Source organism: Stegostoma tigrinum, chromosome 12 (genome assembly GCF_030684315.1).
Source record: "Stegostoma tigrinum isolate sSteTig4 chromosome 12, sSteTig4.hap1, whole genome shotgun sequence".
NCBI classification, from domain to species: domain Eukaryota; kingdom Metazoa; phylum Chordata; class Chondrichthyes; order Orectolobiformes; family Stegostomatidae; genus Stegostoma; species Stegostoma tigrinum.
Window position 1 is genome coordinate 44,352,154 of NC_081365.1, and position 72,089 is coordinate 44,424,242.

Here is a 72,089-nt window from a genome sequence, read left to right on the forward strand (position 1 = left end):
CAATAACATGCATAAAATAGACTTTCTTTGCAGAATCACAAAAATACAGTAAAGCAATCAAAAATTAGGGTTCACTAAAAGTTTGACTGATGAGGAACGTGCTTAGTTTGTGAATCTCCAAGGTTCCAATGAAATACCAGCGAGACTAAAGCTCCACTAATCAAAGAAAGCAAACAGCAGTGGCTGGCAGAGAGGACGACGGATGAAATAAAACCAAAAGTGAAAGCAGCCAGAAGTGTTTGAAAAAAGAAAGAGCCTGGCACCATGGAGAGATATGAAAAACAAGCAACAGTGATAAAATAGATTTTAGAAGCTGCAAAAATGGAATATGAAAATGAATTTCAGGCATATCAAAATCATTTTTAGAAAAAGTTGCATCAGGAAACAGGACAGTTAAGAGCAATGTAGGTTTTGATAATGGTTATATAAAGTATACAAAATGTAAAGTATATAAAATAAGGAAGACGGATACAGTGATGATTACAGCACTTCAGCATCTAAAAGTAGAAGTTTACAAAAGTATGCGCGACATTCCAAAGTCTGGGCTGGAGACTCCCCAAAATTTGCAGAAGCCAAATAACATTAAAGTAGTCTATAATCTAAAGTAGACAGAACTGATTACAAGATATAAGTTACCAGGTGTTTTTCACAAGACTAAATACTGTTGAACTGGCATCCATTTCATTCCAAGAGACTAATTTCCAGCAGCTGCAGTTGTATAACTGATGATTATTTTTGCTGCAGTATATTGAATTCATTACATTTGGCAAACATTGTACTAATTAGCTCCCCTGCTTATCCACTTATCTAGGATGAGATTGTTCAAACTTCTACACAGAAATCACCAACAATCAGGGACAGCACAGTGGTTAGCACTGCAGCCTCACAGCACCAGGGACCCGGGTTCAATTCTAGCCTCGGGCAACTGTCTACGTGGAGTTTGCACATTCTTCCCGTGTCTGCGTGGGTTTCCTCCCACAGTCCAAAGATGTGCAGGGTAGGTGGATTGGCCATGCTAAATTGTCCATAGTGCTCTAGGAGGTGTAGGTTAGGTGGGTTGTAGGATGAAGGGTCTGGCTGGGATGCTCCGAAGTCCAGTGTGTACTTGTTGGGCCGAAGGGCCTGTTTCCACACTGTAGGTGTTCTGGGTTCTAGACCTTTTTCTCAGAACAACTCTATTCAACATTAAGAGAACATGTAGCCTCTAGAGCAAAGGACTGGGAAAGTCACGCTCTGGAGGGAAAAGTGAGAACATTTCAGTTGCAACTAGCACTTCCATGACAATTCTCAACACAAAATGACCAAAACAGGGTTTCAAAGTTGCACAAAAAATTAACTTTTGACAGTGTGTACATAAATCCCCACATCTAATCACTTGATGTTCCACCTTATCCACTGAATTTCCGTTTTTTCAATAAAGGTTACATTTTTCCAAAAAGGTTAGATCAAACTTGAAACATTAACTTAGTAAGTTCAGCAGCATCTGAGACTACTTTTAGCCAACACTTTCTTTTTTAAATTTCCGGTTGCGGCCATCATCTCGAGCTTTTGGTTCTGATGTGGAGGTACCGGGGTTGACAAAATCAGAAGTCACACACAATTATCAGGATTATTTGAAATCACAAGCTTTGGAAGGTCTGCTGAGTAAGGTGAGGGCCTATGGTGTTCGAGGTGAGCTACTGGCTTGGATTGATGATTGGCTGACAGAAGGCAGAGAGTTGGGATAAAAGGCTCTTTCTCGGAATGGCAACCGGTGACAAGTGGTGTCCTGTATGGTTCAGCGTTGGGGCCACAGCTGTTCACTTTATATATTAATGATCTGGATGAAGGGACTGGGGACATTCTGGCAAAGTTTGCCGATGCTACGAAGATTGGTGGACAGGCAGGTAGTCCTGAGGAGGTGGGGAGGCTGCCAAAAGATTTAGACAGTTTAGGAGAGTGGTCCAGGAAATGGCTGATGAAATTCAATGTGAGCAAATGAGAGGTTTTGCACTTTGGCAAAAAGAATACAGGCATATGCTATTTCCTAAATGGTGAGGAAAATTCATAAAGCAGAAGTACAAAGGGATCTGGGAGTGTTGGTCCAGGATTCTTTAAAAGTTAACTTGCAGGTAGAGTTTGTGATTAAGAAAGCGAATGAAATGTTGTTGTTTATCTCAAGAGGGTTGGAATATAAAAGCAGTGATGTGCTTCTGAGGCTTTATAAAGCTCTAGTTAGGCCCCATTTAGAATAATGTGCCCAATTTTGGGCCCCACACCTCAGGAAGGACATACTAGCCCTGGAGCGTGTCCAGCGGAGATTCACACAGAAGATCCCTAGAATGGTAGGTTTAACATACGATGAACGGCTGAGGATCCTGGGATTGTACTCATTAGAGTTTAGAACGTTGAGTGGAGATCTAATAGAAACTTACAAGATAATGTATGGCTTAGAAAGGGTGGATGCTGGGAAGTTGTTTCTGTTAGGCTGGGAGACAAGGACCCGTGGGCACAGCCTTAAAATTAGAGGGGGTAAATTTAAAACTGAAATGAGACGACATTTCTTCAGCCAGAGAGTGGTGGGCCTGTGGAATTCATTGCCGCAGAGTGCAAGTGGAGGCTGGGACGTTAAATGTCTTCAAGGCAGAGATCGACAAATTTTTGATCTCACAAGGAATCAAGGGCTACGGGGAGAGTGCAGGGAAGTGGAGTTGAAACGCCCAACAGCCACGATTTAAATGGCGAGGTGGACTCGATGGGCCGAATGGCCTTACTTCCACTCCTATGTCTTATGGAAGCGCTGTTCCTTCGTCAGGTGGTGACTGTCGTTTTTGAAATCGCAATGTCCTGTACTGAGATGCTCGCCAAACTCAGTTGTAGTGCCTGGTGTTTTTTTTGTGTGTGTATGGAGTAAAATGAATAAATGTAAGGGACGTAGTACAAAGAACAGGAACAACACGTTGCACAAAAAGCAAGGATGGCAGGCTGAGCGGTAAGGTACAGGGTCAGAAAGGAGAAAATAACGGGAGAAATGGGAAGGGCTGATGTTCATCTCATCTGCTGAGTGATTCAAACATCGGATTCGAGTCCCGCCTGAAGACCCGGTGAATTCTTTCCACTTCGCAAGCTGTTGAAATGTTAGCTTATTTTTAATGAGGTGCTCTCAGTACACCCTGCCTCGCAATCCGCATTTTGTGGCTCACCGGGCAGGCTGCGCGCGCAGTCAATGTGGTCGAGTTTGGATCGAAAACTGGAGGCTGAGCACCGTCTGAAGCTGATTTGTTTTTCATTTGCAAGAATGCAGTCGGAGCTACGTATTCGTCTTAATGACGACGGATATAAAAACTGGATTAAAGCAGGCCTCTGTCTGCAGAAAACTCGAAATTGTCTGATTGGCTTTGTTATCAGCGAAATGGAGAAATTCCACCAGTTTCTCCTTCACGCTAACTCGTTGCTGTGGCGAAAAATTTGCAGGAATTCTTGCCGTCCGCAAGGAACAGAAGTGAGTAAACAAAACCAAGAAGCTTTTGTGCTCCTAAGATGCTCCTTGGCTGCTGTGTTCGTCCAGCTCCACACCTTGTTAGCTACGTATCTTTGTACACAAGGAAGCAACAGGAATTGAACTATTAACTATGTTTTATACCATGCCTTCAAAAACGAAAACGTTATTTCCGTCATCTTTCAGCACCTTTTTGAAGTGTTTTATTTCCTATTAAGTATGAAGTTTGGTGCTTTATATTTCATTGAAGTAATTCTGTTTCCAGCATCAGTGCAGTATCCTGAGATTCGAAATGGGATATATTGACCCGCGCTGTTGGGGTGACGGGGAAATGTATAACTACAAATCTTTTCAGCAAGCCTGCACTTGCGATTGTCGGGATAAAACTGCAGAATGCGTATGTCATTATATATCAAGGATAGGCGTGCTGCCGTGAAGTTTCACTTTTACGACAGGGCGAGGGCTACTTCAATTAAACTTAAAGTTGGATTATGGAGACGTAGTTTTGCCAGCACCGAGAGAGAGGACAGGTAAGTTTACTTTCGTCAGTGGCCGATGTACCTACAAACGGACACGAAGAAAATTCCATAGGCCCCACGACAATGGACAAGAAAGATGTCCAACTGGGAGGTGAACGGGAAAGATTGTAATCATTAATACATGAGATTCAATTTATCGCATGAACATTCACTGATTTAAACAAGGTGGATGAAATCAGTTTGGAGCATTGCCACACTATTGTACTGGTTTGAACACAGGTGCAAACAAAGTGCATTCAAGTGAGTTTATGGATGAGTTTCGGAGTTGACCAGAAACCCACAGAAATTGGTTCAGGAGTCCAGTGGAAATATGGTCTCCAATATTGGCAGTATACTCATTATCATAACTTTCTAATTAAACATTAACATTGTATTTTCCACCACTTGTACTAAAAGAACAATATAAGCAATAGGATGATGTTACATTATGACAAACTTATGTTGTCAATGTTCATGATAATGGTGAACGTGGAAATTTACAATGGCAATATAAATATTAGGATGGTGCCATTTGTGAACATCTCAAGAAGGTGACTGGGTAGTCCTTGGAGATTATTCATGAATTGCCCTTTGTTATTTGGGTACCATGTCTGTCAGAGTCTGGGTTGTCTGGTTTCTGCATTTTTCTGCCCTGCCCATTTGCTAAAAGAGAAGTAATTAATAGAGCTTGACACTGGAATCATCGACAAACAGATGAACTCTTGGCCCTTATGACATGATGATAAATATAAAATTAATTCACGAGATGTGTATTGTCCATCATTTATTATCTTGAGAAGGTGGTGGTGAACTGCTGCCTTGAACCATTGCCGTCCATTTGGAATATGTAGATCATTGTGACATCATGAGGAAGTTCTAGGATTTTGACCCAGCAACGTTGAAGGACCGGCAATACATTTCCATGTCAGGCTATTGAGAGTCCTGGGAGGGGTGTCGGTGGTGGTGATATTCCTGCTGCCTGTATCCTTCTAGGTGGTAGTGCTCGTGGACTAAGATGTTACTGTCAGAGAACCCCCCATAGAGTTCATGCTTGAAGCTGATTCTATTCAGGATGATGGACACCAAGCAGCAATGTCCTGGGAGTGTGATTAGTCCCAAAATTGATCATTGACTTCCTAGGTATTGAGTAATGAGTACTGCCACTGAAGAATTGTGTTTCTCAACTTTCGCTGTTATCAATTTTGAGAGTTCTTTGTCGTTTGTGACATGATGCTCTGACTTCATTAGTAGCTTCACAGAATTCTTACAATGTGGAAACAGGCCCTTTGGCCCAACAAGCCCACATTGACCCTCACAGCCTCCTAACCAGACACGTCCCCTATAGCCCACCTAATCTACACGTCCCTGAACACTACATGGGCTATTTAGTACGGCCGGTGCACCTGGCCAGCACATCTTTGGACTGCAGGAAGAAATCTGAACAGACGGTTGCCTGAGGGTAGAATCAAACCCAGGTTCCTGGCGCTGTGAGGCAGTAGTACCAACCTCTGACCCACCATGCTGCCCCTAGTTCCAAGTAGTTGCATTATTGGCGTAGTTGTATTGTTGGTATAGCTCCACTACTTCATTGGGTCACAATGTAAAATTACACTTTTCCAGTTACCAAGATAATCAATTAAGTACTTTATCTATATCAGATTCATCAACCAAATCCATTAATCAGTTTCTTAAATATTGGTTTATTATCAAAACAAAGCTTATTCAATTAATACGCAATAAAAGTTAGTTATATAGAAAAATAAATGTGTCCCCTTCTAAATGTTCCAAAATGCCCACACAAACATAGTCAATGCAGTCAAGAATACTGCAAGAACTGGGAGGGCATGGAAAACTATTTTTTCATGCTGTTAACAGAGGGAGAAAAGGAGTGAGGGTTCCTAAAGACAAAGGGGTTATTAATGGTGGCGAAGTGAAGATCGAGATGTAAGAAGAAGGAAATCAGCCCTCTGAAAAAATGTGTAAAGATAAATGCTAAAAAAGAGCAGACGTAGGCCATCTGGCCCTTTGATTCTGCTCCACCATCTGTTATGATCATGACTGAGCATTCAACTCAATAGGCTGTTTTCCCCCATTTCCCCTGCAGTCTTTAATCACTTTAGGCCCAGGTGCTATATCCAACTCCTTGAAATCTTAGTGTTTTGGTCTCTGAAAGATCACTGGAAAGTAACTCTACTTTCTCTCCACAGACCTGATGAATTTCTTCAGTTTCTGCTTTAGTATTTTGGCCTCAACTGCTGTCTGCAGTAGCAAATTTCACAGGCTCACCACTCTCTGGGTGAAGAGATTTCTCTTCATCTCAGTCGTAAATGGTTTACACCATATCCTTAGACTGTGACTCCTGGGTCTTGACTCACCTGCCATTGGGAAACATCCTTCCTACATCTATCCAGTCTAGTCCTGTTAGAATTTTATAGGTTTCTATGAAGAATCTCCTCCCCCAATTCTTCTAAACTCCAGTGAATATAGTTGAGCCAGTCTCTCCCCATATGTCACTCCCACTATCCTAGTAATCAGTGTGGTAAACGTTCACTGCACTCCTTCTAAAGCCTTCCTGGTTTTGCTACCAAAGTGACTAACCTCACAATTATCCACATTATACTGCATCTGCCATGCATTTGTCCACTCACTAAGCTAAGTGTGTTTGAATCTTCTTGCACCTTCCCACCCAGCTTAGTCATCTGCAGATTTGAACTAATTATATTTAGTTCCCTCAACTAAATCATTCATATATATTGTGAATGGCTGGGGTCCAAGCAATGATCTCTGTGGTACCTCAGTAATTCACTGCCTGCCATTCAGAAAAAAGACACATTCATTCTCAGTTTTTATTTCCAACCAGTTTTTCTACCCATGCCAACACACTAACTTCTCCCCGATCCCACCCAGTCCCGTGTGGTTTATCTTTGTTGTTTTTTTTTCTTTAATCTTTGTGCGGCTTTGTCAAAAGCCTTCTGAAAGTCTAAATAAACCACATCCACTGGCTATCCCTCAAGTCTACTGTCCCATCCTTGAGGATTTCCAGTAAATTTGCCAAACATCATTTCACTTGCATAAATCCATGGTGACTGTTTCCGATCCTGCCAATGCTTTCCAAGTGCTCTACTATAAAACCTTTTATCATGGACTCTAGTAATTTCTCCATTTACTGATGTCAAGCTGACTGGTCTATAATTCCCAGATAGCAAGGTGTAGAGCTGGATGAACACAGCATGCCAAGCAGCATAATAGAAGCAGGAAGGCTGACGTTTCAGGCCTAGGCCCTTCTTCATAAATGGAGGGAGGGGAAAGAGGTTCTGAAATAAAGAGGGGGAGGCAGATCGAGGATGGATAGAGGAGTTAGACAAGTCAGAGGCAGGGATGGAGCCAGTAAAGGTGAGTGTAGGTGGGGAGATAGGGAGGGGATAGGTCAGCCCAGGGAGGACAGACAGGTCAAGGGGGCAGGATGAGGTTAGTAGGTAGGAAGTGGGCGTGCGGCTTGAGGTGGGAGGAGGGGATAGATGGCAAGAAGGACAGGTTAGGGAGGCGGGTACGAGCTGGGCTGGTTTTGGGATGCAATGGGGGAGGGGAGATTTTGAAGCTTGTGAAATCCACGTTGGTACCATTGGGCTGCAGGGTTCCCAAGCAGAATATGAGTTGCTGTTCCTGCAACCTTTGCGTGGCATCGTTGTGGCACTGCAGGAGGCCCACAATGGACATGTCGTCTGAGGAATGGGAGGGGGAGTTAAAATGGTTCGCGACTGGGAGGTGGAATTGTTTATTGCAAACTGAGGTTGCAGGAACAACAACTCGTATTCCGCTTGGGAACCCTGCAGCCCTTTGGTGTCAATGTAGACTTCACAAGCTTCAAAATCTCCCCTTCCCCTACCACTTAAAAAAACCGTCCCCGCCTCCCTAACCTGTTCTTCCTCTCACCTATTCCCCCTCCTCCCACCTCAGTTTTCCTACCTGCTAACCTCGTCTCGCCCCCTTGACCTGTCTGTCCTCCCCAGACCTATCTCCTCCCCTCCTCTCTACCTCTCCACCTGCACTGACCTTTACTGGCTCCATCCGCACCCCTTTGACTTGTCTGTCTCCCCCATCTTCTCCTCTACCCATCTTCTATCTGCCTCCCCCCCCCCCTCCCTATTTTTTATTTCAGAACCCCCTTCCCCTCCCCCATTTCTGAAGGGTCTAGGCCTGAAACGCCAGCCTTCCTGTTCCGCTGATGTTGCTTGGCCTGCTGTGCTCATCCAGCTCCACACCTTGTTATCTCAGATTCTCCAGCATCTGCAGTTCCTATTATCTCCTATTATCTCAGGTCTGTCATTCCCACTTTCCTTTCTACCTCCCTTTTTAATTAGAGGGGTTATGCCAGTTATCTCCCACTTGTGGGAACTGTCCTGGAGTCTATAGAATCATGGATAGTGCCCACAAATACACCCATTGTTTATGGGACTACTTCCTTAAGTACTCTAGGACGTAGATAATCAGGCCCTCAGGATTTATTCTCCTTCAATATCATCAATTTATCTACTAATGCTAATTTCCTTCACGTCATCACTCTCACTAAATCTTTGTGTTCCCGAACACTTCTGGTGTGGTATTCTATCCATCCTCCTTTGTGAAAACAGAACCAAAATATGTATTGAATTTGTCAACCATTTCTTTGTTCCTCATTTTCTGGCCTACGTTTGGCTGCATCAACCTTTTTATCTTCACATACCTATAGAACCTTTTACAGTCAGAATCAATCCATGCTGAATTCTAACCTACTCCCACTCCTCTGAATTTTTTTTTTCTGGTCAGTTTGTATGCCTACTACTTGGATCTAATGCTATCTCTAATTTCCCTTGTAAATCATGGTTTACCCAGCTTTACCATTTTACTTTTGTGCCTGACAGCAATCAACAATTGTTGCAGTTCACCTATGCATTCTTTGAATGTTGCCATTGCCTTTCATCATTACCTCTTTAAGTAATATTCCTCACTGTATCATTAATAAAGCCAGGGGGCTACATATTTTTGCCCATAAGGAAACAAGCAGGAATTGAACTGCTGACTATCCTTTGTGCTATTCTTTCACAAGTGTAAACATAACTTATCTTCATTCACTTGTGAAAAGAGGAAGTAAAGATTTTTCTGCAGAGACTGACTTTTTTTTTAAAAAAGCACTTTTCCCAAGTTGTTGATCTTGGAAGCTAAAGAATAAAGTACAGAATGTTCCTTAGCCTGTTGGTACATGTGCTTAAGTCACTAATCATGTACAGTTGTCTCTGAAATCTTGAAGACTCAGCTTGCCTAGGAAATACAAGCTTGAGCTGTTCCCTTCAAAATCATTCTTTTAAAAGAACAAATGGTTTTCAACTTAAATTCAACAAGAGAGTTTTCAGATACAGGAGCAATCAACTTGCCAATTCGTTCTTATCATGTTGATAAAACCAGCACTTCACCAAGCCAATCACTCTTCAAAATGGCCCCAACAATGGCTTAAAGCTACACACCCCCAAAAATCTCATTATTTCTCAATTAGTTTTACACAATGTGGAACTTCATTAGTGTTTGTACTTGTGCTGCAGTAAAGACTTTTTCACAGATTGACTACCCTCTGAGAAAAGAGGGTCAGAAGACAATTCTCCCCAGGTTGCTTCTAGATATCTGAAACCTTTTGCAAGTAACCCTCGGGAATAAACTTAGAAGCACCAGGAAAACAAGATAACAAAGTGTGGAGCTGGATGAACACAGCAGGCCAAGCAGCATCTCGGGAGCACAAAAGCTGACGTTTCGGGCCTAGACCCTTCATCAGAGAGCCTCTTTTTGCCACCTCAATCTACAGAAGCCTCCTCAACAAACCAGATGTATTCTTCATGAAACCTGTCAATTGACTTGACTTGCTCTGCAAGAGCAACATCCAGCTTTCATTTGACGATCTCATCTGATAAGCTACGTTTTAAGAATTAGAAAGTATCACAGTGTCCTTTGTCATCAAATTTTGGGAGGGGATTACACAAATTTAAACCACTCTAGTCACTCTGGTTCCATTAATCAATGGGCCACAACATAATTTGAAAAGGTTTATTCTACATAACATTTTTAACTGGTTATTTATTATGATGATACATATCAGATTTGAAACTACATGATCTATCAACCTACTTACTTATTTTTTAGTTTATCAAACATCTATTCAGTGAAAATACAATAATACGTTAATGCACACAGTCTGTAAAATAGAAGTACAAACTCTAAATGCACCCAAAATGGCAAATGTGAATGTAGATTCTCTTCTCTAAAAGAGAAAAAAAAAAAATTTCTGTGCAGAGAGTGCATTTGTAAAGAAAATACTTTGGTTAATGAGTTATTCTTTGAGTGAAAGTATAAAGAGTGGAATGTTCTAGAGTCTGTTGCTGACTGTCTGGCATATGTTGTCAAGTCACTAGTTTTGCATTGATGTTTCCTAAGTCGTACAGATGCATGGTGCTCAGGAAATGCAATCTTGAGATCTACCTTCAGAGTTCTTTCAAAGAATAAACAGGTTTCACCCTGAATTCTACAAAAGGGTTTTCTTTTCAGAAATGAGTGATCAGTTGGTTAGCTTTTTCTCAACAGGCTTTCTTCCAGTTCGACCAGATAACCACATAACCAGCCAGTCATTCTTTAAAACAGCCCCAGTGGTGATCTATAGCAAGTCAAGTAGTTATTAGCTATCAGATTTGCAGGGAGAGAGTATTTTATAAAAGAAGACCTTCAATATCCACACTTCGTGTAAAACCAGATGACATAGGAGCAGAAGAAGACCACAGACCCTATCGTTTCAGCTCTGCTATTCAAGAATGTTGTGGCTGATCTGATAGTCCAGAATACCACTTTCCAGTCTTGTCCCCAATTCTTTGATTCCCTTAGTGATTAAAAAATCTGTCTATCTCAGTCTTGAATGTACTTAATCAGCCAGTCTTAATGGCCCTCTAGAGTAAATAATTGCACAGAGTAACTACCCTCCTGAGAGAACAAATTCTTCTTCATTTCTGTCTCAAATGTGCAACCCTTTATTCTGAGATTGTCTTCTGGCCCTGGAGTCTCCCAGAAAGGGAAACAAACTTTCTGCATCTACCATGTAAAGATCTCTTGAAATTTTTTATGCTTCAAAATGTCATTCTTGAGAACTCTGAAGGTAAATCTCATTCTTGCATATCCCAACAAGTACAGGCCCAAATCTACTCAACCTATCCTGATGACATAGTCCCTTCATAGCCTAGTGAACATTGTCTACACTGCCTCAAATGAAATATATCATTTCCTTAGATACTAAGCTCAAAAGTGCGATGACATTTAAAGAAGCCACTGCAGATATATCCATGAAACTTGGAAAAAAATTCACTTTTCATGGTTCTGAGTAATACTAATATAACACATCTGTGTTACATAATGCTTTAAATATCTAATCTCCCGAGTTCCAAAGGTTCATGCGTGATGTGTACCACAATTGAATACAAACTGCTTTATTTCAGGTTATCAGAAATTTATATTAAATGTTCTTAAGTGCCTCCTGTTCTCTGGCAATCCATGACCTGACCCAAACTTTGAATAATTTCCAAACTAGCATTTTTTTTAAAAAATCCCTAACCAGTATGCCATGGCTGTCTGAATTTCTTACAATCTAAACTAACCTTTTCCATCAGTCAGTTGGACCTAAGGTTATAATAGCTATCAAATCCTTTTGATTACGACTAAAACCGTGGCATTGGTAAGTACAAAGCCTTTTGGTGCAGATATATCTCTGACCTGAATGAACACAATAATTGCATTCATATAGTGTGTCTAAACATTATGAAACATACCATAAATTTTCTCAAAAATGTTATCAAATAAAAATTGACATTGACCCTCCGTAAGGAGTTATTAGGACAGGTGAAGAAAAGCTTAAAGAGATAGGTTTCGAGGAATTTCTTTTCAAAAAAGGGTTATTAAGACAGTGATGTAGGGAAGGAATTCCAGAGCAATTATGTACTGTTTCAAAGTAACTTGGTATGTATTCTGAACAGTTGGTGGCCTTGTGGTAATATTGCTGGGCTGTTAATCCAGAGACCCAGGTAATGTTTTAGAGGCCCAGAGCAAATGGTGGAATTTGAATTCAATTTTAAAAAAAAACCTCGAGTTAAGCATCTAATGAATCCATCTTCAAAAATTCCATCTGGTTCATTAATGTCCTTTAGGGAAGGAAACTGCTATCCTTGCCAGTTCTGGTCTCCACGCGATTCCAGAGCCACTGCAATGTGGTTGGCTCGAACTGCCCTCTGGGCAATTAGAGATGGGCAATAAATGCTGCTCCAGCCAGTGATGCCCTCATCAGTCAATTTTAAAAAAGAGAAGTAACTACTCATGTTTGTTGATTTCCCCATATGCAATATCATAGGACTTCAGCTGGTAATTTTTTTTTTGACTCACTCATGACTGTGGACCCCACAGCCTGGCCAGCATTTCATTGCCAGTCCGTAGGTGCCCTTGAAAAGGTGGTGGTGAGCTGCCTTCTTGAACCACTCGGTACACGTACTGTATGTTGACCCACAATTCCCTAAGGGAGGGAATTCCTGGATTTTGACTCAATGACGGTGAAGGAATATTCCAAGGAAGGATCATGAGTGCCTTAGAGGGGAATTTGCAAGTCGTGGTGTTCCCATGTTAATGCTAAAAGATGCAGTTGTTTGCAATGCCTGTATACACTAGCCTTACCTCACATGTTACCATTTTTTACCTTTTGACCTGAAGTTGAATTGTGGAATTTCGCAATTTTGGAAATTTCTTGATATTTTAATTGATGCTCTTGGTTTTTTTAAAAACTGTTAACTTATGCAGTGTCTTACAACACACAATTTTCTTTAGTTTCAGGGGGCATGTGATTTATGTGAAGAATGGAAGACAGAAATTCTGAAGCACCATACAAATCAAAACAATGTGTTATACTGGGGCAACTGTTTTCCTCCACTGTGGCCAAAGCAGGCTTGGGAAGTGGCAAAAGTATGTTTTATGTTCAGTTTTATACTCAGCAATGTGATAAACAGTTACTGCATTCAGAATATTTATTGATAATACAGTGCATACAATATGAACCTCTACTATGTAGACACATTGTTCGTTCTAGTTCTTATTTCAAAATGCAGCTCCTTTCCGTGACTTTTATGAACCAATCCAACTTGGTTTTTATTTTGCTGAAAATGTTAGTCAACTTTTTTGCAGTTGTGTTAATTTCTTTAGATCCAGATTACAGTGACAAGTTGAAAAGTGCACATATTAGCAGTAATATGCTTAATTATGGACAATTATCAGCTATAATCCACTTTCTGAAGTACAGTGAAACTTGTATAGATGGTCACTAAAATTGAAACTGATTGAGAGATCTAGGTTAAGTAGTAATATGAATGAAAGGCCCTCCTGAAACTGCATACAATCTTAAATTACATTCAATGGACAGCCTTCAGTAGACCAAGCCTTTCACAACTAAAAGTTCACTCTGAGGCTGCCGGGAGCTTTTAAAAGAAACTTCTCTGAAATGAAGAACACTTTACCTAGCATCCAGAGGGGTGGGTGGAGAATTTCCTGTATTGAGTGCTGCCATGTCTCGGTCTTTTTTTTCTCCTGCTTTCGGTGCTGAATAAATGATTTCCTATTCTTTCTCAAAGCCATCCCGTCCTGACCTCATCAACAATGTTACAATCAAAGGTGCCAGGCGTAAACTGTGCTGTATTTGTAGCTGTGTCGGTTTTTAAGGAATAGTGTAGTGTCTGTCACAAGCTGCTGCACACTGTAAACAGACGTTCCAGAGAATGTGGTCCATAGCTTCTTAACACAGAAAGCCCACATGACTCACAAGGGAGGGCTGTCTTTACTAGGCTCACACAGCTGTGTCCATGAAAACATGAAGTGGCTAGTGGTGGCTTTACTCCTGCAGACTCACAGCTGCATTCCTATTTCATGTGTAACCTGCTGTGTATCCCCAAAATATTCTCAATTTGTTCTAAGATTACCTTTGTATGAAAGACACCTTCCTTCCTCCCTTCCTTTTCTTCTGCCATTGGATACAGTGATAATATAAAATTATTCAAATCTGGCAAGCAGATATTGTTTTAATTTATTATTTAATTGCATTTGATGAAGATGCACGTATCTAATATCTCAACTGTAGGTACACAAAGAAATAAACACTTCTGTCATTTTCCATTTGTGTAGAGATGGAAGTTTTATCGATTCTCTTGTACCCTTTTTCTCTCCCTCTCTCTAAATTGTGAAAGAAAGCTCAAAACCTTGGGCTTGTGGTCTCACAGCCCGTCACACACAATTCATGATGTCCTGGTAAAAGTTCATAGAACATTGTGTCTCAAACTGTGTTCCAATATTTGAATGCTTTAAATTGTATGTACATGTTCTTTGTTTACAAAGAACAGCCCTCTGTGTATTAATATATGTACCTTCCATTAGACGTTGCCAGCCCAACTGACGATCTTAAATTGGTTATCAGCATAATTACACCACAATTCAGGATTATCCAGCAAATGTTGTCTGAATGCAAAAACACATACAATGTTGGAATCTGTGTTGCAGGTTTTGCAAATACATGCTGTTTGATGCAGCCAGTCCCTTGTTTGTTACAGACACCCGAAGAGACTTGCTGCCTGTTGTGATCTGCCTTAATTGACATCACATCAGCAAAATTAAGAGATGAAATGGAACATTCAAATAAGCTCCCTTTCCTCAATGCCCTAGTTTATAAATTGGTGAGGGGTTCTCAGCTACTTTCCACCACAAACCAGCTGTCACTAGTCATGTACACATTGGAATTTCAATAGTCTCATATGCTATAAGATTGACCTTATCGGAAGCCCTGTAAATAGGACCCTTTTCTCCCTCGGCCCCTCAGAATGTTATTGTGGACAATACTTCCAGAGACACAATACTTGGTACAAGTGTCCAAGTCTCAAATTGTTGGCAAATTAACTCAAGAACCTTGGATCACTTTTACTAAAGGGTATTATTTTCTGCAGACTTGTGATACACTGAACCCTAAAGCAGCTGAAGAACTGACAGTCCAACAGTTTATTTCTAGCTATTTTTTAAATCCACACGCCATTTGTATGTAAATATAAAAAATCACTCAACTGTTTTTGGCTGATTCTTCCAGTGTCACTCTGTACAATCTTTTCCCAATTGCAGTGACATTGTTGTGTCGGGGGTTTTTACTCAGGTAGTTATAGACTCTCCCTTTTCCCATCTATTCTCCGCATCAGCGATCTCAAGATGTATTAGAAAACTTCAGTGTTATCCCATTTGTGTTATAAATGCTCAACAGAAATTTTATTTCTTCTTGATAGTGCGCATCGCATTTTAAGAGTTGACGGCTTCTTTAAAGTGACTAAAGATATGCCATAATTCTAATCTTCCAAAACAGATATGGGGTCACCTGGAAAGCATGGGTAGCTTAAATTGAATGCTACATTTATTATATTGTGGCTAAAGCCAAAAATTACTTGCTACTTTAAGTAACTGCACTGATCCTGTGTGCCTGTTTTCTTGCACAATTGAAATTCTGAACTAACCGCGATCAAGATTTCCCATATTATGAACCACATGAGCAGAATACACATTCTGTCATCAGCACTAAAGCAGTGTGCTTAAACCTCAACCATGATATTTTATCTTTGATTTCTGAAGTCTGGATGTGCCCTTTGTTATCTGAGTTAACAGAGTACGTGATAAGTTTTAACCACCTGGTTTTCCCAAAAATATTTTTGTAATCTTGTTGCAGAGTAGGAAGACTATTTTGGTAAAATTCCATCTCCGAACATCAGGTAATTTACTGTTTAGTTTGTTCTCATTGTGAGCCAATCATTGGTAACAAGCCAGTGTCATGATTCATAGCAGAATGGAGTAATTGATGACAGTGTGGTACCTTAGTTTATATCAATTACAAATTTAAAGCTTTTACTCATATATTTGTCTATAAATGTACACCCACTGTATTCAGTTCATCTGGTGTAATCTGCCTTCCTTGCTGTACTTCATTGTATGATAAACATTGCAACTTTGTGAAAAGATATAGTGTAGGCCAATGGACTTTCTTTTTAAGATTGGAAAACTCACTACTCTGGAAGCCATTCTCAATATTGTACATTAAAATTAACTTGGTGAGAATTTTATGTTTCTCAACACCACAAAAGCTTCCTTCATCAAGGCTAGCTCATGTGTCTGTTTTTCAAGTATGTGACAGAATAAACAGCTCAGGTCACAATTTAACCTTCAGGCTATAGTATGATTATATCCTACCCAAATTATGCTTCTAAATACATTGATTCTATTCTAGAATCCCTCCAGTGCAGCTAAGGCAATTTGGCCCACTGAGTCTGCACCAACTCTCCCATCCCAGCAACCCTGTACTATAATCCCATATTTACCATGGGTGTTCCACTGAGCCTGCACATCTTTGAACTTTGGGAGGAAACCCACATGGATGTGGGGAGAATGTCTGAATGGAGTTTGCGCAGTCACGTAAGGTTGGAATCGAACCCTGATCTGTGGTGCCATAAGATAGGAGCACTAACCACGCTGCCTGTGCTTTGTGTTTAAATTTTTTTTTAAAATAGTGATTCCTTGGATAAGCATATGGATAATGATGGGATAGTGTAGGGGGAGGGGCTTAGATTAGTTCAGTCGGCGCAACATCGAGGGCCGAAGGGCCTGTTCTGCACTGTATTGTTCTATGTTCTGTGATGAATCTTTTTGAGATGCAGTTAAATCATGGATAGTGTTTTGTTTTCCACAGGTCTATATGCCTCGTGGACAGGCCAACACATTGGGGCCAGAAAAATGTGATGTGGCAGCTCTGTTAAATCTTATTATTTCATGTGACTGGTTTGATTTTATTGAACGGCAAAAAGTAATTGAGGTAATGAAGGTAACGTTTTTAAACATATATATCAAAGTTTATCAGAGATAACCAGGTATAGACCTGGATGAACACACCAGACCAAGCAGCATTAGAGGAGCAGGAAGGCTGACATTTCGGGCCTAGACCCTCCTTCAGAAAAGGATCTTAAGAAGGGTCTAGGCCCGAAGCGTCAGCCTTCCTGCTCCTCTGATGCTGCTTGGCCTGCTGTGTTCATCCAGCTCCGCACCTTGTTATCTCAGATTCTCCAGCATCTGCACTTCTTACTATCTATGAAAGGTTATCACTTTGTTTTGTTTGCCCGTATCCCCAACCCTCACCAAGTCTTACTCAACCACTTCCTGATGTTACTGATCTACATTGGTTCCCAGTCACCTAGTACCCCAGTTTTAAATTCTCAGTCTTGTGTATAAATGCATTCCTGACTTTTATATTGCAACTCTGTTACCTTCTTGAACCCTACCCAGTGACAGAACTTTTGGTTCCTCTGTATCTCATCTCTTGGGAAATCCATTCTCCACTAGCCATCTTTTTACCCCTCTTTCAATAGCTGTGTTTTCAGTCATCTAGTTCCTACACATTGAAATCCCCTACCTTAAGTTTTCAGCCTCTCTAACTCAAATACAGACAGAAAGTGCTGGAGAAACGTGGCAGGTATGGCAGTAACTGTGGAGAGAGAAACAGACCATGGGTCAAGTAGTATGACCCTTCTTCCAAATAGGAGTCATACTGGACTTAAAATATTAACTGTTTTTTGTTTTTTCTTCACAGATGCTGCTAAACCTACTTGAGTTTCTCTAGCATTTTGCTTTTATTTCAAATTTCTAACATCTGCAGTATTTTGCTTCTATTCTTCTCTAACTCCTCCTTCTTTAAAATGCTCCTTTAAATCTTACTTCATTGACCAAATGTATTTAGTGTCTAGTTTGAGTTTTAACCTTCTGTCAAATATCTTGAAATGATTTTATATGATAATGCTGTATGAAGACAAATATGTTGATTTGAATCACTTCTAATGAGTTTTTTGTTTTTAAAAAGTATTTGCTGTCAAACTGAGTTTTTATGTTGGTAGTTTTCTGGTCATTTTATTGCTGTACATCAGTTTTAGAAATGAATGCATTATCCAGCAGTGTGTTTTGTTTTGCACTGCTGTTTTCTACAGTGTTTCTAATCAAGTTTTTTTTTAAAGAATGACTCTTTGCAATATGTAAAGTGGAATGTTTTTGTGCTGTCAGAATGAATGTGATTTTAGACAAAATCTCCTTTGAGCAAAGCTTTGCCTAAATGAGCTGGTGGAGAGGTATCTTTAGGGATTTTTTTAAGTCTCTATACATCTAATAAATCCGCTTTCATTCTCTAAATAGGAGACTGGGATAAGACAATGGATAGATTCAGTTGAAGAGCTGACAAGAACATGTCTGACTAATAACATCCTTTTGGTAGTTTAACTTTTATTCTTCTTTTGCACTTTTTATCTCCAATATATCAATATTAGTTCATTCAGAAGATGATCCAGTGTTTATGTCTGCTAGAGTTTTTGGATGATTAGGGGGATTTTGGGAGACTGGACTGGGAAATCAAACTTTCAATGGCATGTAGAGGCAAAGGCCGAGCATTTAGATCAGTGCTGGGATTTAATTCCCACCTCAGCGTCTTCCTACCTAATTCCCTATCTATTTGATTTGCAGTAGATACCAGTACATATGTTGGAGCAATTCAGCACAAGAGCGGTTTATTTGGATGATCAGCCCTCTTCTCCATTTTTGCCTGTGACTATTCTTAACATTTAAATATCAGTTCCCTGCTCTATCTCTAAATGCTTTTAACACCTTTAGTCAACAATATCCTATTGAATCTCAACTGGACTCTTTTCATTTGTCTTCGGCAAGTTATTAGAGTACAGCTACAGCATTTACACCTACCTGACAATGTGGAAAATTGTCCCAGTATGTCCTATCTTCAAAAGCATGACACGTTTGACCAAGTTAATTACATGAGTGAAAACAGAAGTTGCTGGAAAAGCTCAGCAGGTGTGGCAGCATCTGTGAAGAAAAATTAGAGTTAACATTTCGGGACTGGTGACTCTTCGTCAGAACTAGTCAATTACAGCCCCATCAGCATGCCGTCAATCAACAGCAAAGTAGGGTCATCAATAATGCTGTCAAGGTACACTTACTCACCTACCACCTACTCAACAATGCTCCGGATGTCATTACAACTTAGCACAAAAATGGAAGAAAGCTGTATCCTAGAGGCGAAGTGAGAGTGATTGCCCTTGATACCAAGACATCAGCTGACTGAGTGTAGCATTAACGGAGTCATAACAAAATTGAAGTCCATGGAAACCACGGGTGAATTTTTCTTTGTCCTAGGCCCAACTATCTGCAGTTGCTTTTTCAATATGGGATGTTTGCTCAAGAGTGCACAGTTCCCAGTACCATTGATTTCCACCAATACCATTCATTTCCACCAATACCATTCATTTCCACCAATACCATTCACATCTACTCATACTGAAGCAGACTGTCTCTCTGTACAGTAAAAGCTGTACAGCGCTCAGATTCAAGTGGCAGATGACATTCATGTCATAAAAGTCCTAGCCAATGAGAGAACTGTGTTATCTTTCCTTAACTTCTAGTGACATTGCCATCATTGAATTCCCCACCATCAACACATTGGAGACCAAATTAAGTTTAACTAGACACCATAAAGAGCTGTAGCTGCAAGACCAAGTCAGAAGTAGAGAGTGGTTACTCCTCAGACACTACCTGTCATCTGTTATCAGGAGTTTGATGAAACACTGTTTGCTTGCCTGAATTAGTGCAACTCCATCAACACTCAACCTTAAGCATTCACTCTTTCCAGCACTGGTTCACAATGGCAACAGCAAGTACCTTTTACAAAATGTGTAAATACAACTTGCTAAGTCTCCTTCAAGAGCACCTGCCAAATCTGCAACCTCCATGATATGTTGCTTTTAATCTCAGGAGCCTAGACCCCAAACTCTCTGCTACATTATCCAACAATTGAATTTTTGATATTCTTTCATGAGGACCACAACATTGCTACAACATACCCACTTCTGAGTTTAATGGAAATGCATTTGGAATCAATGAGAACCATACTTTTGGAAGGTGGGAATTAGTTGATGCAGAGGTTGGATATTTATTGGCTCAAATAATATCCTTGGAAAATGTTGTGTAGGTCTTTGCAAATTTATCTTAACTATACTCCAAATTTAACTTTTTGCAGTACATATTTTCCAAAGTTTGGGAATCTGGCCATTGAAACTGGTCCCATTTTTGAGTAGTTGTTCAAGTAGATATTATAAAAACCATATATTTTTATTTTTCTGTATTTTGATTGTGGACTAAAATATAAAAATTTTTAAAAATTGTGGGAAAGATAACTTGATGTTAAATGTACAGTAATCTTATGGTCATTGTAAGTGCTGTTTACACTGCACAGTTTATTCAAGCAGTGGGGGAGCTTATTGCAGATGAACTGGTGTGTACAAACGGAGATTGGGCCAGCAACAAGTAGCTAATTGATGTTTTGGAATTATGACCCATTGCTGATGAAAAAGGCCTTCTGCCTGCCAAAAAGTATGTGATTGCCTCCCAGGTAGCTAAATAGTTTTAGTGTGAATGTTTGATGCAGAAACCATCAGACCTCCAGAAAAGAAACTGCTATCCTCTCTGCAGCAAAGAAAAACTCACGTCTGCAGAAAGACAACTTATTTTCCATTATCAGTTGCTGTAAGCTTTGGCTCTTAACAAGTAAGTCAGAGATTCTTTAAATGTAAACCTGTACCTTTCTGCATGCAAGTGAAAGTGCCTGTAGAAGGAAGATTGAGGAGCAGCACGTGCCTGACACACCAAAAGGATCATCTCAGCTGTCAACAGGGAGCACTGAATTGCCTTTCTAATTTTTCCCTCTCCCTATGACCTACACTTCTTCGTGCCTATCTATACATGTGTGTAAGAGGAGTTTTATAAGGAAATTGATGTTTTAAGAAGCAAAATTCTGTGTTGGTGTTTGATTCATTGCTTATGTGCAGCTAGTATCTGTTTTATAGTAAATAGTCATCCTTGGTCTGTGCTTTCTGTCAAACGTGGTCTAAAAGTCAGACAAATTGGGAAATTTTGGTTACCTTTATAGAGTTTTTAACTTTTGTGACGACTCCCAGGAATAGCAGGACTTGATTTGCAGCACATGACTCCAGTGAGTTAGAACAATAAAGTGGTCATTGCAGCATCAAAACTGTTGCTGTCCCATTGCCTGCTAGCAAGTGCTTGACAGAGAGCTCTTATTTGGATGTAACTTGTTTTAACCCAGAAAGTGACAAGATTGTGCTGAATCAGTGAAACAGCCTGGACTTGTTTGACAGCAGATCCATTTTGTTATGATGAATGAGGGCAGTTATACAGTTAATGGTGCAGCCTTGGAGAGTGCTGTTGAGCACAGAGCCCTAGGGATTCAGGTACATAGTGCTTTGAAAGTTGTGTCCCAGGTAGATGGTGGTAAAGAAGGCATTTGGCATGCTTGCCTTCAGTGCTCAGTCAATTGAGTACAGGAGGTGGGACATCATATTGCAGTTGTACAGGATGCTGGTGAGGCCACATTTGGAGCACAATGCACAGTTCTGGTCACCTGCTGTAGGAAAGATATCTCTAAATTGAATAGAGTTCAGAAAAGATTTACAAGGATGAAAAAGGGTCTAGGCCCAAATCATCAGCTTTCCTACTCCTCTGATGCAGCGTGGCCTGTTGTGTTCATCCAGTTCTACATCTTGTTATCTCTTTACAAGGATGTTACCAGGATTGGAGGGTTTGAGTTATAAGGAGAGGCTGGATAGGCTGGGTATTCTTTAATTGGAGCATAGGAAATTTGTAGATGTTTTTAAAATCATGAGGGAATAAATAAGATCAATAGCAAATTCTTTCTCTGAGGGTGCAAGAGTTAAAAACTAGAGGGCATAATTTTAAGGTCAAAGGAGAACGATTTAAGAGACCTGAGAGGCAACTTTTTCACACAGAAGGTATAGAATGAACTATCAGACCAAGTGATAGATGCAGGCACCGTTACAACATTTAAAAGACATTAAATAGGTGCATGAAAGGTAAAGATTTGGAGGAATTTGAGCCAAATGCAGGCAAACAAAACCAGTTTAGTTTAGAAAACTCAGGCAGCCTCAACAAGTTGGTCCAGAGGGTCTATTTCTGTGCTGTACAATTCTAGGATAATCACCACCATCCACAGCCCCAAGGACTTACTGTGATTAGAACTAACATGGAAGGAAGGAGATCAAAGTCACACAAGGCATTGCTCGAAACAGAGCAGTTATGAACCAAGGCGGAGTTCCTGTCTTCTCACAAAGAGCATAGCTTCCACAGGCTGAGGCTCTCTTATCTGAAAATATCAGCACCTCCTCGAAGATGTGGTTCCTGTTGGCTCTAATGGCCATCATGTGAAATGATGCCTTAATACATACTGCTCCCAATTCTTCCCATATTCTCTTCCATTCTCACAATTCCTCTTCTTCTGTTGACGTGGGCTTGTCAGGTCAAATGGCCTCTTCTGTGCTTTGAACATTTTATGATCTGCTCTAACAAGATCAGATTCCCTACCAATATTTCCGATAACCTCAGCTGAGGATTTCTCTACACCTTGGTTAACTGAGGCCTTGATATTCTATTTCCTCTACTACTGCTTTTGCCCTTTTATTCTCCCTCCCAGAATGATTATGACTCTCCTGTTCCCTTCTGTCAGCCTCTTCAACAATGGATCATTATCACTACCTGTACCATGATGCCACCATCAAATACATCTTGCCATCACTTTTTAGCATCAAGTAGACATATTTCTTTCTTTCATAACTACCTCAACTGCTCCTTGGACAGATTAAACTTCCCTTGTTTTTTTTTCACAGCACCTTCCAAGGCAAGTGTTATTGTGCAATACCCTCCCATTTAACCCCTCCTTTCCCACTACCCAGGAGCCCATACTCTAAGCATACTGTTCACAATGCTCATGATTTTGTATTCTCCACATTTGGAAGACCAAATGCAGACTGAGTGATCCAGTTGTGCAACATCTTCATTCACAAGCGTGGCTCCAAAATCATTTCTAAAGCCTGCTGACCTCTCTATCCTAAACTGTTTAAATTAAACTCAATATAAGTTTGCCAAACAGCACCTTACCTTCCTACTAGGCACTTCCCAGCCTTCAAAAATCAATATTGAGTTAAACAGTTGTAAATTAAACAGTCTAATCCTGCTAGTTTCTACTTAGACCTCCTCTTAAACCATCTTTTATTTCTCCTGTTGTACATTACCATCTCTGGGGGTTTTGTATTACATCATATTTCTTGTCATTCGATTGGTTTTGTACTTCACCCTGTCACAGACTGTCCCTTTTGTACAAACCCCACATCTTCCACAGCCCACATACTTGCTTTAAAACCCGATAGCCTTTCATCAGAACTGGATGAAAGATGTATCGACTTGAAATGGTGACTCTATTTCTGTCTTCACAGTTGCCACCAGACGTGCTGAGTTTTTCCAGTGTTTTCTGTTCTTCTATCAGATTCATAGCATCCACAAAATTTTAACTTGTAATAACTTTCAGTTTCTCATAGTGCACTGTCTCTTTAAAATCAGTCGAGATTGTGTCATGCAGGTGCAAGCAGGCTACTCAGAGATATGAAATCTGGAAGTCAATGTTAATTGTTGGAATTTAGTTCTGATGACGGATTCCAGCTCACTTGTTTCACTGCTGGAAATTGCCCACAAAATTCCACCCCATGGCTCAGAAGCCACTGGGTCCTCATAAGCATTCCACCTCCACATTCGAAAATTCTTTCTCTCTTGTATATTTTGTGAAATGCAGTTCTAATACTGGTTACTAAAACTTAAATCTAAAATAAATTAAAGTTCATTCGTATTTAAAAATCTTATTGTGCCATTGATTTATGGTAAACCCTGTGTATCTGGGGAGCCATTCTTAATGAGGGATGTGTTCTGTTGTAGTCAGAGACACCAAAAGTTCACTCATTTTGACACAAGATTCTGGTGTTTATGTTCAGATAATTAAATGTCGCAATGTCCTGATGCATTCTGTCGAAATGCGTGTGTCTACCGAATGGTTAGATAACTATGTACAGAAGACCGTTGTACTTCTACAGGCGTTTCAACACATCAGTGAAGCAAAAACAGCTATCAGAATTATACAAGAGGTAAAAATACAATGCATTTTATGAAAAAATAAATTTTATTTGTCAATAACTAACTATTATTTGAAGGCCCTTACAAAATCAATACCTGCAATAAAGGCTGAACCTCAGTAACCATTGCTTCAAGCATCTGATTTATAAAATAATGAAAAATCCAATGGCATACAAATGAAATTAGGGATAGTATTAGATTCAAAAGATGAGATGTATGAAATGGCCAGAAAAAGCCCCAAGCCTGAGGATTCGGAGCATTTTAACCTTCAGCAAAAGTTTGATCATGCGGTGAAAAATTTAGTATGAGGCTAAAATCGCAGCCTTCATGGAAACTGACTATAAAATCTACAAATATGTGAAAAGATAAAGATTAATAAAGATAATTGTTTGTCCTTTATAGACAGGTGAAAGTATAACATTTTTTTAAAAAGGCAGAAGAATTGAACACATACTTTGGTTCTGTCTTCACAAAAGAGGGCAAAATAACCTCCTAGAAATATTAGGGAACGAAATGACAGCGAAGAAATGAAAGACATCAATAAGAAAGTGGCACTGGTAAAATTAATGAGATTGAAGACTGACAAATCAGCAGGGCCTAATCTACATCCTAGTGTAATAAAGGAAGCAGGCCTGGAAATATTGGATGTATTGATGATGACTTTGTGAAGTTCTACAGACTGTAGAGTAATTTATACAAATTGGAGTTTGGCAAATGTAGCAAAAAAAAATCAGAATTGCAGACCAGAGATGAAGGGTCTGGGCCCAAAATGTCAGCTTTTGTGCTCCTAAGATGCTGCTTGGCCTGCTGTCTTCATCCAGCTCCACACTTTGTTATCTTGGAATTGCAGACCAGTTTGCCTAACCTCAGTGGTGGAGAAAGTGTTAGAGTCTGTATAAAAGATGTGATAACAAAACATTTGGGAACTTTTCTGAAAACAAAAACTACTGGAGATCATAGCAGATCAGGCAGCCTCTGTGGAGAGAAGGCAAGCTAACGTTTGAGTCTAGATGATTCTTCATCAGAGTTGAAGTGAAGTGTGGAAGAGGCATGCGATAGTGGGGTGGGGGTTTGTTGGAGAGCTGGGAGAGAAAGAATGCTGATAGTTCAGATTAAGTGATTGGAAAGCGAGAATGGTGGAACAATGGTGTATCTAACTGCCAGACTGAAAAGAACAGACAGTCCCACTGGGTAGGGGAGAGGGGAGAGAATGTAACAAGTAAGGCTAAAAGAAAGGGAAGGAATGGGTTCACAATCTGAAGGTATTGAACGCAGTATTGAGCCCAGAAGGTTGTAAAGTGCCTAGTTTGTAGATGAAATGTTGCTCCTCTAGTTTTCGCTGTGATTCATTGGTGCTTTGCAGCATGCCGAGGACAGACAGGTGGACATGCATCACCCAGTCCTCTTTCTTTACTTGTTACAGTCTCTGTTACAGGGTCCTGTCTCCCCTCCCAACACTCCATTGAGACTGTCTGTTCATTCCAGTCTGCCATTCTCACATTCTGATCGCTTAATCTGAACTACCAACACCCTTTATCCTCCAGCAATCCCCTCCACTATTGCACAAATGCTGCACACACCCACCATCACCCCCCCAACACACAAACATATATACACACACACACCCCTACTTCACTTCAGTTCTGATGGAGAGTCATCTAGACTTGAAACATTAGCTTGCTTTCTTTCCATGGTTGCTGTCTGACTGTCTGTGATCTCCAGCATTGTTTTGTTTTTAGCACAGATTCCAGCATTTGCAATAGTTTACTCCTACATTTAGAAACCGTTAACAGGGTTGGGCAAAGCCAGCGTACATTTATGAAAGACAAACCATGCTTAAAAACACTAGTGGAGTTTTGAAGATATAACTAATAGAACAGATAAGGGAGAACTTGTCCATGTGGTGAATTTGGATTTTCAGAAGACTTATGATAAGGTTCCTCCTAAAAGGTTAGCTAAAGAGGCAAAGTTAAAGCACATGGGATGGGGGTAATATGAAAAGATCGAGATTTGGTTGTCAGGCAAGAAACAGAGAGTGGGAATAATTTGGGTCTTTTTCTGAGTCACAGGTAGTGACTAGCAGCATACCTCAAAGATTGGTGCTTGGGCCCCAGCTGTTCACAATATATGTGAATGACCTGGATGAGGGAAACAAATGCATTTCCAAGTTTGCTGATTACACAAAACTGGGCAGGGTTATGAGTTGTAGAGAGAATCTAAAGAAGCTTCAAGGTGATTTAGACAAGTTGAATGAGTAAGCAAACACATGGCAGATGCAACACAGCATGACTATACATAAAGTTATACACTGGTGTGAAAACAGGAAGAATATATTTTAAAAAGTAATAAATTGGGAAGTGTGGATTATGTAAAGGAACCTGGGTGTCCTTGTACACCAGTAAGTGAAATTAGATAGGCGGGTAAAGCAAGCAATTAGGAAAGTAGATGATATTTTGACCTTCATTACAAAAGGATTGAAATTTTCAAAATTGTGTGTGGGCTGAACAGAGTAAATACAAGGAGAAGCCTTGTAAAAAACAAAAATGAAAGGGCATTGTTTTAATATAATGTGAAAAAAAAACGTTTTCATACAGTGAGTTATTAGGCTGTGGAATGTATTTCCTGGAAATGGTGGAGGTAGGTTCAGTTGAGGCATTAAAGAGGACATTGGCATTTTTTTGGATAGTAATAGGGTGCAGGGATAAGGGGGAAAGCAGGAGATTGACACTGGATAATATAGTCAGCGCAGGCAGTATGGATTGGATGGCTTACTGCAGTTATACAGGTCCTTGGTGAGACCACAACCTGGAGTATTGCATGCAGCTTTGCTCTCCCAACCTAAGAAAAGATGTATTTGCCACAGAGGGAGTGCAGCGGAGGTTCATTTGGCTAATACCAGGGATGGCAGGGCTGTTCTGTGAGAGGAAAGATTGGTTCAACTGGGCCTGTATTTAGAAGAATGGGAGGGAAATCCGATTGAAATGTATAAAAATTCCAGCAGGGCTGGACAGTCTAGATGCAGATAAGACATTCTCCCTGGTTGAGGAAGTTAAAAACAGAGTATATAATTTCAGGATTATGGGCTAGGCTGTTTAGGATAAAAATGACGAAAGATTTCACTCAAAGGGTAGTCAACATGTCAAATTCTATGCTACAGAAGGCTGTGGAGGCCAAGCCACTTAATATATTCAAGAAAGAGATAGACACATTTCCAAATTTTAAAGGCACTGGGGGAACGGGGGAAAGCAGAAATGGGGCCTTGAGATCGAGGATTAGTCACAATCCTATTGAATGGTAAAATGACTCAAAGGAACGAATCGCCTACTCCTCCTCCTAGTTATGTTTCTATTACAGGCACTTTTTAAAAAAGCAAAGTTGATCTCTTTTTAATTAGCATTGTCCTTGGATTAGGAATGAGTAAATCATCCAATGCAATGCTCTCGTGATGTAACTGTATAACTGTATTATGGGTAGATAGATATATTGTTGCCTCTGCAAACCTCTGCAGTAAACTAAATTTGTTGATGCTGGTGAAATAAATATGCTTCTTGCAGTTAAATAATTTTATGCATTTAACCCCTGCCGCTGGCTTTGATTTCAAAATAATTAGAAAGAGGTGCACGTAAGAAACATGCATGATTTTTATGGTTTATTTTCCATTTGTAAACTATATGTAGAATTATACTATATGTGGAAATGTATAGTTACTATATGTAAACTATCAAATTAAATAAACCATGATTAATATAAAATAATATACATATTAAACATATCAATTCTAAGTATATTTCATTTGATTTAGAAATCCTATAAATATAAAGATGTGCATGTAAGAAGTGCAAATGAATAAATTGGTGATCTAGCAATGTCTGTGGAGAGAAACAGAATTAACATTTTAAATCCAATGACGCTTCAGAACTGAAATTCATGAGTTTTATGCTGCTGAGAGGTGGTGTAGCAAGTGGAACAGAAGTGTAGGTCAAGGAAAGGTTGGAAGGAATTGGAAATCAAAGATGTCATTAAACAAAAGACAAAGGAACTGATGAAAGATCTAATGAAGGCTCACTACACTCAAAATATAAACTCTGTTTTTCTCTCATTAAGTCATACAGCACAGAAACAGACTCTTCAGTTCAATTTGTCAGTGCCAACCAGACATCCCAATCTGACCTAGCCCCATTTGCCAGCTTCTAGTCCATATCCCTCTAAACCCTTCCAGTTCAGATACCCATCCAGTTGCCTTTTAAATGTTGTAATTGTAGCCATCTCCATCACTTCCTCTGGCAGCTCATTTCATACATGCACCACCCTCTGCGTGAAAAAGTTACCCCTCAGGGCCTTTTTAAATCTTTCCCCCTCACATTAAACTTACGCTCCCGAGTTTTGGACTCCCCTACCCTATGAAAAAGACCTTGGCCATTCACCCTATCCAAGCCCATTATGACAAAGGGCTACACAAGGTCACCCTCAGCCTCCGATTTTCCAGGGAAAAAAGCCCAGCCTATTCAGTCTCTCCCTATAGTTTAAACCCGCCAGCCAAGGCAACATCCTTCTAAGTCTTTTCCACACCATCTCAAGTTTAACAACACCCTTCATTTAGAAAGGTAAGCAGAATTGTATGTAATATTCTAAAAGTGGCCTCACTGACATAAAAACCGAAAGAACTGAGGAAGGGTCACCAGACCCGAAACGTTAACTGTGTTTTTTCCCTTCTCAGAAGCTGCCAGACCTGCTGAGCTTCTCCAGCAACTTTGGTTTTGGGCCTCACCAATGCCTTGTACACCCGCAACATGACATCCCAGCTCCTGTACGCAACGTTCTGATGAATAAGGGCAAAGTGCAGTGCCTTCTTCGCTATCCTGTGACCTCACCTTCAAGGTCTCTTTGTTCAGCAACACTCCCCAGGCTGCTATGGCTAACTGTATATGTCCTGCCCGGGTTTACCTTACCAAAATGCAACACCTCATACTTATCTAAATTAAACTCGCCACAGAAGCTGCTGGACCTGCTGTGTTTCTCCTGCGCTCTCTTTTTGTTTCAGATTTGTTTATGAGGAAGTGATAATGGTTGTGAAGCAGGTTGGGTACAGACCCAGAGTAGCTGTTAATGCATATAGATTAAATGTGACCTCTGACTGAAATTGAAACCGAGGAAAACAAGATATAGGCACAGAGAAGGTGGATGGTAAGGAGAGGGAGGAAATATCAGAAGTGAAGGAACAAGTTTACGGTCAATGCTAACCATTTAATCAGTCATTATGATGAACGGTAGCCAATTGGATTTGCAAAAATCAGACATTTGCCATCCAGTATTACCTGTAATCTACAGCCACCGATAAAATGCACAATGGGAAAGGTAAATATTGGATATAGATCATTATGGGTTGTTCTATAAACATCCACAATAACGACACTGAGCATCTGTGTTTGACTGGATATATTTGTCTTAGATGGGGTGCAGCACAAATTTACCAGAATGACACTGAGGCTTAAAGGATTCATTTATGGGGATAGATTATATAAACATGAGTAACTTGTCTAAGAAAATCTCCAAAAAATGTGATTTTAGATCTCTTTGTGCAATCTATGACCTACATATACAACTACAGTAATAACTAACATTAGAGATTAAATATGAACAATATGTAGCCCAGATGGGAAGAGTGCTCTGTTCCTTTCTAACCCCATTACTCCACAAATCACAACATAAAGTTAATTACTTACCCAGTTTCCAATTGTCTGGTTATATGCTTTCTCCATATAAGACTGAGAAAAAAATTTATCAGTCAGGTTTCTTTATGGGGCTTAAAATTATTGATTTATTATGAAACAGAATTATTCAACAAAGTTGCAAAACTGGTTAACACACCTCAATATACCACGTAAAGGGGAAGAAATAAATTGCTATCTGTAGAGATTCATGCTGCGAGTAAAAAAACGAAGCCAATAACGGATTGTTTTGGATAGAGCAAATATGAAGTGTGGAATGTTCGGATGGCTTTCAATCTATCATTCTGACACTAGACATCTTGGGTCTTGTCTTTTGGGTCTTGGTAGATACAGCTTAGTCAGGAAACCACAACATCAAAAAACTTTCCAGATGTTCTTCAGGAGTATAATCAGATTTCACAGTGGGTGCATGACCAATGTTACAAAAATGCAGAGAGGTGAGTTGGACAGCCTTGCCCTCAGTAGACCTATCCATAATGATAACAAAACAAGGAAGCATTATAGCATCCAAGCAGATGAGACCAAGCAGTTAGCCTCATTAATTAGTAATTAGTTGTGTACTTTCTCAGAAATTCTTCTTAAAATTTCCAATGTGCCGTTGCATTGACTGCTTTAAAATAAAACAATCCAGACATCCAAGAACTTGAAATAAATCAGTATTTCCCTACTACTTCAAAACTCAAGTACTCAAACACATTAAATATGAAGCCTTCATAACAGTAATGTAAAATTTAATGTATAATTTGAGACAGATTCTCTTTTTGGATCAATAGATTGCTTCATCGGACTGGCAAGTGCAGCTAACAGAAACTGATGCAGTGGATGCAGTGAACTTTACAGATGAGATAGATGCTGGAGAGATCTCAAATGCTGAATTAGAACTACTTAGAGAATGGATGCAGGAGTTGCATTTCACAGTGGAAGAACAAGAGGGTTTGGACGCGCAAGTATGATAATCAAGTTTACGATTTTAAAGAAATGATCCCACTAGCATCAAATTATTAACCATAAAGTTATTTTATTATTTATTCTTCCATGTGATGTGGGGTTGATGGCTAGGCCAGCATTTAATTCCCATCCCAAATTGCTCTTGAGAAGATGGTAGTGAGGTGCTTCCTTGAACAACTGGTTGGGAATTTGAGGATTTTGACGATGAAGAAATTGTGTTATCTTTCTAACTCAGAATGGAATGTGACATGGAAGGGTGATTGTGGGTGGTGGTACTCCCATACATTTACTGCCTTGTCCTTCTAAGATGCACTGGACCCCAGATGTTAGTTAGGAGAACTTTGCAGTGTTGACAGTACTGGGTTTGCCATTGTCATTTCCTGTGCCTAGATCAGTACTGGGTGGAGACTCACCAGATTAATCCCTGGGGTGGCAGGATTGTTTTATGAGGAGAGAACAAGGAAACCACTTCACAGTTTCAAAGAATGACTGGTGGTCTCATTAAAGCTGACAGAATTCTTGCAGGGTGTAACAGTATAGGTAAGATGTTTCCCCTGGCTGGTGGCTCTCAAAGCAGTGGATGTAAACTCAGGACAGTGGGTATACCATTTGAGACTGAGGTGAGAAATTTCTTCACTCAGAGGGTGGTGAATCTTTGGAATTCTTTGCCCCAGAGGGCTGTACAACGAGTTGTTCAAGTCTGAGACCAATGACCAATTAAGGGGTGTGGGGCTATTGGTATTGGCAAAATGATCAGCTAAATGATCTAGAATGGTGGCGTGGGTATGATGGGCTGAATGGCCTACTCCTGCTCATATTCCTGTGTTGCCACAGTACTCATATTGCTGGTGAATAGCAATACCCAGGATGTTAAGTGTGGGATTCAGCCATGGTAATGCCTTTGAATGTCAACGGACAGTGGTTAGATTCTCTGTTGTTGGAAGTGATTATTGCTTGATGCTTGTGTGTCATAAATGGTAAATGTTGCATGACAGCCCAAATCTGAAGAGTGGCCAGGTTTTGCTGCACATGGATACAGACTGGTTCAGTATTTGAGGAGTCACACATAGTGGCGAGTAATGTGGAATGATCAGTGAACGTTCTCACTTTTGATGTAATATGATTTTACTTAACAGGTGTTAGTGCATCAGCTTATAATCAGGCTTTCCTTGATGCTGCTGTTGGATAATATTTAGGTGTTTCAGAAGTTACATATATTTAGTTTCTGTTTCCTGTTTACATTCCTGCATTATTAATTCATTACTTTGTCCTATTAAAGCATTTAAACCGTTTGAATACATTCAAAGAATTTTTGAAGCAAAACAAAGAACTTAAAAATGTGCTTCACGAAGAGGTTGAACAGTTGTATGATGTTGAGAGAAGGTGGAAAAATGGTGTACAGACTGTGAAAGATCAAGATTCAGTGAAGTGGAATCTGGAGGAAAATGAAGGTAATAATGGCAAAGACAAATAATGTTTATTTTATTCATTCTTTTGTTCTTTAGTTCAAAGTGATTTTAAAAAATGGTTTCTGTACAGAATATAGGATACATGTAAACATCTGAACAGTATCGGTTGGCAGACATCTCAACTCTGGATGGCAAAACAGGAGAGGATGATCCATGCTGATATACTTGTGCATCCAGATTAAAACATAAGAACTCGGAACAGGAGTAGACAATCTAGCCCCTTGAGCGTGCTCTGCCATTTGATATGACCATGGCTGATCTCATTTTACCCTCAACTCCACTTTCTTGCCCATTCCCCATAACCCTTTAACCCATTACCAATTAAGAATCTGTCTGTCTTCTCCTTAAATTTGCATGATATCCTAGCATCTTTCGCTCTCTGGGCTGGTGAATTCCACAGATTCACAACCTTTTGACAGAATTAATTTCTCCCCATCTCTGTTTTAAATCTGCTACCTGTTACCTTAGACTATGATTTCTCTTTCTGGATTACCCCACAAGAGAAGACATCTTTTCTACATCTACTTTGTCAATTCCTTTCAGCAGCTTATAAACCTCGATTAGATTTGCTCTCATTCTTCTGAACTCCAGAGAATACAGATCTAAACTGCTCAAAGTCTATTCATAAGACAAACACCTCTATCTCTGAAACAATCTCGTCAACCCCGTCTGAACTGCCTCCAATGCAACTACATTCCTTCTCAAGTAAGGGGACCAAAATTAAACACAATTAAGTACACGGAGTGCAGTCTCACTAATTCATGTACCGTTGAACCAGCACTTCTCTGCTTTTACACTCTATTGCTTTAGTAATAAACAACAAAATTCAATCTGCCTTCTTTTATGACCTGCAGTACCTGTCTACTACTTTTCTCTGATGACTGCTGGATAATGGTCAACAAAGGAGACTTTATCTCAGAAAAGATGGCTCTACTCAAATCAGAAATTACATTTACACCCATAACATCATGAACGTCATGCTTAACATTTACACTTGACAGTTTAAATGTTTGCTAAAATTACGGAATGTTGAAGATTTGGGTCTTAGTTTTAAGGCTGTATTGACAGACAGTTAGCCGAAGCAATAAAAAGATAAGAAATGGAATCTCGGACAAAGGGGTTGGCAAACAAGTTGCCATATATTGTTTTGAAGGAAATGCATTCATTCTGACCTTCGTTCCCAGTTACACATTGTCACGTACTTATTAACTATCAATGACCGTATCCATGAGAAATAAGAATATAAAGGGTCCTGAGCTTTTCTTAATAAATTGTGCTGAGAATCAGGTTTGGAAAGGAAGGCTATGTCTTAATCCAGCAAAACCATATGCAGTAATCGTTGAACAGTCTATTGCATTGTAAATCAATTGCTTAAAGACATTGGCCAGAATCTCATTGCAGCGAAGGATCCACCTGCTACTGGCTGTGAGCCATGTGTCAACTGTGAGAGTCATGGAGCTGTACAGCATGGAAATTGACTCTTCGGTCCAACTTGTCCATGCCTACCAGATATCCTAAGTTAATCTAGTCTGATTCGCCAGTATTTGGCCCATATCCCTCTAAACCTTTACTGAATGTTTCCAGAATGAGCTGCTACTCTTTCAGCCAGAAGCAAGAGTGAGTGATCCGTCTCGGCTTCTCCTGAGATTCTCAAAATCACGGATTCAAGTATTCAACATATTCAATTCACTCCATGTGATCAAGAAATTGCTGAAGGTGTTGTCTGCAATAAAAGCTAAGGACCCTAACAACATCTCAGCAGCAGTACTGAAGACTTGCATAGAACTAGCTGCACCCTTAGGCCAAGGTGTTCATTTCAGATACAACACTGAAGTCAGTATTGACTCCTTTATGAGCTCACTTCCAGGTAGTTCTTGTGGTACATTATATAAAGAAAAGCTAGATAACATGGCAGGGGGTAAACTTTCATATAGAAGCCCTGTGAATGATACAGCAATAAAAGCAGCAACTCTAGTAGGCAGCCCTGGAACTTCTCTAGATGTGCTTTTTGTTCATTCACTCACAAGATTGCCTGGGTCAGCAAGAATTTACTTTCTCATTAATTAATAATTACCTAGAGGGCAATTAAGAGTCAACCACATTGCAGTGGGTCTGGAATCAAATGCAGGCTAGACCGGATAAGGACAATAGATATCCTGTCCTAAAGGGCATTAGTGAACCAGATGGTTTTTTCCCTAACAATCTGTAATTGTTTCATGGTCATCATTAAACTTCTAATTCCATATTTGTTTGGATTTAATTTCCACAATCTGCCATGGTGGGACTTGAACCTTGTCTGTGGATTAATAGGTTAACGATACTACCGCTAGAACATCACCCCCCCCCCATTCTGGCCTTAGCTAAGATAGCATTACAAAAGTCCTGAGAATTACACAAATATTGTATCTATATTTCTAGAAACTATGGTCAACATGTGCTTGGTAAGTAGAAATAGGACTTTGGAAATTCTGTTCAAAATGTTTTGTGCAAACTAATGACAACCATGCTTTCAGTGCATATAATGGCTCTATGTTCTACCACACACTCTAATGCAGGAGTGTCCCACTGTCAAGTAATAATTAGATCATGAAATCTGTAAAAGGACATTACCTTTTACAGAAAAAGCATTGGTGCAGGGAATATTGGACATATATTGCTGAATAACATAATTGGCCAAGCCAAGTCACTGATCATGACCAAAATCAGAAATTGCTGGATCAACTCAACCAGTCTGGTAGTATCTGTGGAGAGAAAGCAGAGATAACATTTCAAGTCCAGGGACCCGTCTTCGGTTCTGAACTCTGTTTTCTCTCCACCGATGATGCAGCACCTGCTAAGTTTTTACAACAATTTCTGATTTTGTTTCTGATTTCCAGCATCTGCAGTTCTTTGGTTTGTATTTTTCACTTATCGTGATGTAGCCCAAAGGTTTGAAAAACCACAAATTCAGGTGAAGAAATGATTTGGTAAAATGGTTCACCGGGTTGAATATGAAGTTACTGAGAATGTTATGGTATTAAACTACAGCCATCATGTGTTTGAACCGAAACAGAGGGGCCCTTTTCCTATTGTTGACAAGCAAGCCTATCTGTATGCTTTTTACCAATTCACAAGAGGAGAAAGAAATGTAAAGACACAAGGTGGCATTAAGTTAATGTGTTTATTGGAGAATGATGAAAGTTTGAGAATTAATTTCAATACATTGTTTGATTTACAGGTATAAAGACATCATCGAGATGCTGATGCTTGTATCACTAATTGCATGTGGATTTGTATGTGGAAACAATGTTGCCTCTCTGCTGATGGAGTCAGAAGACAAACTGTGATTCTACACAATGGTTCATTGCTGGTCCTAGAACGAAGAGTACTACTGCTTGTCATTATTAAACAGTTACCAAGCCACACTTGGTCCTCGTGTGGACTGAGGATATTAATGGAGAATAATTATTGGGTTATTGCATCAGAAGTGAGAAATTAGATAGAGATTTCATTGTTCTCAAGGACCAGTCTGTAAAATGCATTTGTCAAACATGTATATAGTGAGGATAATAGTTTGGTTTAATCTCTTATCAATAAAACCTTTTCTTTTTATACAATTGGAATTAATAACTTGAGTTTAATTGTTATGCTATATTGTATGATATTGGATAATAATTTATCAGATGCTGTGCTTTAGATTATTTTAAAGGACTTTTTTCATCAGAAGCTTGATTAAATACTATCATATTAGGAGTTAGGAAAGATGAACAAATTACCAAGAAGGGCATCCATCTCAGGGATAACTTGTATTATTGTCAAATCAACTATTTTGAGCCACAGTGACATTTACAAATTCCCTATGTTAGCAGAAAGAGTTGTGGGCAAGTATAAATGTGTAATAGCAAAAATGTTGGAACGAGATTGTGTAGGACTTGTGATGCTTGTCACCAGGAATAGATGCATGAATCATTCTATAATATTCTCAAGCATAAGATACTCAAGCCTAAGAAACAGTAGAGATAGAGCCTACTTCACTGGACCTGTGCATCAAGTAGTACATTAAAATGTGCAAATGAAATAGAAAATGAATTATCTCATTTGGGAAAATTGTACAGTTGAATGAAGAATTGAGTTAATAAATGTATCAACAATCAGATTCTATAAATGTGAGTACCAAGTGCCCCACTGTAGGATCAACTATGGACATCTTGTCCATTTCATACTGTTCAATCTGAATCTCCAAATTTTCCTCTGGATCTGGAGACCTCTTTGTGTCACACATGCTGTGTGTGCTTGTATATATCCCACCAGAAGAATATGTTGAATTATGTTGTATGTAACCAGTATGTTCAAAACTCTGGTGCAGCCGCACTTGGAGTATTGTGTAGTTCTGGTCGCTGCATTATAGGAAGGATGTGGGAGCATTGGAAAGGGTGCAGAGGAGATTTACCAGGATGTTGCCTGGTATGGAGGCAAGGTCTTATGAGGAAAGGCTGAGTGACTTGAGGCTGTTTTCGTTAGAAGGTTAAGAGGTGACCTAACAGAGACATACAAGATGATCAGAGGATTAGATAGGGTGGACAGTGAGAGCCTTTTTCCTCAGGTGGAAATGGCTAGCACGAGGAGACATAGCTTTAAATTGAGAGGTGATAGATATAGGACAGATGTCAGGGGTAGATCCTTTACTCAGAGAGCAGTAAGGGCCTGCCTGCATCAGTAGTGGACCTGCCAAGTTTAAGGGCATTTAAATGGTCATTGGATAAACATTTGGATGGTAATGGAATAGTGTAGGTTAGATCGCTACAGTTTGGTTTCACAGATTGGCGCAACATCAAGGGCCAAAGGGCCTGTACTGCACTGTAGTGTGAGAGATAGTGGGAACTGCAGATGCCGGAGAATCCAAGATAACAAAGTGTGGAGGTGGACGAACACAGCAGGCCAAGCAGCATCTCAGGGGCACAAAAGCTGACATTTCGGGCCTAGACCCTTCTTCAGAAATTTCCTTCATTTCTGAAGAAGGGTCTAGGCCCGAAAGGTCAGTTTTCCTGCTCCTGAGATGCTGCTTGGCCTGCTGTGTTCGTCCACCTCCACACTTTGTTATCTTGGATTCTCCAGCATCTGCAGTTCCCACTATCTGTAGAATGGAGAGTAATGAGTTTGTATTTGTGCAAGGAACAAGGAGATAGCTATTGCTAATGTGAAGCTAATTGTAGTAGGATATCATATACTTTTGTAGAAAAAATATCAATGTATGAAATGCATATCATTGCCTTTATCGAAACAGATGATTTTTGTATAGGAAGAAAGTAAAACAAGTATTGTCTTTTCACCCAAACTAAGTTTTATCGTATGTAAATGAATGTCCACCATCAGTACCAAATAGCTGTGTTGTATCTTGCTGTACATTTTAGTTTGGCTCCTGGTTATAATACTGAACAAAAACCTTAATCCTCAAAATTACATTATGACTGTTGCATCAACTGGTTGCACATTGTTCTGTGACGCAGGCTGGGGTCCCTCTAGTGGCAAGGTTTGGACCAGCATTTAATTGACCACGATCCTTTAGACAATCTCTGGCACGGTGCCCTTCTTCACCACAATTAAAGCATTTCCGTAAGCCTCCAGGGTCCTACCGTTCCATGTGACCATAGGTGGGGGCTCCTCGTCCATGCCCGAGTCACCTCTTATTAGTCCCCTGGCCATCAGAACAGCCTCCTTTAACTCATCTCATCCTCTTCCACCCCCCCACCACCATTTTGTGGTTCGGGCAAATCTGAATGTATAGTGGGTTGGAAAAGCATCAGTATTAGATTTTTCTCCTCCTCATTATGTAACCTGTGTATTTGCTGCTTGTGGGTAGTTTGGAACAGCTCCTGGTGGCCATCCCCAGGCTGATAATCCCCTATACACTAGACTATATCCCTTGGCTGTTGAACATTGTAAGGGTTGGTATAAGTAATGTTGGGAGGTAGGTGTTTCCTCCTAGTGATTGAGGGGGAACATAGAGGAAGTGGGCTTTTCTCCTGCCCTTCTCTCCAGAGGAAAACCCCATTCCCCTGAGTCCTCCTCTCCCTATCTGGCTGCTTTGTCTGTCAGCTAGTCCTTCCCAGTCAACGTTCACCATTTTCCTCCTCAAAAGGTGGGGTTGCAAATGCACATGTTATCCCTCTTTGTGCTGATATTTGACTTGCAACTTCACATTGTATAGTCACTAAGGACCCCTTGCACTCCTGCACTGACTTGTGCACTACGTTCATAGCTGTGGTCAAATCACTACATTGTTTCTTTGACTCTTTTTCTGCTCTTGGCCTATTATAGTTCCTTCTTTACTTCTTTTCCCCCATCAATTTCTCACACTGCATTTGATACAGATTCATCTGCATGAGGTCGACATCTCTGTCTTTGCAAATTCCCAACCATTTCCATCAGTCACATCTCAAGTTTGGTCCCACTGTTTGCAGCTTCATCTCTCACTGTTGGCTTTCCACCTAGTCTTCCAACATACAGCCTACTGCTGTCACTTTCTGCACTTGCTTAAAATCCCTTTTTTGCATACTATCCTTTGCAACCATCATTTTTCTGATGAAGAGTCTAGGCCTGAAACGTCAGCATTTGTGCTCCCAAGATGCTGCTTGGCCTGCTGTGTTCATCCAGCTCCACACCTTGTTATCTAGGAACTGGAGAAGGACATTCAACCTATCAAGTCTCTGCCATTCAGTTAGACCATGGTTAAACTGATTGTGACCTAAATTTTGCTTTTTGGCCAGCCCCATTCTCCTTGTGACCTTTGACTCCCTTGAGTGAAATTAGGAAACATTTCTCCCTGCAAATAGTGGTTGCACATTTCCTGGATTTAAGACCATTTTTGTGGCTGCAAAATGTTAGCATGAAATAAAAGCACAGATGAATCTAGAAAAGCTTGTGTTCAAAGTGATGAATTAAACTAAGGTAACATTTGTTTTTCACATTCTTAATTCTTGTTAAATGCATAAAAACATTTATACTTTGTGTACAATGTGGCAAATTATGGAGGCTTCAGTTATCCCTGGTGAATACTGTGCAGGAAATGTGTCTAGATGCAGCTACTGGCAAACCACACTGGCTCTGGAACTATGGTTCAATTCACTACAGAGCATCTGCAGGGCTGAGGAAGTCATTCATAGCACATTCAGTGAGGTGGTCACAACACGGGGGAAAATTGAACATGCGGACAAAGCATGGGTGACCGCTAGGAAGAGTAGAGGGAGTCAGAGTAGTGCAAGAAAATACTGAGGCCATCCCCCTTTCCAAAGATATAGAATTTTGGATATTGTTTGGGGTTATGACCATGCAGCGGAAAGCAGTGGCAGCCAACATCATGGATTAGCCATAGTAAACATAGAGCTGCGGGAATAGGGTAGGGGGGCTGTGTCTGGATGGGGATGCTCTTCAAAGGGTCAGTGTGGGTCTGCTGCATAGGAGAGGAGGTAGATGAACTCAGGGCTGTATTGGCAGAGAATTCAACTGAAAGGGGAACAGACGGGCATGTCTGCAGCCATAAAAAAGTATGTTGTTTCCCCAGTGGCAGTGTCAGGGATGTCACTGAATGGCTGCAGGGCATTCTGTAGGGGAGATCATGGTATGTTTTGGTGCCTGTGACTTGTCCTGACTAAACTAAATCTGCTATTTCTCTGCCCAACTTTCCAACTGATTTATATCCCGTTGTATCGTTTGATGGCCTTCCTCACTCTCCAGAACTCCATCAATTTTCATGTCATCTGCAAATTTACTCCTGTTCATTTTCATTCAAATCATTTATATATGTTACAACAACAGAGGTCCCAACACTGATCCTTGCAAAACACACTGGTCAGATAGGCTATCTAAATATTGAACTGTTATTGGGAAAGACCTAAAGATAACTGTTTTATTTTTCTTATTTCTTTCCCCCCTTTTAAAAGGCTATGGTTGTTTGTGAAGCCCATTTTTTTAAAAAATGACCAACAACCTCTCTTAAGGTTTAAAACAGAAGTATTGTTTATTCATTCATTCTGTATACAAGGAAGAAACAAAAAGAAGGAAAAAGGTTGTGGTTAAAAATTAAACATGAAAGAATGGACATTGATCATGTGATTTTTGTTTGGGTCCAGAGAGACAGTATCTGATGAGGGTTCTTTCTCATAGAATCTCAAGTGTAGCTGGCTGGCATCTCAAAATTCCTTTTGAAGATTACAAGGGCACAGCAAGATTAAGTTGGTCCCCTCTTGAATGAATATAAGATTTCTTCTGGAAAACCAGGTTTCAAAAAGGTTGAGACTTGAAGCATAGCTGCAGAACCAACTGAATTATATGATCGATAGCAGTGTTTCAATCAGCAATGCACAGTTTTTGAAGCAATTTACCATCTTTCTTCGTATCTTGTGGATAAAATATTTGAGGATTGGTTTAATTCATTCATTAATGTTGATGGGGTGAGTGATCAGCTGGACCATGAGGTCCCTGATTCATCATTACACTCAGAATCCCAACAGCATGGATGCAGGTTGTTTGGCCCACTGAATCCACACTAACCCTCCAAAGAGCATCCCCATCCAGACACAGTCCCCCTACCCTATTCCTGTAACTCTATGTTTACTTTGGCTAATCCGTCTGGACTGTGCACTATGGGCAATTTAGCACGGCCAATCACCTAACCTGCACATCTTTGACTGAGGGAGGAAACTGGAGAACCCAAAGGAAACCCACACAGACATGGGGAGAATGTGCAAACTCCACACAGTCACCCCAGGGTGGAATTGAACCCAAGTCACTGGTGCTGTGAGACAGCAATGCTAACCACTGAGCCATCATGTTGCCCGCAATGTTAATATATTAAATCTCATAGCAATATATTAACCTTTTGGGAAATTTTGGAGTAATCTTGGTCCATAACATATCAGAACAGGTTGATTTGAAAATATCTACAACAGAGAGATTGGGAATTGAAGTGGCATAAGCTGCACATCATGCTGTTCTGATATTATACCTCTGATTTTGCTTTAGGATTATCCATCAATGAGGAAATATTGTTCAAAGATAGTGCTCAAATCTCTAGATTCACAAACTGAAACAACAGACATGATAAAAGAATTGTAAGCAAAATATCTGAGCTTCCAATAACAAGACTTGAGGGTCAAAACTGCTGTAAACTTGCTGCTTCAAATGCAATCCCAATGTATGCATGTGAGAATTCATCTATTCAGGATAAAGCTTCATTTTTTGTTCTTTCTTCCCCACAATGTAGAACACGTGTTTACATAAAATACAGAGATTCACTGTTTTTGTTCCCATTTCCATCTGTTAATAGTAGATACCTCTCAGCTATGTTACTGATTTCCCACCAATGTTGCTATAGAGGACACACAACAGCTGTGTGGTGGATGTTTTCTGATATTTCTGGGGCTCCATGTAGGCTCATTAGATTGTTACTGAAGTGTTTTAGTAGTCAGTGACACTGATGGTTATCTCAATAGAATGTCATAGCTACAAGAAGGAATTGGTGAAGATTATCATTATTGTTCATTCAGATGTAGTTTTGACATGACATCTATTGGAAAACTTTCTTCAACAGGTTGGAAACTGGTTTAAGGCAACTATGTCCTTTTATTGCAATTTCTTTGCATCTTTATTGTTCAATTTCTTGCATAGGCTGGTTCATCTCATCTTCTTCCCTCCTTATTGAGTGATTCTTATAGAGAGAAATAGATGACCCAGATCTTCCTGTGATTTTAATCAGTCCATTTACCAATTTGCACTAGAGTGTTTCACCTTCCAATGCTGGCTGCAGCAGGTTTGCAGGAACAATCACAATCAGAAGGCCAAGTACCGAGTGTAATTCTGCCACAGTCATACCCTGCTCTGCCCATGAATTGAAACACACACCTTCAGATCTGTTCTCAGTTCATTGACTTGCACAGTAAATGGAGCTGTGATACCCTTCACTGAGAACCCCACTTACGCTTCAACAATGTTTACACCCCCCTCTCACCTTTGTTGTCTTCACCCCCCCACCCCCTAACAGTGTTCACTCCATCCCTGACCACTGAGAGTGCTTACCCCTTCCTACAGAGCTGCTTTCACCCCCACCCCTTGTTAGTTCACCCCTCCTTTTGCCCATATTCATCCTCTCCATCATATGGAGGGGATATGGAGGCCTGCCCCAATGTTGGAAAATTTGAGCCAATCTGATCTTTGTGCCGTGCATGTGGGTAAAGAGCATTGAGACAGAGTTGGGAGGAGGGGACCAGTGACATTGAAAGGAAACCCTTAACATTGAGTCTGGACCTCATGATGTCTCATAGTATCGGATCAAACATAAGCAAGGAAATCTAGTGCACATTACCAACCAGAGCCCACCCTCAAATGATGAATCAGTTCTCCTTCTTATGAACACCACTTGGGAGAAGCACTCAGGATATCAAGGTCACAGGATGTATTCTGAGTAGGGACCTTAAATATTGATCATCAAAAGTGGCTTGAAAGCACCATAACTGACTGGGCTAGTTGGATCCTAAAGGATTTATCTGCCACATTTGGCTTGCAGTAGGCTGTAAGAGAGCCAATAAAAGAGAACAAGCAATTTGCCTCACCCTCAACAATCTATTTGTTACAAATGCATTTGTCTGTGATAGTATTGGTTGGGGTAACCATCACACAATCCATGACAACCCCAGGATATCACTGCGGAAGTTTTCTAAGGATAGTGTTTTAATCTCAACCTTCTTCAGTTGCTTCATCAATAATCCTCTTTCCAAGATACAGTTAAAACTGTGGGTATGTACTGATGATTTCTCTATTCAGTATTAATCACAACTCCTCAGATAGTGAAGCAGTCAATACTTGTATGCAGCAAGACCTGGACAGCATATAGGTTTTGGCTGATAAATGCAAATAATGTTTGCATCACAAGTTCCTGGCAAAGATAACCTCCAACGAGAGAATCTCTCCCAACATTCAATGACATCCCCATTGCTAAATCCCATAATATCATCATCATGGGAATTTCAGCTGACCAGAAACTTAACTATTCATACACATGCAATGACAACAAGAGCAGGCCAGAGTAAGGAAATCTCCAGACTTGTCAAAACTAGGCCAACACCTAAAGGCACAAGTCCTGATTGCGATGTTTGAGTGTTGTTCCATCAATGCTCATGAAGTTTGACACAGGGAGAACAAAGCAACCGTTTTAATTAGTACCGTATCTACCATGTTAAACATCCAGTCCCTCCACCAACAGCACATGGTGAGAAAATAGTGTAAATTTACAGGATGAGTTTCACCAAGTTACCAAGGATCTTTTGACAGAACCTTCTCATCCTATGACTTCCACCATCTAGAAGGACAAGTGTAGCAGGGCATGGGAACATCATGTTCTGCAAGTTCTCCTGGAAACCACACATCATTCTGACTTGAAACAAAATTACTCCTCTTTCACTTACATGATCAAAATACGGGTCCTCCCTCCCTTATAACACCGTAGCTATACCAACACAACATGGGTGCAGTGATTCCAGAAGATGGTTCACTATCACATCTCAAGGGCAGTTGGGGATTCGTAATAAACACTGACCCTGTCTATGGTGCTCATATGCTGGGAATTGTTTTTAACATGCTTTTAAGCACTCTAAATAGGATAGCCAGTCCTTTGAGACTCCTTTCACAGTCAAAGTATTGATACACCTCGTTATCATTGGATATGGAAACCTACTAATTAAAGGACTCCATACTTTTCACAGGGCTATTGCATCAATGAAATCATTAGACCATACAATCACTTCCTATTCATATGACATTATGAGTAGAAACAGATTCCTTTCTTCATACATTGACCACCAAGGTATGCAAGAAACTCTTAAAATTGCAGCATCCGTGGTTTTCCCTTGGCTGGCTGGGAATTGTACTATTTGCTAATAGAGTTTCTTTCATTGTGAAGATGGGGAAGATTGCATAAATTAATTTTAGTATTTTCATTTACAAGCCTTGTCTTTCTAAAGTATGTTTCAAAAATTTTGGTGAGCGCAATACATCATTTTCAGATCATCTCCAAAATTATCCAGCTATGCAATAGTATGGTAGGTATACTGTTAGACCAGTAATCCAGACCCCGGGATTCATTTCCTGGAAACATCCATTGAAATCTCTCCACCACAGCTAGGGATTTTAATTGAATTAATTATGTACAGTACTTCTAATTAAAAAGCTACTAGTAGTAATAATGGCCATGAATCTATTGTTTTGTCATGAAAACCTACCTGGTTCAATAATGTTTCAGAGTTAAATCTGTAGCCCTTACATCATGTGACCCACTTAACCCACGTAATGGGATTGAATAGTAACTACCCTCTGAAGTGGCCGAGGAAGCTACTCAATTTTATTCAGTAGGTAGCTCTCCACCTCCACCTCCACCTCCACCTTAAGGGCAATCAAGATTCAACAATAACCTTAACAGTGATACCTATGTCCTAAGACTGAAATTCAAAAGGTCAAATTCTATAAATCATTGCTTTACTTCCCATAACTAGTTTAAATAAAAACTTTACCATGGATGTGCAATCCCCTCACACATCCATTCCCAACACAAGGGTCTTAGGGCTGTCTGCTTCTTCCTGGAGCAAAGACCTGAGCCATCCCCACCCACCACCACCCTCCTCCACTCGGCCGAGCTTGTCCTTGCCCTCAACAAATTCTCTTTCAACTCCTCTCATTTTCCTCAGGTAAGAGAGTTGTCATGGGTACCCACATGAGCCCTAGTTATGCCTGTCTCTTTGTGGGGCATGCGGAACATTCCTTGTTCTAGTCCTATTCCGGACCCATCCACAACTCTTTCTCCAATACATCAATGATATAATCAGTGCTGCTTCCCTCTCTTGACTGGAATTGGAAAACTTCATCATTTTTGCCTCCAAGTTCCACCCTGCCCTCACTTTCATCTGGTCTACCTCTGACTCCTTCCTTCCCTTCCTCGACAATGCTGTTTCCATTTCTGGGGATAGACTGGCCACTAATATCCATTACAAACTGACCCCACAGCTACCTGGGCTGTACATCCTCGCACCCCACTTCCTGTAAAGACTCCATCCCTTTCTCTCAGTTCCTCCGTCTCGGTCGCATATGTTCGGATGAGGCCAACTTCGTCAAGGAAGCCTCTGAAATGTCCACATTCTCCCTCAGCTGAGGATTCCCCAGCTCCATTGTTGACAGGGCCCTCAACCAGGTCCGACCCAACTCCCGCACTCCTGCCCTCACCCTTTCGTTTCCCTCCCACAAAAGCGATAGGGTTCCCCTTATCCTCACCTACCATCCCACCAGCATCCACATCCAGAAGATCATCCGACTCCAGCAAGATGCCACCACCAGCCCCCTATTCCCCTCCCCTCCCTTGTCCGCCTTCCACAGGGACCTTTCCTTTCGGGAACAAGGGCCCGAACATACCTTCCAGGTGAAGCAATGCCTCACCTGCACTTGCCAGAATCTAGTCTACTGCATTCGCTGCTCACAATGTGGTCTCCTTTACACTGGGGAAACGAAGTGAGGTCCTGGCGACCCCTTTGCAGAACATCTATGTTCTACTTGAAAAAAAGACCCTGAATTACCTGTTGCCTGCCACTTCAATGCACCACCTTGCTCCCTGGCCAACATCTCTGTCTCCGGCTTGCTACAGTGTTCCAGTGAAGCCCAGCACAAGCTGGAGGAACAACACCTCACTTTCCACTTGGGGACCCGACAGTCCTCCGGACTCATTATTGAGTTCAATAATTTTAGGGCCTAAACTCTCCCACGTCCCAGCCTCCCACTCCACACACCAGGCCTTGTTACCACATAGCCTGCCACTACACAACCCCCTGCCCGTTGTTAGTCACTAACAGTCCCCATTAACAACTATTCACCCTCCCAGCCTGATCGTTAGCAACTCCTTTGTCTGTCCAACTGTCTTTCTCTCTCTTTGGGCTCTAACCTATCGTTTACTCCCTACCCCACCCACCTCGCTATTTTCTGCAAATAAACTGACGTTTTCCCAGCCACCATCAGTTCTGAGGAAGGGTCACTGGGCCCGAAACATTAACTCTGTTTTCTCCTTTGCAGATGCTGCCAGACCTGCTGAGCTTTTTCAGCAACTTTGTTTTTGTTCCTGATTTACAGCATCTGCAGTTCTTTCGGTTTTTAAATAAAAACTTGATCTTCTGTTAGTTTTAATGTAATAGGTAGTATTACTATGGTTGTTTTAATTGAAGAGTGATGGGTAACTCAAGTAGATTGTATACTGAATTTTTTCACAGTGAAAAAAACTCTTCAGAAAATATATTTCAATTTTTGTATGTCGTATTTTTGACTTATTCATAATTTTAGCTCATGCAACATTGGATTATGTAGTGACGATTCAGTGAGCTGAATTTTGGTGAGCTGGGGAAACCTCACCTGAGTCAAAATTTGTATCTATCCCTTCAAGATTTTTTAAAAATGTTCATTTTTAAAACTATTATTAAGTTCTAAAAAAAAGTTTATGTTCTCTTTAACTTCATCCAGCTTCGCACTTTGTTATCTTGGATTCTCGAGCATCTGCAGTTCCCATTATCACTATATCTTACAGCAATATGCTTTATGAAATGTTGCAGGCTCACATCACTCAAACCAGCTTTCAATGAGTTAACTATGTGCTTATTACTTGAAAAATCTTTTTCATACATAGGATGTGGGTATTGTTGACTGGGCCAGCATTTGTTGCCCATCCCTAATTATTGTTGAACTGAGTGACCTGCTATGCCATTTCAGAGGGCAGATAAAGTCGACTACATTTCCACGTATGTGGAGTTACATGTAGGCCAGACTAGGTAAGATTTGACAGATTAGGTAATGGCAGGTTTCCTTTTGTGAATCATAGTAATGAGCCATGTGGGTATTTAAACATAAATAATTGAAGCAGGAATAGACCATTTGGCCCTTTGAGTCTGTTCCACCATTCAATATGATCATGGCTGATTATCCAACTGTTCCTGTTCCTGTTTTCTCCCCATGCTCTTTGATCCCATTAGCCTTAAGAACTATAACTAACTTCTTCTTGAGAGGACATTCAATGTTTTGACTTCAATTGTTTTGTGTAGCAGAGAATTCCATGGGCTCACCACTCTCAGGATGAAAAAAATTCTCCTCATTGTAGTTCTAAATGTCCTCTCCCATACGCTTAGACAGTCAACCCTGGTTCTGTACTTCCCAGTCATCAGGATATCCTTCCTGTGTTTGCCCTGTTTAGTTCTGTTAGAATTTTACAGATTTCAATGAGATCCCTGCCATTCTTCTGAACTCCAGTGAATATAAATCCTGACCAATCCAATGTGTCTTTATATGTCAGTCCTGCCTTCTCATATTCACAACAATATTCATCACTAGCCTAATATTTTAATTCTAGATTTTTATTGAATTCAAATTTCATTTTCTACCAGGGTGAGATTCAAACTGATGTCCCCAGAATGTTAGCCTGGGATTCAGGATTACTAACCTAATAACATCATCATTCTCTCACTACCACTAAGCCTTCAGGTGAAAAGCATTTGAGCATCCAACATTTCTTCTCATCTTCAGTAATCCAGTAGAGTATGTCAAACATGGAGGAATTTTCTTCCATTCAATAATGCAAAGGTTGGTGTCTCAGCCCACAACTTAATTAGCAATGACTCAGTTGGATAAGAATGGGAGTATGATCTGAAGTTGCAATTGCTGATGACTGAAAAAATGTCACTGCAAATTGTTCCTAAATTCATGGCTGTCAGAATTCATACTGGAGAGTGCTAGGCCTATTTAATTTCCAGTTGGTTCTCATTGTCTAGTTTGGTTGCTTTGTCAGGAAATATTGCTGTTGAATCTGCAAAAGAGAGATGCTGCCTGACGATCTTGCCTACCACAACTGAGAGAATGTTATCCCAATGGATTGGGAAACACCTTAGAATTTGGCAAACCAAGATTTCTAAATAGTATTCAATCATTTTTTGTGTAAAAGCCATAGTTTAAAATACACGGATACAACAGCTATCCTGGATGAGAAATGATCAGGCACATACTTAAGATTCCCTCAGGATTTTGTTTTTCAATCACTTTGTCTCTTACTCCTCCAAACTCCAATGGCTACTAGTGTAGCCTGACAAAGGCAGGAGACTGGAGTTGAGAGTTATCAGATCAGCCACGAACTCATTGAGTAGAGGAACAGGCTCAGGGGCTGAATGACCCACTTCTGCTCCTATAGCTAATGGTTTATTATGCTAAGGGGATCGTTTGAAGATGGTGAAATTACAGAATGAATCAGTCAGAATGTGCAAATGATCAGAATGAAGACATGAAGATGTTGTAGGCAAGCGTCCAGTATTGTAAGAGCAAAACAACTGCACATTCTGGAAATGTGGAATTAAAACAGAAAATATTGTGTACTCATAACAAATCAAGCAGTGTCTGCAGAGGGAGGGTAGAGTTAATGTTTGAGCTCTAGTGACCCTTCTTCAGAACTCCACAGATGCTGCCACACTGTTGAGTTTCTCCAGCTATTTCTATTTTGGATTCAGAATATTGTAGATGAGGTAGTAAAATGACTTCTGCTTATACAATATAGATTTCAAGAGAGACAGTAAGGTCTTGAAAATGGTATAGTTAAGGTAATACAAGACTGAACTCTGTCCAAACATGTCCAAGGGAGCCTGGAGACTGAGAATTCAGGAGTGGGGACAAAGGCCAGAAAAGGAACAAAGGTTACAAAGTAGCACCAACCCTTCAGCTCTTAGCGATCGAGAGATAGGTATTGACTCTGGGCTGAATTTAGACTTAGATACTGTGGTGAAATGCACCAGTGACTCTACCACAGCAGCCGTTCAAGCACAGCCCCCAACCCTATAACCCAACAGTTCAGCAACCACAGCTTCACTAATGCCTGTGGGCTAGCTCAATACATTATCCTCCCTGTCGAAAGACAGCTGCATCTGTCACTTAGGAGTGATATACCAATGCTAGGTCAAGTTCCTGTGCCTGAGTGCTCCTTGTATCATCAAGGGGTGGTGTTCTTACAAAACACAGCCGACTGGCCAAATTATGCTTTGCAGTCTTTGCTTTATTGGGATATATAGTGAAAGCCTGAAACCAGTGTCTTCAGTATTATGTTAGAGTGTAGCTAATTTATTTTGTTTTTAAAGATACAAAAGTGCCAATAAAAGAAGTGCAGATTTCATGCATGGATGTTCAGAGAACATTTGATTAGGTGCTGCATAAGAGATTTGTTGCTATTTTGGAAATTCTTATGAAAATTCAAGCATGTAGTATTAAAAGAATTGTAGTTACATAGGCAGTGAGATACTTAGGCAACAAAAAGTGATCAGGAACTGTGAATGGGTATTTTTCAGATGGGCAGTTGCGTATAGTGGTATGCTCCAGGGGATCTACATATGGGGCAGGATAAGAGCTCCTCAACCTACCTCTCCTGTTTCTGGAAAACCTCTTGTGGGTCCAGTGTGATACCTGGAACCCTGGTCCTATCTGAACTCTGATTTTTATCTTTCTCCTAAAAGGCCCCTGGAAGAATTCCTGATACTGTTTTCTGAGTGAGCTGCTTTGGTAAAGATCCTAGACTTTTCTGCCTGTGGCTGGTGACATCTGTCTTTGCGCATCTGAATAGTGTCACACTCTATCCTTTGTCTTCAAGAACCAAGACTTATTGGCCAAAAGTGTTTTCTCCCCCCAAGTTTATCTTGTGTGTGTGTGTTTGCTTGTGTGTATGTTTCGAGTTATTTAGAAGGGCAAACATTTATATTTTCATATTTTAAACAATATGCATGAATCAGTTTCCTATTATGATTTGTTTTGAATAAATCATGAATTTTACATTTGTTAAAGAAACCTGGTTGTCAGATATTTTTAAGCTTCAAGTCTAATATAAAGAAAATAGACAATTGGACATATCAGGAACTGGGTGAAACAATTTCTGTGAGACCTATGGAGAAGTGGGATGAGAGAAAGGCAGTGCATTCCTCCTATCTCAATCAGAATAATTCCAAATAAGTGGACAAGTCACATTATAAAATATAATTATGTTAACACGTTCTGAGCTAGGGATGTATTTGATGCAAGGAAATTTGAGTTGTGCAAAGTCAGTTGACAAATCAGAAGATTGGAGTGAATATAAAGAAAGCAAAGAATGACCAAAAAATTAATGAAAAATGAAAAATTTTGAGTATGAAGGAAAACTAGTCAGAAATATTGTTTTGATCTTAGAGGGTGCCACTTTATGGGTAAGCAATGGCCTAGTGGTATTATCACTAAACTATTAATCCTGAGACCCAGGTAATGTTCTGGGGGCCTGGGCTTGAATTCTGCCAAGACAGATGGTGAAATTTGAACTCAATAATAATCTGGAATTAAAAGTCTAATAATGACCATAAAATCATTGCCCAATTGTCAGGAAAAACCATCTGGTTCAATAATGCTCTTAAAGGAAAGAAATCTGCCATCCTTATCTGGTCCAGCCTACATGTGACTCCAGACCCACACCAATGTGGTTGATTCTTAATTGCTGTCTGGGCATTAAATGCTTGGATCAGTGATGCCCACATCGCATGAATGAATAAAAAAAACTATTAAATAAGTTGGAGTCTAGACTTAAACTTGGCTTGATAATATTTTTCTTTATTTAACATGGTAGTGTTTCAGTAAAACATAAACAAACAATGCTACAGATTTGGTCTTAATAATAAAGAGGAATTTATTATAGAAAATAAATTAAAGTCGAACGAATGAAACTATTTACATATAACGCAATTTGAAATATTTCAAAACACACATAGGAACAAAATCTTATCCATCCCAACAGCATTTCTTTGGAGGATTTAAATATCAGAAAGATAATTCCATTTTCTATCAAACCTATAGGCTCGTCTGAACTGTTTCTTTCAATTCCCTGTCTTGAGAACTTATTAACTTACAACTTACAATATCAAACAACTGAGCTTAAAATTTCTTTAGATTCAAATAACTCCTTCAGGTTTCTTAATCAAACGCATTGATCTGGAATTTTCAAACTAAAACTCTTACACTGAAGTCAAAGGGGGAATGTCTACTTCGTCAAGCTCAGAAAATTATTTCTGTATGACTTTTGTTGAGTTGGGAGGTGTTTGTTGTCAAACACTTGCTGCTGTGGTTTGCATAAGATTAAGCTAATGCAGCTGATCTGAAATGGATCATGGGTGGTGGGCTGAAAGGTGAATACCAAGGTGTGGGGAATGCTCAATACATTCCAAAGTCTTCTATAACAAATTTGTGAGATGACTTGTTTTTTACTGCAAAAATATACTCACAAAAAAACTTAATGTACATAAACAGTTTATAAAACAGTTCAGTTCTGCAGTCTTTGCTTATTGAGAAACAAACAGACATTGGGGTTTGACTTTCTCTATAGTTATAACAAACCCAGAGATGTTTCTCATTTATGCAAGGTGCTACTTAAATGTACTTGAGTCACCAGGAGGGTCCGATAACTGAACTGATCCTGACTATACTTTGGCAGAAAAGCATATTCCAGAAGGAGATCTGTGACAGCCTCTTCCCCCTGCAGCCACTTCAAGGGCAGTTGCAGTGATGGAGAGCGTCTGGTCTGTGAGGTGAAATTTTTGACTAGGTCTAATGGGCTTTTTCTGATGATTCACTTTGGCAGGCATCTGTCTGGATCAATATAAATTACACTACACTGTTTACAATCTACCTGACAGTGTTGCTTCACCTTGGTAAAGATCTGGTGTCAATACTAAATGCCACCTAGCTATAAATAATTTAACCTTACATGCTTCTGTGCCAGAAATAAACTGATCACCATAGGCATTAAGAATCTACAGAATGAAAATAACTATAGAGTCGTTGCCCACTCTGCACCAGATTCACAGACTCTTCAATCCTGCGTACAGAGGCTTGACTGTTTCTTGAATGTTGCCAAAACAAAACTTATATATCAATCCGTCTTAGGAGCACAAAAGCTGATGTTTCGGGCCTAAACCCTTCATCAGAAAAGGGGGATGGGGAGATGGTTCTGAAGTAAATAGGGAGAGTATGGAAAAGTATGGAAGAGGGATTGTTCCACGTAACCTACAAAGAGGCAGGCATAGCTTGGGCAGTACCCAACACCTCATTTTCACCATGGACGTCCAGTCCTCATACACCTGCATTCCCCATGCAGATGGCCTAAAGGCCCTCCACTTCTTCTTGCCCCGCAGGCCTGACCAGTTCCCCAGCACCGACACCCTCATCCGCCTAGCCAAACCTGTCCTCACCCTCAACAACTTCTCTTTCAATTCCTCCCACTACCTACAGACAAAGGGGGTGGCCATGGGTACCCACATGGGCCCAAGCTATGCCTGCCTTTTTGTAAGTTACATGGAACAGTCCCTCTTCCGCACCTAAACAGGCCCCAAACCCCACCTCTTCCTCCATTACATTGCTGACTGTATCAGCGCTGCCTCGTGCTCCCAAGAGGAGCTCGAACAGTTCATCCACTTCACCAACACCTTCCACCCCAACCTTAGGTTCACCTGGACCATCTCCAACACACCGTCCCCTTCCTGGACCTCTGTGTCTCCATCTCAGGCAACCGCATAGAAACCGATATCCATTTCAAGCCCACCGACTCCCACAGCTACCTGGAATACACCTCCTCCCACCCACCCTCCTGCAAAAATTCCATCCCCTATTCCCAATTCCTCCGCCTCCGCCGCATCTGCTCCCAGGATGAGGCATTCCACTCCCACTCATCCCAGATGACCGCGTTTTTCAAGGACCACATCTTCCCCCTTGTAGTGGTCGAGAACGCCCTCAACTGTGTCTCCCGCATTTCCCGCAACACATCCCTCACATCCCGTCCCTGCAATAACCGCCAAAAGAGAATCCCCCTCATTCTCACACACCATCCCAACAACCTCCAGATACAACGCATCATCCTCTGATACTTCCACCATCTACAATCCGACCCCACCACCAAAGACAGTTTTCCATCCCCACCCTTGTCTGCTTTCTGGAGAGACCACTCTCTCCGTGACTCCCTTGTTCGCTCCACACTCCCCTCCTACCCCACCACACTCGGCACCTTCCCCTGCAACCACAGGAAGTGCTACACTTGCCCCCAAACCTCCTCCCCCACCCCTATTCCAGGCCCCAAGATGACATTCCACATTAAGCAGATGTTCACCTGCACATCTGCCAATGTGGTATATTGCATCCGCTGTACCCGTTGTGGCTTCCTCTACATAGGGGAAACCAAGCGGAGGCTTGGGGACCGCTTTGCAGAACACCTCCGCTCGGTTCACAATAAACAACTGCACCTCCCAGTCGCAAACCATTTCCACTCCCCGTCCCATTCTCTAGATGACATGTCCATCATGGGCCTCCTGCAGTGCCACAATGGTGCCAACTGAAGGTTGCAGGATCAGCAACTCATATTCTGCTTGGGAATCCTGCAGCCCAATGGTATTAATGTGAATTTCACAAGCTTCAAAATCTCCCCTGCCCCTGCTGCATCCCAAAACCAGCCCAGCTCATCCCCGCCTCCCTAATCTGCTCTTCTTCTCACCTATCCCCAACTCCCACCTCAATACGCACCTCCAATCCCTACCTCCTAACCTCATCCCGCCCCCTTAACCTGTCCATCCTCTCCGGACTGACATATCCCCTCCCTACTTCCTCACCTATACTCGCCTCTACAGGCTCCATTCCCGTCCCTTTAACTTGTATGTCTCCTCTCCACCTATCTTCTCCTCTATCCACCTTCGATCCACCTCCCCCTCTCTTCCTATCTATTTCAGAACCATCTCCCCATCCTCCTTTTCTGATGAAGGGTCTAGGCCCGAAACGTCAGCTTTTGTGCTCCTAAGATGTTGCTTGGCCTGCTGTGTTCATCCAGCTCCACACTTTGTTATCTCGGATCCTCCAGCATCTGCAGTTCCCATTATCTCTGAAGCTAATGTTTGAAGTCTAGATGACTCTTCATCAGACGTGAAATGAAGTAAGTGTGTGTGTGTGTTTGTGTGTCTGTTTGTGTGTGTGTATGTTTGTGTGTCGGGGGTGTGGTTGTGGGTGTGTGCAGCATTTATGCAATAGTGGAGGCGGTTGCTGGGGAGTAAAGGGTGTTGGTAGCTCAGATTAAGTGATCAGAATGTGAGAATGGCAGACTGGAATGAACAGACAGTCCCAATGGAGTGTTGGAAGGGGAGACAGGACCCTGTACCAGAGAATGTAACAAGTAAAGAAAGAGAAGGACTGGGTGATGCATGTTCACCTGTCTGTCCTTGGCATGCTGCAAAGCACCAATGAATCACAGCGAAAACTAGAGGAGCAACTGCAGTCCCCATGATCTCTTATATATCAATCCAGTCCTTTGACTGCTTAAATGTTTTTCTTTTATTCACTTATTCCTTTACCCTCACGCCTCCAGCATCAACGTATATACTACAGCTTCCTAGCTACTACCATCTGAAGAAGGGTCACTGAAACTGAAATGTCAACTGTATTTTTTCTCCACAGACACAAGCAGATATGTTGATTTTTTTTCCAGCAATTTCTGTGTTGTTTCAAATTTCTAGCTACTGCAAGTTCTCTTTTTTTAATAGTCAGAAATGTATTTATTCCTCCTGGAAGAATAATCACTGGTAATTACAAGCACGGAGAGCTGTCCTCTTGAGAGTTGCCAGTTCTATCAATTTAGTGAGTTTTAGACAGCCAAATTACCCCTTTTCGCAGAAAGGATTGTCTTTCAAAATTAGACTGGTTGGTCCCCTGCAATACAGGTGCAACTGCATCGAGGGTCGGCTGAGCACTGTTTCACTGAGCTTGAAAAGAACGTGTTTTGTTGCCCTCTGCTGGAAACTCTTATAAAAATAAACAAACTTTCCCTGGTTGCAGTATACTGGTAGATCTGGCTTGATCTGAAATTGCATGTACTGTACTTTATTTTTTGGTAGTCATCATGGAGCTGGATGAACACAGCAGGTCAGGCAGCATCGGAGGAACAGGAAAGTTGACATTTTGGGTCAAAACTCTTCATCAGAACTGGGGAGGAGTAGAGTGCTCAGAAATAAATAGAGGGAGGAGGGCTGGGGTTGCAGGAGGGGAGCTGGGATGGTGATAGGTGATAGTGGGGATTGTTTAGTAGGAAGGGCGGGGCAGATAGGTGGGAGAGAAGATGGACAGATTGTGTCAGGTCAAGGAGTATGACAGGGAGGGTTGGACGTGGGATGAGGCCAGGGGTGGGGAGATTTTAAAACTGTTGAATTTTATGTTCAGGTCATCGGGCTGTAGGCTCCCAAGGTGGAATATGAGGTGCTGCTCCTCCAGTTTCCGGGTGGTGTCATTGTGACACTGGAGGAGGCCGAGGATGTACATGTCATCCAGGGAATGGGAGGGGGAGGAGTTAAAATGGTTCGCTACCAGAAGGTGTTGTTGATTATTGTGTACAGAACGCAGATGCTTCACAAATCGGTCCCCGAGCCTGCACTTGGTCTCACCAATGTAGAGGAGGCCACATTGGGAGCAATGGATACAATAGATCAGGTCGGTGGATGTACGGGATTGCACTCTGGCAGATATGGCAAGTTTGTACTGGGCCTTGGGCGGAGGTGAGGGGGTAGGTGTAGGGGGCAGGTATAGCACTTTTGGCAGTTGCAGGGAAAGATGCCGGGGTTGATGGGGCTATTGGGGAGTGTGGAGTGAACAAGGAAGTCACAGAGTCAGCGGTCCCTATGAAAGGCATATAGGAGTAGGGAGGCAAGTATCTCTTTGGTGGTGGGATTAGATTCTAGGTGGTAGAAGTGGTGAAGGACAATGAAATTGGAGGTTGATGGGTTGGTTTGTGAGGAGCAGGGGCACTCTGTCTTTGATTTTTGTTGGAGAGAGAGGGTTTGAGGGCAGAAGTGCATAAAATGCAAGACTGGGCCTCATCTAGTGCTACAATGATGTCACACGCAAACTGGAGGAACAACACCCCATGTTCTGCCTCAGGACTCTACAGCCCAATGGTCTGAATGTGGAAGTCACCTGTTTTAAAATCTCCACTGCCCTGCCCTCATCCTGACACAACCTGTCCAACGTCTTCCCACCTATCTAGCCCACGCTTCCCACTGACCAATCTCTGCTATCCCTACCTGCATCCACCTATCACTATCCCACTTCCTCTTCCCTAGCCTCACCTCTCCTCCTTCCCACCTCTTTGACCTGACACAACCTGTCCATCTTCCTCCCTACCTATCCAGCCCACCCTTCCCACTGACCAATCCTCACTACCCCCTACCTGCATCCACCTGTCACCATTCCACCTGCCTCCCCCCAGACCCACCCCTCCTCCTTCTATTTGTTTCCCATTTCCCTTCCCCCTTTCCAGTTCTGATGAAGGGTCCCGATCTGAAATGTCGGCTTTCCTCTTCTCTGGTGCTGCCTGACCTGTTATGCTCCTCCAGCTCCACACTGCGTTGACTCTGACATCTGCAGTTTTTGCCATGTCTGAGTGACTTTTTTTTGGTACTTATACATTACTTTAGTACCGAGTGTAACCAGTTGTTGGAAAACTCACAAAACTTGATTATGATCATGTGCTGCTGAAATAGCACTGTGTTCAGTCTGAGCGCTAACTTTGGCTTTCGGGCGGTTGATTAGCTCGGTTGGTTTGATAGTTGGTTTGCAATGCAGAGTAATACTAACAGAGAGGGTTTAATTCCCACACTGGTTGAGGTTACCACAAAGGACACTCCTTCTCAATGTCTCCTTTTGCTTGAGATGTGGTGACCCTCAGGTTAAACTACCAACAGTCATCTTGCTCTCTCTAAAGAGAGAGCAGCTCTATGATCTGATATGACTGACAACTTTACCTTAAAACAGAGAGTTGGTTAGGGTGCAATGTAGAGTGACATCAACAGTGTGGGTTCAATTCCTGCACTGGCTGAGGTTACCACAAATGACTCTCTTTCTCAACCTCTCCCCTCACCTAAGGCATGGTGACCCTCAGAATAAGCCACCACCCGCCATCTCTTTCTAATGAAGTTGTGAGAATATGGCAACTTAACATTTAACTTCATGACCCAACAGAAACTGAAAAACATGTAATCTACTGCAATTGCAAAAAAAAAGAGACCTCCTCCATCCAAATGGTTCAACAATTTGTTTCAACAATTGGAACGTTACATTCCATAAATTCACATAATTCAGAAGGGGAATTCCATTGGGAAGAGGACACTCTGTATGAGCTTGACCTTTGTTTCCTGTGATTGCTTGAAAACTCTTGTCAAACATGTGTCAGCTGATCATTAGGGTATCTTAGTACAATGCAATTTTAGATGTTTATTGGGCAAGGTTTGGGAAAGGCTACAGTAGTTTGGTTTAGTAAATAAATGTTTTCAGAGACACCTAATTTTTTTTATTTGAATTGAATTAGCTTTATTGCCACATGTACTCGAACGAGCACAGTAATAAATTTACAAGTTGCCACTTACGGCTCCATCTTAGGTATAAGCGTACCTAGATGCAGATTCTTCGGGACAAATTCTTAGGGAAAGAAAGAATTAGAAAAATAAAGAAATAAAAAGTCCAGCATTACTGACGTTCAAAAGTACAAAATCATAGTAATAAATTAGAAAACAGAAGGAATAGAGAAATAAAAGGTTCAGAACAAAAGTTCTACCACTATAAATAATAACAAAAAAGAGCAGTTAAAAACAATGTCCACTTAGTCCATTTCATGGCTCTGGGGCTTGAGGGCCCATTGTGGTCCCATTCTGACGGCAGCTCTGTGACTAATACTAAGAGAGCTTAAAAAAGACTGATTTGTGACATGACTAGAAAGGGTTTCATCTCTCTTCTTTTAGTCAGCCTTCACAGATAGTAATTGGCCAAGGAAACTTTTGAGACACTGAAACATGGATTTCTAATCAGCTTTGTTCCACTTTACAACTATCCTAACCTTCCATTTTTATCTTTAACAAAGGAGTATGTTGTTTGCTAGTAATGTTAAGTTCAAATCTTATATAAAAGTTTCATCATTTTAATTTAGGTTTTAAAAATCTGGCATGATAATTATGATCATAAAATGTTCTGATTATTGTAAAGCCCAACGTGTACCTCTAAAACCCTACTCCTTCCCCATAACAATGTAAGTTTTGTTCCCCTTCCTGTATTTATTAAACTTCCATTTGGGATTAACCAATTAATTTGCCTTCACCACCCTTTCAGGCAATTCCATTTCAGATTGCAACTTAAATAAATGCAAAATATTTCTGGAAATCTGAAACAAACACAAAGAACGCTGGAGAAACTCAGTAGATCTGGCAGCTTTCTATGATCAGTGAAACAGAGTTAACGTTTTGAGTAGAAGATAGGGAATCGGTTGAGTGGCCAGATACAGAGAGTTGGAATAATGGACAAGGACATAACTAGTGGTGCCCTGCAGGTATCTGTGTCGGAGTCTCAATTATTCACAATATACATTAACAACTTGGATAATGGCATCAAAAATCAAATATCTACACTTTTGGGTGATACAAAATTGGCCAGCATGGTAGACAGTGTTGACGACGGAGTAAAATTACAACAAAATATTGATAGATTAGGTGATTGGGCAAAGCTGTGGCAGATGAATTTTAATAGAATCAAGTGTGAGGTTTCCATTTTCGACTGGAAAAGGACAGAAGGTTAAATACAGTGAATGTCCATTCAGATTTGGGGTTTTGGGTGCATTACTCTTTAAAATGCCATGAACACATGCAGAAAATAGTCGAGAAGGCTAATAGAATGCTGGCCTTCATATCTGAAGGGCTGGAATATAGCGATTTAGACAATATGCTGCAGTTAAACAAACCCTAGGTAGACCCTGCTTAGAGTACTGAGGGCTGAACTGAGTACCACATCTTAAGAAGGAAGGTTTGGCCCTGGACAGAGTTCAACGCAGGTTTACGAGGGTGATACCTGGGCTTCAGGGATTATGTTATGAAGAAAGATTAAACAAATTAAACCCTTATTGTCTAGAATTAGAAATTTAAGGGGTGATTATACAATGTCTTTAGGAATATTAAAAGGCAATGACAGGGTAGATACAGATAGACTGCGTCCACTGGTCGAACATCCTAGAACCAGGGAGCATTGTCTGAGAATTGGGACCAGACCATTGAGGGGAGACGTTAAAAAGCACATCTGCACACAAGGAGTAGTGAAGTTTTAGAACTCTCTTCCTCAAATGACAATCACTACTAATTCATTTGTTACATTTAAATCTGAGATAAGCAAATTTTTGTTGAGCAAAGTATCAAGAGATATGGGCTCAAGGCAGGGATATGGACCCTCCCCGACCCAAAATGTCAACTTTTCTACTTCTCTGATGCTGCCTCACCTACTACTTCACCTGGTAGGTGTATTTGGGGCCTTTGACAGTAAGGAGGGGCAAGTTGAATGGGCAAGTGTTACACCTTCTGCGATTGCATGGAAAGGTGCAATGGAGAGTGAGGAAGTATTAGGATTGATGGAGGAGTGGACCAGTGTCACAGAGGAACAGTTCTTGTGGAATGCTGACAGTGGAGTGGAGGAAAAGTTCGGTTGTGGCATACTACTGGACATGGCAGAAAAGCCAGAACTTGATTCTTAGAATGTGGTGACTGGTGACTGGTGGGATAGAAAGTAAGGACCTGTCCTTAGTACAGGGATCACATTTACTCCCATAATTTACAATATAATTTACACCCTTTTTGCATCTTCCTTTTTATTTCTCCACTACAGCCAGCCCCTTTGTTTCTTTTGCCTCTGCAAAAGTATTTAAATAAACATTATCCAACACCTTTCATTTCTGAAGCAGGTTCATAGTGGACTCAAAACATCAATCTGTTTCTATCTCCACAGATGTGCCAGACCTGTTGTGTTTTTGTGTTCCAGACTGGTATTGCATTTGCTGTGGTTAAGACAAATCCTTGTGTTGCTTCTAGCTCTTGTTTATCCCCTTAAATCAGTTGTCTGGTTGTTGATCCTTAGGCCATTGGAAATATTTTCTCCTTACTTACATTTCTAATAAACATTTGTTTAACTTTCTCTGCTGATAAGGGGACCAATCTCAGCTTCTCCAGTCTCTCCACATTAGAAAATCCTCTAAGCTTAGTAGCTGATGCTAGGCTTTTTTGTACCCTCTCAAAGTCAAGTAATTAGATTGAAATTTTTGAGCAGCCAAATGTCCTCAAGCTGGCCTCTGGGCAATAGGTGTTTTGCTTGGAATAAGAATAGTAGAGAACATCTGCAACATATATTTCCGAGGATGTGTAAATGTGCAAAGTGTTCACTTTATGCTGACTGTATGTTGAATGTCATGCTTAATGGTTCACAAAGCGAATACATTGACATGAAACCTAATCAGATCACTTTAAACTGACTGCAACACTGAAAAGATGTACTGTCAGAAATTATAATTAGGTGAGCTTGTCAGTAAAATTTCCTTGGCAAATTTGCCAAGGGCATTTTATTTTCTTTATTTTGTTCACCTGTTAACATGTTTCAAACACATTAAACAACATTGTTGCTTGCAATGTCTTCCAGTCAGGTTGGTTTCTGTTGTTCTTACTTGATGGTTTCAAAATGTTCCAGCATTCTTTGCAGATCTTTCTGCAACAAGGCAACCTCAAACTGTTTCATTTACTGGGTAATTTTGATGTATGTTCTTGCTCCAGTTATTTTGATCCCTCTTGACCCAACTTTATGGGAGAGTAGCAACTATTAAAGGGCATAGAACATAGAAAAATACAGCACAGAACAGGCCCTTCGGCCCTTGATGTTGCACTGACCTGTGAACTAATCTAAGCCCCTCCCCCTACACTATCCCATCATTATCCATATCTTATCCAAGGACTGTTTAAATGCCCCTAAATGTGGCTGAGTTAACTACATTGGCAGGCAGGGCGTTCCACACCCTTACCACTCTCTGAGTAAAGAACCTGCCTCTGACATCTATCTTAAATCTATCACCCCTCAATTTGTAGCTATGCCCCCTTGTACAAGCTGAAGTCATCATCCTCGGAAAAAGACTCTCAGTGTCCGTCCTATCTAATCCTCTGATCATCTTGTATGTCTCTATTAAATCCTCTCTTAGCCTCCTTCTCTCTAATGAGAACAGGCCCAAGTCCCTTAGCCTTTCTTCAAAGGGCCTGCGCTCCAGACCAGGCAACATCCTGGTAAATCTCCTCTGCACCTTTTCCAATGCTTCCACATCCTTCGTGGAATGGGGGCGACCAGAACTGCACGCAATATTCCAAATGAGGCCGCACGGGTGTTTTGTACAGTTGCAGCATGACATCACGGCTCTGGAACTTAATCCCTCTACCAATAAAACCTACCACACCATAAGCCTTCTTAACAGTACTATCAACCTGGGTGGCAACTTTCAGGGAACTATGTACATGGACACCATGATCCCTCTGCACATCCACACTACCAAGAATCTTTCCATTGACTTGATATTCTGCCTTCCTACCATCCCTCACAAACTGAATCATCTCAGTCATCCGTATTAAATTCCATTTGCCACCTTTCAGCCCAATTCTGCAGTTTATCCAACTCTCCCTGTAACCTGCAACATTCTTCCACTGTCCACCACTCCACTGACTTTAGTGTCTTCTGCAAACTTACTAACCCGCCCACCTATGCCTGCGTCCAAGTCATTCATAAAAATGACCAACAGCAGTGGTCCCAAAACAGATCCTTGAGGCACACCACTAGTAACCAGACTCCAGGCTAAATTTTTCCATCAACCACCACTCATTGCCTTCTTACAGAAAGCCAGTTTCTAATTCAAACTGCTAAATCTCCCTCAATCCCATGTCTCCACATTTTCTCCAATAGCCTCCCATGTTGAACCTTACCAAAGGCTTTACTGAAGTCCATGTACACCACGTCAACTGCCCTTCCCTCATCCACATGCTTGGTCACCTTCTCAAAAAACTCAATGAGGTTTGTGAGACACGACCTGCCCTTGACGAACCCATGCTGACTAACTCCAATCAAATTGTTGTTTGTTAGATGATTATAAATCCTATCTCTTATAATCCCTTCCAAAACTATTCCTACAACAGACGTAAGGCTCACAGGCCTATAATTACCTGGGTCATCCCTACTGCCCTTCTTGAACAAGGGCACAACATTAGCAATCCTCCAGTCCTCTGGTACTAAACCTGTAGACAATGAGGACTCAAAGATCAAGGCCAAAGACTCCGCCTCCTCCTCCCTAGCTTCCCAGAGAATCCTCAGAAAAATCCCATCCAGCCCAGGGGATTTATCAACCTTCACACCTTCTAGAATTGGTAACACCTCCTCCTTACTAACCTTAATCCTTTCAATTCTAGTAGCCCGTAACTCAGTCATCTCCTCTACAATATTCTCCTGTTCCTCAGTGAAAACAGATGAGAAATAATCATTTAGCACCTCTCCAATCTCCACAGGGTCCACACACAACTTCCCACTTCTGTCTTTGACTGGCCCTATTCCTACCCTAGTCATCCTCTTATTCCTCACATACCTATAGAAAGCTTTAGGGTTCTCCTTTATTCTACCTGCCACTGTCGGCTCATGTCCCCTCCTTGCTCTTCTTAACTCTCTCTTTAAATCATTCCTAGCTAATCTGTAACTCTCCATCGCCTCATCTGAACCATCTCGTCTCATTGTCACATAAGCCTCCCTCTTCCGCTTAACAAGAGATACAATTTCTTTAGTAAACCATGGTTCCCTTACCTTATTGCTTCCTCCCTGCCTGACAGGGACATACCTACCAAGGACAGGCAATATCTGTTCCTTCAACCAGCTCCACATTTCGATTATCCCCATCCCCTGCATTTTGCTAACCCATTCTATGCCTCCCAAGTCTTGTCTAATCGCATTATAATTGCCCTTCCCCCATCTATAACTCTTGCCCTGTGGCATGTTCCTATCCCTTTCCATTGTTAAAGTAAACATAACCGAATTATAGTCACTCTCTCCAAAGTGCTCACCTACCACTAAATCAAACACCTGGCCTGTTTCATTTCCAAGTACCAGATCCAGTGTGGCCTCCCCTCTTGTCGGTCCTTCAACATACTGAGTCAGGAAACCCTCCTGCACACATTGGACAAAAACTGATCCATCCGAAGTACTAGAGTTATAGCATTTCCAGTCAATGTTAGGGAAGTTAAAGTCTCCCATAATGACTACCCTGTTCTTTTCACTCCTGCCCAGAATAGTTTTGCCGATCCTCTCCTCCACATCCCTGGAAATTTGCGGGGGCCTATAAAAAAACTCCCAGTGTTACCTCTCGTCTCCTGTTTCTGACCTCAGCCCATTCCACCTCAGTAGATGAGTCCTCATCAAAAGTTCTTTCAGCCACTGTTATATTGTCCTTGACTAACAAAGCCACACCTCCCTCTCTTTTACCACCTTCCCTGACCTTAATGAAAGATCTAAACCCTGGAACCTGCAACATCTAATCCTGACCCTGCTCTATCCATGTCTCCGAAATGGCCACAACATCAAAGTCCCAGGTATCTATCCAAGCTGCAAGCTCACCTACCTTATTCCGGGTACCTCTGGCATTAAAGTAGACACACTTCAATCCAGCTTGCTGTCTGCCAGCACACTCCTGTGACAGTGAGGTCCTGTCCATGTCCTCCCTATGCTCATCCTCCTGTGTACTAGAACTACACCTCAGTTTCCCATCCCCCTTCTGAGCTAGTTTCAATCCACCCGAATAGCACTAGCAAATTTCCCACCCAGGATATTCGTGCCCCTCTGGTCCAAGTGGAGACGGTCCTGTTTGTAGAGGTCCCACCTTCCCCAGAATAAGCCCCAATTGTCCATGTACCTGAAGATCTCCCTCCTGCACCATCCCTGCAGCCACATGTTCAGCTGAAATCTCTCTCTGTTCTTTGCCTCGCTATCACGTGGCACAGGTAACAAACCAGAGATAACTTCTCTGTTTGTTCTAGCTCTCAGCTTCCACCCTAGCTCCCTGAAATCCTGCTTGACATCCCTATCCCTCTTTCTACCTCTGTCGTTGGTGCCTATGTGGACCACGACTTGGGGCTGGTCACCGTCTCCCTTCAGGACCCCAAAGACACGATCCGAGACATCATGGACCCTGGCACCTGGGAGGCAACACACCAACCGTGAGTGTCTTTTGTTCCCGGCAAACCTTCTATCAGTCCCTCTAACTATTGAGTCCCCAGTGACTATCACTCTCTTGCACAGAAGGGAAAGGGGGTAGGAAGAGGGACACACTCTGTGCCAGAGACCTGCACCCTAGTGCATGCTCCTGGTAAGTCATGCCCCCCCAACAGTATCCAAAACAGTATACTTGTTTTTCAGGGGAACGACCACAGGGGATCCCTGCACTGACTGCTTTTTCTCCCTTCTAACAGTTATCCAGCTTTCTTCACACTTAGGAGTAACTACTTCCCTGTAACTCTTGTCTATCACTGACTCTGCCTCCCGAATGATCTGAAGTTCATCCAGCTCCCGCTCCAGTTCCCTAACACGGTCTTGGAGGAGCGAGAGTTGGGTTCACTTCCTGCAGATGTATTTGAATGGGGCACTAATGGCGTCCCTCACCTCATACATCATGCAGGAGGAACATTCCTCAACCTGCACAGCCATCCCTGCTAATCCCCTAAACAGAAAGTTAAAAAAAAGAGAAGCTTACCTGATTTGTCCCGGGTGTATAAGTTTAGAGGAGGTGGATGGGTGGTGGTGGTGGTGGTGGGGGGGGGGGGGGGGGGGGGGGGGGGGAGGCCCTACAAGGGTAGGGTCTCGGGATTAGACAACGATCTCTTATATAGCTGAGGGATGAAAAAAAGGTCCCTCCCTTCCCAGAAACCTCTGCTCCGAGATGCTGCTGCTGCAACCATAAGATTCTAGTGTGCAGCATAAATACACTGAGATTGGTTAAATTCAGTGCAATACAAGCTCATACTGTACCCAAACTGTTTTGGCATTTCTGACACAGGCATGTAAAGTGATTGTGCTCAGCTTTTTAATATACTGACCAGACCAAACTACAGGTTTGATGCACATGCACCAAGAAGAATAAAAATGAATTCAAGTGTAAAAAGAATACATTACAGGGGAAGATTAGAGAAGCTGAAGCTCCACAGGCAAGTTCTGGAAAGAAGGTTAAGGTGATCTTCACACTAGAGTTGCTCTGATGTAACAGATTATTTAATTCAAAACCAGGACTGTAAGACCAGAGGGCATAAAATTGTCACATTAAGGATAATTTTTAAAAAATAATCTGCTAGACAAGGTGCTCACAGGATCTGGGAGCTTTGAAATTATAGCTTATAGCAAACCTGAGGAGGTAGAGGAATTTTTTTTGATGTTTTATTATGGGATTACTCTTCTTTCTGATATTCTGTGGCCTTAGAAGACAAACTTTCTGGCACCAAAAATTTAACATTGAAGCAAACGTGCTCTATTTCTGATATTAGTTTGATTGGACTCTCAAACGCAACTCAGTTAATTTCACAGATTCACTGACACCGTATCATAGGCATGTAAAGTAAATATAGAGATTATGCTAAGCTTTTTAAGAAAATCAAGGCCTTTTGGGTCACTGTGTATTCTCTGGCTCTCTGAATAAGCATGATAACTCAATGACGTCCTTGTACCTTTCCCCACATCCCTGCACATAAGTTTCAATTGAGGAGTTACAGACAGCATTGGTTGATGACTTAAATAGAAACAACCTCCACCACATTTCCAAAGCAGTGCATTCCAGACACTAAACTGTATATTTCTTGTAATGTTACATTTATTTCTTTTGAAAATCGCTTTAAATCTGTGCCTTTCATTCTTGATCCATTATGACAGGAACGGTTTCTCCCTGTCCACTCCCTGTCTACTCTACTAAGACCTCTCATGATTTTGAAAAACTTCTCTTCGCCTCTCCACAGCCTTTTCCCTCCAAGAAAAGTAGTTTCAACTTTTTCAATCTATTCTCATTACTGAAGTTTCTCATCTTGGAAATCATAGCAATCATAGGTAAACTACAGCACTGAAAGAGGCCATTCAGCCCTTTGTATCTGCATAAACTGAATAAACTGCTCAATCTAATCCCACTTCCCAGCACTTGTACCATTGCCTTGTGTGCTACAGCATTTCAGATGCAGATCCAGGTCAGATTCCTTTCAAATTTCTGCCTCTACCACCAAAGGTGTGTGGCAAATTCCAGACATCACCACTTTCTGGGTGAAAATGTTTTTTTTTTAATATTTCCTCTAACAATCACAATAAAACTATGCCTCCTGATGATTAATCACTTTGCTAGGGTAAAGGTCTTCCCTGTCCACTCTATCTGAGCCCACCATCATTATGTTACTTTAATTAAGCTTCTCTGTTCAAAGGAAACAAGCCCATCTTACTCAATCTTTCTTCGTATCTGCAATTCTCAAACCCTAGCAACATTTTTGTAAATTTCCTCTCTCCTCTCCCTTGAACAATTATGTCCTTCTTGCCATGAGGTGACCAGGACTGTAAAACACTTCTGCTGTGGCCTAACTACTGTTTTATATTGTTCCACCAATACCTCCCTACTTTTGTATTCCACCTCACCAATGAAAGAAAGCATCCCAAATGAATTCTTTAACGCCTTATCTACCTATCCTGCCACCTTTATGGACCCAAGAACATGCACTCCAAAGCCTCTCACTTCCTCTACCACTCTCAACACCCACCTATTTATCATGTATTCCCTATCTGCCTTTCCCCAATTCACAACCTTAGACCTCACCAGTTTGAATTCCACGTCATTTTCCTGCCCACCCAGTCAAACCATTGATATCAGCTTGCAGTTGATAATCATCCTCTTAACTGCCTGGCCAATTATTGTATTGTTTGAAATTTCCCAACACACCTCCCACATTTAAGTCTAAATCATTAATATATGCCACACTGAATCCCGTGGAACACTACTGGAAACTGCTTTCCATTTGCAAAAACATCTACTCACCCAGCACCATTTGTTTCGTCTCACTGATCCAAATTTGATTCCAACTCACTATAATCTCCATATGCTTTAATTTTTCTGATCAGTCTGCAATGTAGGTCACTTGTATTTTCTATCTGACAGCTGTCATAAGCACACTTTTTCTTCTTTATCTTACTTACTATTTCCTGTTTTATCTAAAGAGCTCTGAATTTGTTAGTCCTCCTTTTCACTTTGTGGGAATATCATTTGATTGGATCAGAACAATCTCTTCTTTAAAGGTAGCCCATTGTTCAACTACACTATCTCCAACTAACAATTGGCTCCAGTCTGTTTGGCCCAGCCTCATTCATGTACCACTGAAATTGATTGTTCGCACTTAATAATTCTTATTCTGAATTGTCTATTATTCTTTTCCACCATCATCTTAAACTTTACGTACATAAGAGTACAGTCCCCTAAATCTTTCCCTACTGATGTTTGATTTATTTGGCCCATCTCTTTCACAAAACCAGGTGTAGCAGTGCTTCCTTTCTGTTTGGACTGAATACACTGCTGTAGATGCTATAATTCTCCTGAGCACATTCTCAGAATGCTTGCTGCTCTCTGCCCTTAACACTACCACTATCTCAGTCTATATTTAGGTAATTAAACTCTCCCATTATAACTGCTCTGTCGTGCTTGCTGTCTATGTAATTTCCTTGCAGATTTATTCCTCTACATCCTTCCCATGAACTGTCGTTTGTACATTGAAAAATATTTGTGCATTTTTCTTGTCCCTTAGCGGTAGCCAAATTGATTCTATTCTGGCACTTGAGGCATCCAGTACTGCAAAACACTCCTTAAACTAAATTGATACCCCTCCTCCTTTTCTCTGTTTCCTATGTTTCCTGAACACTCTGTATTCCCTGCTATTCCTGGAGCCAGGTCTCTGTTATTGCCACAACGTCATAATCCGACATGGCAGTGTGCATCTGAAACTCATCATTTTTACTTACTGTATTCTATGCATTATCAATCATCCTGTGTAATCCTGATCTAGAAAGCTTAATCTCCACCTCCAGTTATTAAATTATGATTCTCTATTCTAGTGTTATTTGTCTCTCTCAGAGATCATACTAGTATCACAGATACCAATAGTGTCTCCTGGTTGTCACACCCCTGCATAGGTAGTTTAAAGCCTACCCAACAGCAAGGAATTCAGACCTGGCTCTGTTCTGATGCAACTACCTACCTTGTACAGGTGCTACCCCCTCCCCCTGAGTCAGTCCCAGTGCCCCAAAAATTTGAAACACTCCTTCCTGCACCATCTTTCCACCATGCATTCATTTGTCTTATTTCTCCTATTTCTGTACTCAGTTGTGAGAGATTTTGGGAGCAATCCAGAAATTACTACTTTTGAGGTTGTTTCCTAATTTTCCTCAAAGTGTTCTAAACTCTGATTGCAAGGCCAAATTCCCCTTCCTACCTTGGTACTGAACTGAATGGTCACTTCTGGCTTATCACTCTCCCACAGAAGAATGTCCTGTAGCCTCTCTTTGATATCCTTGTTCCTGGCATGAAGGAGGGAACAGAGTTTTCTGAAGTCAAATTTATAGCTGCTGAAGTATCTGTCTGTTGTCCAAATTAATTAAACCTCTGTTACTACTTCACTTTCACTCCTTCATTCCCTCCTATACAACCGACCCACATGTATTGCTCCTTGTTGCACTCCTTGGAGGAATTACCTCCTTCACTAGTATCCAGAACGGAAACAAATTCTTGAGCAGGGCATCAAAGCAATCCTACACTAACTGCCTTGTTGGTAGAATAGTGGAATCCCTAGAGTGTTGAAACAGGCCATTCAGCCTGACAAGTCCACACTGACTCTCTGAAGAACATCCCAACCAGACTCAACCCCTACCTCATCCCTGTAACCCAGCATCTCCCACGGTTAATCCACCTCAACTACACATCCCTGGACACTATGGGCAATTTAGCATGGCCAATCCACCTAACTTGCATATCTTTGGAATGTTCTCTTGGATTGTCTGGTGGTCAGCCATTCCCTAACTAGCTGTATGGCCTAACCTGCGGTGGTAACTACCCATTTATTCCTCTATATCCTCCAAATCCACATAACACTTGGCCCCAAAATCACAGTATATTGACTCCAGCCCTCACTTACATTCTAAAACCCAGAACATATGTTTCTGCAGTCAGTGGATGCATATATTAATCTAGGGCACTTGAAGTATCCATGATTGGCATTCCGCATGGCTGCCATAATTTAAACTTACTTTGTACTAATGAGTGTGAATTGAAAATTAGATATTAATGAATTTACAGCTCTGTGATATTACTCTGTGATGTTTTTCAAACTCAACCCTCTCATGCAGCTTTTCAGATCCTGCTAAATGCTGGCAAAGACAGAAAAATAAATGCAACCCTCCTCACTGAATTTGTGATGATTCTGCTCTGTCTCACTGCATTCCGTACACTTCACTACACCATCCTCATTTATTCCACTGTGCTTCAGATTGGTCAACTTACTATCTGGTAGATATTGATCTAGCTTATAGCAGTAACTTAATTAGTTGATCTTACTATGTCTCTCGCAGCAAACTTGAAAAGCCTACTCAAGTCTGGAAGAAATTTAAAACATTAAAGCAGTACATTTAAGAAAGATACTAATTACGAGCAAGCTGTTCTTCTTTTTAAATTACACCTTAATTTAAAAATAGTTTTCCTTACCAAACTGGCAAGTGATTCCACTCTGTCCCACTGTAATCTTCATCAACAGAGTTCATACATACTTGTTGCCTTGGGTTTTCTCAGCACTATTGTATACTTTTAATCTTGCCCCCTGTGTCATTATGCTTTTTATTTCGAGGTTACACTACCTTACAACTTTTTATAAATATCAGATAGTTGTATTTAGACTTTTGATTTACACACTGGAAATTGGATCTTATGCTGTTTCTGGGAGTGGGAAAAATGCCAAGCGGGAAATATCATTGCACAAAAGGTCAAAAATCAAGTTCCTGATAGCAGGATGAAAGTTTGCAACTCAGTTCTCAGAGCTTTAAAGGCAAGTCAGGCTTAGTGATAGCAGATAACAGGAAGCCCTTTTGTATGCATTTGTGTGTTGTGCACGTCCACTGTAATTTCAGTTTACCTGAATAAATTTCCCATTCCCAATAAAGTTCTCCACCAGCAAGCAGTAGATACCTTCCAGGTCCCGAGTGAATTTAGGAATTGTGCCGCAGGCATTGTAATGTTAGTGAGTAGCTGTTATTTTGTTCTCTTGGCCTCAAAATAAACTATGTCGGCCCATAACTGAGATTGGGTGGCAGCAGTTCATGTTCCACAGGGCATGGGGAATGACTGAAGAAGAGACTCAACAAAGTGGGCTAAAGACAGAAGCCTGTCTGGGCAAGGGAGGAAGTTTGTCTGACCACACCAAACAGGCTGACAACGGAATGGTTGAATGGCTAGGACATTTAGCTGCCAGTGTCTGATCGGAGAGCCTGAATGATGGTCCTGGCTTGCAGAGGACGAGCTACCGAATGGGTGACCTTTAATAGGACATCCCTTTGAAAGTAATTGTTGGACATTGATTTCCTATCTGCCCCCAACACAAGATTAGGTAAGCTCCTTGTGAATACAAATGCCACAAACTGAGAATCATATAATCCTACAAGAACTGCAACCCACCTCCAAGTGGAAGCGATGCTTATATCCATGACCACTGCAAAACATTGACTGTATAACAGAAAATTAAAGACTACTTTTTTAAAAAAAAAATTCACTGATGTTAGTTTACTACACATAAATTCAGAACTTTGTTCAGACTTATTCAATCTTTCACAAGTTTAGCTGAACTTCAAATGCGACAGTTTTTTTTCCCCACAGATATTCAGCTGACTTTCACAATGGCTTTTTATCTGACAATCTCTATTTCTCCTAGCTTTCCTGTTATGATATTCCCTAAAACTTTAAATAGACGTTTCACTGTGTTTGTACCACAAGACTGAAGAATTTTATCTAATTCTTTTGACTATTCTTAGCAACCTAGTTACCTAGTAATAAATTTCTGGCCACTTTGTAGTACTTTTTCTTAATCACTCATAGGATATGGGATGTGGGTCTTGCTGACGGGGCCAGCATTTATTGCCCATTCAAGTTGCTTCTGAGAAGACCCTGCGCTGTAGTTAAATCCACAATGCGGTTAGGGAGGGAATTTCAAAATTTTGACTCAGGGACACTGAAGGAATGGTGATATATTTCCAAGCCAAGCATAAGGAGTGGCTTGGAGGGAAGCTTGCAGGTGGTAGTATTCCAATTATCTGCTGTCCTTGTCCTTCTAGAAGGTAATTGGTTGTGTGTTTGGAAAGTGCAGTCTAAGGAGCCTTGATGAATTTCTGTAGTACATCTTGTAGACAGTACATACTGCTGCTACCGACTATCAGTGGTGGAGGGTGTGCATGTCTGTGGGTATTGTGCCAGTCAAGAAGGACACTTTCTCCTGAATGGTCTCAAGCTTCTTGAGTGTTGTTGGTGCTGCAGTCATCCAGGCAAGTGGGGAGTATTCCATCACACTCCTGACTTGTGCCTTGTAGATAGTGAACAGGCATGGAGGATACAGGAGGTGAGTTACTCACTGCAGCATTCCTAGCCTCTGACCCGCTCCTGCAGTCACTATTTATACGACCAGTCCAGCTCAGTTCTGATAACTAGTAATCCCAAGGTGTTCATAATAGAGGATTCAATGATGGTTAGATTGTCTCTTATTGGAGATAATCATTGCCTGGCATTTGTGGTGCAAATGTGCTTGGCACTGTT

General features: G+C 41.1%; 1 protein-coding gene across 6 annotated transcripts; it reads left to right on the forward strand.

The window, feature by feature from the left end:
• Positions 1–3,207: 3,207 nt before the first annotated feature.
• On the forward strand, positions 3,208–35,895 carry LOC125457317 (uncharacterized protein CXorf38-like). 6 transcript variants are annotated; one of them, XM_048541384.1, is made up of 8 exons: positions 3,208–3,481; positions 12,874–13,008; positions 16,805–16,936; positions 18,292–18,366; positions 24,015–24,164; positions 30,656–30,829; positions 32,110–32,281; positions 35,517–35,895. In XM_048541384.1, exons 1-8 carry the CDS (start codon positions 3,278–3,280, stop codon positions 35,540–35,542), a joined length of 1,068 nt encoding a protein of 355 aa, XP_048397341.1. In that variant the 5' UTR covers positions 3,208–3,277; the 3' UTR covers positions 35,543–35,895. The 6 variants fall into 6 exon arrangements, with proteins under 6 accessions (XP_048397341.1, XP_048397342.1, XP_048397345.1 ...); XM_048541385.1 differs by having other exon boundaries at positions 16,805–16,927; XM_048541388.1 differs by lacking the exon at positions 24,015–24,164.
• Positions 35,896–72,089: the final 36,194 nt, after the last annotated feature.

Coding starts and splice junctions, on each gene's coding strand:
- LOC125457317 (XM_048541384.1), top strand. CDS start 3,278: ATGCAGTCGGAGCTACGTATTCGTCTTAATGACGACGGATATAAAAAC. Junction 13,009..16,804: donor AGGCTTGGGAAGTGGCAAAA/GTATGTTTTATG, acceptor TGTTTTCCACAG/GTCTATATGCCTCGTGGACA. Junction 30,830..32,109: donor AAGAGGGTTTGGACGCGCAA/GTATGATAATCA, acceptor GTCCTATTAAAG/CATTTAAACCGTTTGAATAC.